Below are 72,089 nucleotides of genomic sequence, written 5' to 3'. Positions count from 1 at the left end.
TGTCAGCCAGGCTCCCTCTTCCCCGTACATAGCATTATTTCTTTCTTGGGGAAGAGCTGACCCTCTTGGGGTTGGCTGTTCTCGTTCTCCCTGCAGGATGCTGGGATGCCTGCTGTGTTGGTAATTCTTTCTTTGTGGTCATTCTCATCCAGTTAATTTTCTGCCCTCTCTGCCTGCTTATGCCCCTGGAGGGCTAACTCCTAAGAACTATATCACCCAGGTTCCCTTAGGTTCTAAATTCTAGCTGGATTTAGAGGGCCCAAGGGTAGCTACAGCAGGAGAGTGCCGTGTGGGAGCAGACAGAGGGTAGGGAGTCCACTCCTCTCTCCCTCCCCTCCTTTCTTCCACAGTTCTGGCATTGGCTCTGGCTGGTGTGGCCACTAGAGCACATTCCTTCCTTCCCCCAAACCCTCGAGGGGTCTGGGCTGCTGTTGCCCTAGCCTGGGCTGTCTCCACCGATCTTGCTGGTTTCCTAACCCTGCCCTCACCTCCAAACAGTGTTGCCCTTAGATTATTTGCAGCTCAGCCCTTCTGGGTGCACTTGGCTTGTGTTATGATTCCAATCAATACTGTTATGGAGGCTCTCCAGAGTTCTTCAAAGAGACCCTGCCCTAGCCAAGAGCAGGACACCAATCTGCTCCTCTCCTCACCTTCTCATAACCTTGGTTATCTTTCAGAGGGCAGCTGGAGGTCCCATCTGGGCATCTGTTCTGAAGAGACTGGAGCTTTCTAGCTTCCAGAGGCCTTGCTGGTCTGCCTGGGGGGGCTGTAGAGGAAGCCAGGGTCCCATCGTGACGAGCCTCGAGGGCCAGGAGTAAGATTTGGTGTTTTACTGTAAGAACAATAAGTCCCAATAGATTTGGGGGGGGGGGTGCCATAATATGATTCATAATTGTGGAGGATTTTTCTTCTGAGAGGTTCTGGAGGGTTGAGTGTAGACCCAGGGAAGATACCTGGGAACCGAGTGTTCCTATGTGACCTTAGAGCACTGCCACCAGCAGAGACCTTTGCCTCCTCCAACATGAAGCCTCAGGGGATCACCCTTTCCTATTGTGTGCATAAAACTATCATGGTTGGCCTCGTGACCTCCCCTTTTTGGGGTGAGTTCCTCTGTCTGGCCTCAGGGTGTGTTCATTCCCTAGGCCTCAGCCCAGCAGGGGCCTGGCTGTCCCTGAACTCCTCAGTTGCTCTCTAGTTCAAATGCAAATGCCTTTGAAGGCACATCCTCTGATAACATTATCAACTGCTAGCAGAGGTCTAATATCAGATCAGCCTGCAGCATGTTGTGGAGCAAGGAGAAAAAGCAAATGTCGCCAAACCTCTGCTCCATGCCCAGTGACTTTCCAAACTGTGTCAGCCCTGGGAGTCAGCAGGACGGTCCCCATTTTACACTGTGGAACAGGAGGCTCAGAGAAGTCCTCTCACTTGGATTAGTCACCCACCTGTGAGTGACAGCAGGATGCAAACGCCCGCTCTCTCTGTGTACTGGAAAGAGGTGAATGGAGAAACATGCTATCAGATAAACTGGGCCAATCCTGCTAAGAAAGTGGACCAGGAAAGGTATGTGTGTGTGTGTGTATATATATATATATATATATATATATATATATATATATTTTAATTTTTTAAAAAGATTTTATTTATTTATTAGAGAGAGAGAGAGATAGTGACAGAGATAGGGAGAGAGCGCTCAAGCCTGCAGAGGGAGAAGCAGGCTTCTGCTGAGCAGGGAGCCCAATGCAGGGCTCCATCCCAGGACCCCGGGATCATGACCTGAGCCAAAGGCAGATGCTTAACTGACTGAGCAACCCAAGTACCTCTATTTTAATAATTAAAAAAAAAATTATTTATTTGTCAGAGAGAGAGAGGTACATGAGCGAGCAAGCGCAGGGGTAGGGGGGCAGAGGCAGGAGAAGAAGCAGGCTCCCTGCTGATCAGGGAGCCCAATGTGGAGCTCGATCCCGTATCTGGGATTGGGATCCTGACCTGAGCCGAAGGCAGATGCTTAATTGAATAAGCCACCCAGGCACCCCCAGGAAAGGTATATTTGAAGAATAAGGAAAACCATAAAAATTCAGCAATCATGATATCTAGCTTTACACACTTTGTAGACAGCAGTGATCGCCCACCGGCACAGCAGGTGAGGGTCCTCACCCAGTCTCAGTTTCTCCTTGTTAGTGGCAGGACTTTGCACGACCCCTCCCCAGCTGTCACCCAATTTCAGCATCCTTCCTCCCAGGAGCCTTCTGGACCTTCCAAGTCCTGGACAGGTGCCCCTTCCATGTGTCGATGTAATTCGTCGTAACTGCCTGCATATGCACACGCACACGTACACACACATACACTAATATGTGTCTGTGTATGTATAGAAAGCCCCGGGAATTCTGGAGGCACCTCAGGGAAGGCCTGGGAGCTTGCTTCTGTGGAGAAGGTTACCATGTGGGAATGGCCCTGAGGAGGAAGGGCCCATGGGTAAAAGCTCCAGAGAGACCATTTTCAGACTCTTTTCAGAGTCAGCCTAAGGAAGAACTTTCTAGTGGTGAGAATCTCTCCAGGGGGCAGCAGGCTGCCTGGAGAACCTGCAGGCCAGGGATGGGAGGCAGCTGCAGGAAGACCTCACCTTGGGTGGAGTGGAGAGTGGGGGGGACGGATGCATCCTGACGGGCTCTTTCACTTCTGGGATGGGAAGCCCTGCTATCATGAACTACTACTGTGGAGTAGTTCCCTACAAAGTGCTTGGCCCATCCCCTACATGCACTCATTTAGGCTTTGTATCAGCTCTGCAAGATAGGTGTCAACCAGTCGAAGGCTGAGGAAACATGGGTCAGAGAAGTTATGTAACTTGCCTGGGAGGAAGCAGCCAAGCCAGGATTTGAACATAAGCTGTGTCTGACCCCATAGCTCTATCTAATAAGATACCTGTCCCTACTTCCCCCAGGATTTAGGCTCTTCAAGCCCTGCCCATGTCACCAGCATAACTTTGTTCATTTTATTTCATTTTCGCATGCCTCAGTTTCCCAGTGTCCTTACCTCTTTGATTGTCAGAAGTTGGCCAGGAGGCCAGGCTGCCAAATTATAGTCTGTTCTGGAAGAGTGGAGGCTTGGCCTGGGTCACGGCCACGTCCCAGACCAGACTTTTCTGTCCCTTCGGGCCCTCTGTTTGTCTCCTTCTAGAAGGAAGCCATTGTTGACCAGCTTCTTACCTCTGGATGTATTTATGGATCCACATGGCCTGGGAGTGGGGAGCAGGTGACATGAAGCAAGACAGCCACAGCTGAGAGGTATCAGAAAGGCCTGTGGCTTTAGTTTCGGGTCTGATGAAAGGAAAGGAAAAACAAAACAAAAACATAAACCCAAACCCAGTAGGCTGCTTGCCAGCCATCCGAAACATGGTTCAGGCCAAAGCTGATGTCGGCCAAGAGGGAAATTACAGGCCTGAAATGAGAGACAAGTCTGCAGAAACCTCCTAGGGTTGTGTTTGGCGTATGTTTGTTTGCCCGCATGTGTGTTTGTGTGGATCTGTTTTTTGAAACGTGTGTCTCTTTTATATTTATGTATTTAGCTCTGAAATGCTTTTAAAAAACAAAAAAACAAAGAAACAGTGTAGGAACCGTACTTTTTTTTTTTAAGATTTTTTTTAAATTTATTTATTTGACAGAGAGAGATCACAAGCAGGCAGAGAGGCAGGCAGAGAGAGAGGAGGAAGCAGGCTCCCTGCTGAGCAGAGAGCCCGATGCGGGGCTCGATCCCAGGACCCCGAGATCATGACCTGAGCCGAAGGCAGCGGCTTAACCCACTGAGCCACCCAGGCGCCCCGGAACCGTACTTTAAACTCCTTTCCTGCTGGATGATATTTGGGGTAATTCCATTTAATTTAGCTAAAGCCAGCTGGTATTTACTGACCCATGCCAGGCACTGCACAAGTCACTGGGGATCTAAGGATTCAGAGGGGCTGCCCTGTCCTGAAGGAGCTCAGTGTCTGTTCTAAGAAAAGAGACGTATGTGCAAAGGAGGATCCCAGGGTACCCCCAGGGGCAGGATCATTTCAGCTGGGTATAGCTGGGACCTAAAGGAGGGGAGGTCTTAGTTCTTGGCAGAGAGGGGGCCAACAAGGGTCCTCCCAGGCAGATGGGAGAGGGCCTTTGAATGTAAACGGAAGAGAGCTCATGGGGTCGGGGGGTTGGAGGAAATCTCGTCTGAAGTCAGAGACCTGTGACTTGCCCCAGGTCACCCAGCTGGGAAGCAGCAGCCTGAGGATTTGAACACAGATCCCTCTGGTTGCTTCCCACCCCAGCCAAAGCTCCTGAACATGAAAGCCCTATGATTTGGCAGGAAGACGTATCTAGTGTCTTTCAGCCCTTCCCATCCCTAAGGACCAGCTGAGTTGAGTCTTACATCCCCAGTAAGGCTACTTGAATACCTTAATTGATTTTATACCTTAGAGTAAGTTAATAGTATGATACAACTGAGTTCTTAGAAAATATATGCCTCGATATTGCTAGGTACCATTTAAAAACACTATGCATTTCTCTTCAACAAGACAAACAGACATACTCACTAATTTGTTTGTTATAAAGTAATGATCTGTGATCAACAAAGGAGACAAGAGCAATGAAACTATCTTTGAAGGCAGAAATGACTTTAATTCCTTTTTATTCCCATGAAGAACTCAAGAAATACTTGCAGAGCTGGGCTGGCTTGGCTGTACTTCTTTGTGGAGTGTGTTAGTCAGATCTTGCCACAGTACTGCTTGGTAACAAACCATCCAATGCTCAGTCGCAACCACAAGGATTTTTTTTTTTCTCACTTATGAGTTTGAGGGTTGACTGGCTTGGGTTTGGTGCAGCTTCGGGTCAGGTTTGTATCTGCTCTGTCCCATTCTGACAGCTAGGCTGGAAAGTAGCCTGTGGTTGCTCTTCTCGTGGTAATTGAGCAAGTGAGCAGAGAAGAACATGAAACAGATAATGCCTCTTGAGGTGTCCAGCCAGAACTGCCATGCTGTCCTTTCCAGGCATATTCCTTTGCCCATGACAAGTCAGATGGCCAAGCCCAGTATCACTGGGCAAGGCAATGTATCTGCCCATCCTAGTGGGAGACCCTACAAAAGTCAATGGCAAAGGTATAATTCTAACATAAGGAGAGCCTGAGGATTTGGAGAAAGGTGCTGGGCTTCAGAGGTGGACTTAATTCTTTTCTTTTTTAAGATTTTATTTACTTATTTTTGTGTGTGAGAGAGAGCGCAAGCAGGAGGGAGGGGCAGAGGGAGTAACAGACTCCCCAACTGAGCAGGGAGCCTAATGCAGAACTTGATCCCAGGAGCCTGGGATGATGACCTGAGTTAAAGGCAGACGCTTAACTGACTGAGCCACCCAGGTGCCGCAGAGGTAGACTTAATTTCAAATTTAAGTTACCATTTATCTGCTTTGGAGATTAGGGAAAATCACTTAACCCCTCTGACTTTCTTTCCTTCTCATTCTGAGGGCTTATAATATGCCAAGCACCAAGCTTAGCATTTTAGGAACACTGATGTACCTAAGGTAGGTAAGGTAAGTTTCCGATGAACTTCACCCAAGGTACAGCCAGCTGATGGGACTAACAACCAACAGCCAAGTTTCAAAGTTCATTGTTGGTTAAAAAAAGTAAGGGTTATTATTAGCAGCGATGGGGAGGGCAACCACACTTCCCAGTCACATGTCTTCAAGAGAAAGGAACTGGAAGCCAAGCCTGGATGGTGTTGGTGCAACAGGTTTCATGTGGAGACAAATTTCGTAATTGCCATGGCTGTCAGGTGATGCCGAGACCTCTGCTCCCCGGATATCTTTCCATTCCGAGGCCAGGTGCTCCGACATCCCTGGGGAAGGACCGCTGGCAGCTTTGTTCAAGATTTGATTCATGCATCAGGGAAGATACTAGCAAGAGTAAATCTTGGATCAGACAGACCTGATTTGAATCAAGACTGAGCCTCTGACTGGCGGGGTGGCCTTGCCCCCAGCAATGCTGTTCCCTCTGCCTGCAGTACTCCACCTGCTCAGGGCCAGCTTTCTGCCTCCATGTCCCTTCATCCCAGAGGCCTTCCCTGATGCTCTCTAGCCCTCTGTCCCCTCAACATGCTGGACACCCCCAAACCCTGTACCTGGGTTTCCTAATTGTTTGCTTGATTCATCTCTGCCACTAGAATAACTACTCTGGGAATGCAGGCCCTGGCCCTTGTTTCCCACTGAAATCCTACTTTCCACCATCGTGCCTACATTCCACTGTTGGAAAGCCTACATTCCACCATTGTAGCAGGCCCTCTGTGAACATTTCTTTATCTAATGAATTCAACAATAAACCACTAAAAGCAGGCAGTTGCTTCATAATCCTCATGTAGTGGGTTCATTATTATCTGTGCTCTGGAAGCCATGTGACTCTAAGTCTTGCTATTCAAAGTACGGGCCCCTGCTTGCACTGGTCTGCTCTGAAAACTTGTAAGAAAAGCAGCGTCTCAGCACCAGCCCCCTCTCCTGACCTACTGAATCAGAAGCTGCATTGTAACTAGATCTCAGATGATTCATAAACATACCAAATTTTGAGAAACACCACTGTCTATACCTTTGTGACTTAGAAATCAAATCTGACTGCACAGTCTTGCCTTGATATACTTGAAGACCACCACAGCCTCCAAGGCCAGTTGCACTGGTAGGAGCAGCTGATAGTTTGAAGAGCACAGAACTTTGTAATGCTGAGTGTTTTACAGATGGGGAAGCTGAGGCCCAGAGAAGATAAGTGATGCCCCACTGCCCCACGGCTAGTGAGCAGCAGAGCCTGATGCTTTGTCTTCCAGTCCAGGTTCAAGTTTAGAGCAGAGGAACTCTGGATGAGTTGCCAACTGCCTTGACTGCAGGGTCACATCTCATACTGCCCTAATAAGTGGCAGAAGTGGGGTCCAAACCCAGTTTGGCTCATTCCCAAGTTCTGAGATGCCTGCTTCCCCTAGACCAGCTCCAGTGCCCTCTTCCTAGAAATGGAGGAGGCAACTTGCCCTGGGGTCCACAGAGAATTAGAGGTGGTGCTACACATACAGTGTCTCTTCGGAAACCACACCACCCATCTTCTCTCACCATCGCCATGGGAAGGGGCTTCCAGAGAAGGGTCCCAGGTCTGACAGCTGATCCCCAGGAGACCCGGGCTTCCCGTGAAGCTGAGTGAGCCACTTTGTGGGAGGCTTCTGGCCCCACTTAGAAGCACCATTTCTGTGTTTAGTCTGGTCTGCCTCCAGGGGCGAGATGATGAAACAGAGAATCGCCTTGGACAGCGGCTGTCACTTGCATGCCACTCTGTGCCTCTGTTTTCCTTTTGCATCAGTGGGAGGAGGGGGGTCTTCATAACTGGGCTGAAACTCACAAGATAGACATTGGAGGGAAGGAGAGATTATCTACAACCCAAGCTGCAGAAAAGGAGGAGTCAAGAGGACAGGATGGCTTCTGCAGAAAGCCAGGTGAAGTCCCTGCATTCTCAAATGACAGGATTTAGGAATGACAGTCTTAGGAAGATTCTTAGAAAGCCTTAAGCAATTGCAGTGAATAGCTGGGTTGAGCCTGGGTTCTAGTCTTGCTCTTGGCCTCTTTCCACTGCACAACAATTCACCTGCCATGTAGTAATGACACTCAGGATTGTTGTGATCTTAAAATTGAAATAGTGTGTGTCCTATGCCTCCAGAGAAGACAATCAGTAAATGAAGAACAGGCTGTATGTGTGTGTGCAGGTATATTTGTCCCCCTACCTCCTCATTTTCTTTTCTTTTTTTCCTTTTTTAGAGGGGTATATGGAAGGGGCAGAAGGAGAGGGAGGGAGAGAATCCTGAGTAGGCTCCCCATTCAGTACAGAGCTGGTTTGGGGCCAAATCTCACAACCCTGAGATCATGACCTGAGTGGAAATCAAGAGTCGGAGACGGAGCTTAACCAACTGAGCCACCCAGGTGCCCTGCCTTTTTTTTTTTTTTTTTGACCTCCTCATTTTGCAGACTGGGGACTGAGAGCCAGAGACAGAGGTCGTGATGTACACAGACACATGGAAGTTAACGACAGAGCCCAGAGATGAACACTTGTCGCCAGCATCCCAGGCCAGTGTTCTTTATCTTACATTATAATAATGAGGACGAAATCTGTTAACCCGGTTCCTAACTTTTGCATCATGGAAACACAAAAAACGGTTTTCAGAGAGCATATGGAGAATCCACCAAATAAAATTGTTCTCCAAGCGTCCCATCATCTAAAAAGACCATTTCTGTATGATCAGGGCAGTGGACACGTGGTCAGACTTAATCATTTTCACTCAGGGGACAGCTAGACTCAGTGATGTCTTTGCACCCACGTCCACTCCTGAGACAAGAGTCTCGGCAGGCTATGAGCCAAGAGAAAGTCACAGGTGGAACACCGACACAGTGGTATGGGCCCCGGAGACAGCTGGGGCCAGCTTTATCTATGAGATAAGGACTGTGAATGTGCCTCATAAACCACAATAACTTTAGTAATTCTGTCCTTGCTGTAAAGGAATATTCCAGAAATGACTTTATCCCTCACTGGTCTCTGGGACCACATTAGAGGCTGGATCTTCTACAAACACATTGATAATTTATATCATGTCATGATATAATGATCTAATTTGTTAAGCATGTCACTAAATCTATAGTTTGAGGAAATCAACACTCGTAATTAAGATTCAGGGGTAGGCCCATAAAATCCTTCATTGCTTTCTGAACTGTCAAGGCAAGGCCCAAGCATGGCTCCTGTCAGCTCACTGACTTTTAGGTGTTTGTTCAGAGGATACCTTCTCAGTGTGGCCTTCCCTGGCCACTGTAACTAAAATTGCAAACCTACCACCAACATACGCTATCCCCATTCCCTTTCGTCTTCACACTTGATATCAGATAACATCATACTTTGTTACTGGCTATGTCCCCCCATTATTTATTTAGCAATACTCATCTGCTCTAAATGCTTTGCAAATAGCAGCCAATTCAGTCTTCATGACAACTATAAAGGGAGATACTACTATTTGCCCCTCAGTACAGATGAGGAGATGGAGGTGCAGAGAGGTGAGGTAATGTGTCCACAGTCACACAGGTTGCCAGTGGCAGGGTGAAGACATGATCTCAGGTGTCTGGACCTCACTGAGTCCTGAGTCCTCACTCACACCCACCGCACTGTTGAACCCATAGGGTCTGAATACGCAAAGGCAGGGATTTGCCTATCTGCTTCCCAGTGCCTCGAATAATGCCTGGTGCACCATGGCGCCCAATAGTTGCTTGTTGGATGAATGACTAAATGGGACTTATGCTACTCCATTGCTTTGAAAGCCCTTCATTCACAGACACTATGTGTAGACAGCCACTCTCCATGCACCAAACATGTAGATTCTCAGAAGGCAGTGGGGCAGGTGGAAAGAGCACAGGCTTTTGTGTCAGGTAAGAAGCAGATCACAATCCTAACTCAGTCAGTCATAGGTATAATATTAACTGAGCTCTGTGACCTTAACAAGTTTACCTAACCTCTCTGAGCCTTGGTTGCCTCCCTTTAAAAAGGAGAAAACAGTGAGTTCCCCACAGAGTTCCACATTATAATGGAAGTTCGGTGAGGATAAGGGGCCAGGCTCCGAGCAGGCAGTCAGGAAACGTTAGTTCCCTCCTGCACTGGAAGGCATGGGGAAAAGCAAAGTGAAACTCCTTCTTCCTTCTGCTGAGCAAGCTCTTACTTTTTGCGGAATAAGTATCTTAGGGTCAGGGGATGGGGAATGCAAAGAGGACCAAGGGATGGAAAAGTTTCAGTTTTTCCTTCTATAGCAGTTAAGACTGGAACAACTTCAGTCGGGTCAATAGCATATTTCATTTGATTCTCAGATAAAGCTATATTGACGTCACTTTTTTTTTCTTCTGTTACCTTATTAAATTTGGTCGTCTCTAACATAAAACACTGGCTCCTCAGAAGTGGTTTCCATCATATTATTGAGCAGTCAGGAGGATTTCAATCTATCTCTCACCAGAGAACAAAATCTGCTTTAAATTAGAACAAAGTTGCACATCTCAACAAGTTAGAACAAGTTTCCCATTCCTCCTAATTTGTAGGCTGAGCTTTTAAAACTCTAAATATTTGTCTTACTTTTAAGACTGTTTTCTTCAAGTCTTAGTTAGAAATTCTGCTGTGAAACCAGCTAAGAGTCCTGGGCTCAAGCTACGTTGGGTTGTGTTGCGTGGAGGTTGGTTTTGCTATCTGGATTTGGCAAGTGCCTTGACCTCTGATTGCACTGGAAACTTCCAGAAACTGCTTTCAGACAGAGGTATCTCCTTCTGTGTGGGGAGGAGGTTCAAGGTCCAAAAACCTTTGGCACGTCCTCTCTTCTCTTTCCTGGATTCTTCTGCTGCTTACGACATGAGCATTGCGGTGGCAGCCATGTTGAATTCCTTCTAAATCTCTGCACATGCTGTTTCCTCTTCTTGGAACACCCTTCCCTCACCTGCTCTGAACTCTGAGATCTCCTACTGAATCCTCAACACTCAGTGTGGTTCTCCCTCTGGGAAAAGGCCTCCAATGGGCCTGTGGTAGCCAGCTCTGTGGTTTGGATTTTTGTAGTTGTTGTTGTTGTGTGTTTGTTTGTTTGTTTGTTTGTTTCCCCTAGCAATAAGCCCCTTTCTTTTCATCTTTAAATGTTCTTGGTTCCCACTGGGATTTCCCTCAGAGTAAGAACAATGTTATTCATTTAAATATCTTCAGGTCCTGGCATGGGGCCTGGTCTCTAGCAAGTACTCAGTGAACAATAGCTTTAAAGAAGAGCACTAGAGTTTAAGACTTATGCTGACATGGGGGCGCCTGGGTGGCTCAGTGGGTTAAGCTGCTGCCTTCGGCTCAGGTCATGATCTCGGAGTCCTGGGATCGAGCCCCGCATCGGGCTCTCTGCTCAGCAGGGAGCCTGCTTCCTCCTCTCTCTCTGCCTGCCTCTCTGCCTGCTTGTGATCTCTCTGTCAAATAAATAAATAAAATCTTAAAAAAAAAAAAAAAAAGACTTATGCTGACATGAACAGGGAGCCGGGTCCTTAACACAAAGAGCAAGTGGTAGGATGAGGGGTGTATGGACTGCTCTTTAGGACACCTCTCAGACCAGTCTGGTTCAGCCCCTATTATTTTGCACATGAGTGGAAGCTTAGGGACATCGCTGACACTGTACGCGCTGTTGGCAAAGCCAACGGCTCCTGGCTCTCAGTCAAGTGCCCAGTATACGATATCAGGATATCCCCTGTCTTCATGAGAATGAACTATGACAAAGACACAGCTGGTGCAGGGGAGAAAGGCATCGAGGGAGTAGGTACTAGGAGTGAACAAGTATCACTCGATGTGGCCTGCCATCTTGACAGCAGGCTACTTGTGGACTGAATGATGCCAAAATGTAGGAAGTCCAAGGAGGGCAATGGGGAAGAGCTTGGGGATGTAGACTTGGGTTCTCAGTCCAGACCTATTGTCCTGAGTCAACACAGGAACCAGGAAAAAGTGTCACAGAGCCACCCCTGTATCAAAGGCTTCTTCTGGCTCTCACAGCTGGGCATCTGGCTAAATGTTAAGACAAAAGGACATTGCAAAAACTCTTTAGTTGGAGGAAGTGGTTTGAGTTTCCTGCTTGAAGGAGGATGCTTCATTTAAATAGAATTCAGTAGAACTAAGAGGAAGGAGGAAGTATCCTAAACCTTCTGCCTGGAGCTTGAGTCTGTTTCTTATAGAGAAGGATTCAGAAGTGCCTCCCAGGGAACCAGAGGGAGGGTCCCACCAAAGAACCTCAGCCTTGGTAGGAATGGATGTAACAGAATACATTTCCACTTCTACCTGTTCTGTGCTAGGTGCTTACCTCGGCTAGCCCTTCTGACATCCTCTCCAGATTCTGGTGGAAATTGAGGTCTTCAGAGGGGCCATGATTTGCCATGGAAGACAACAAGACATCCATGTGCTTGGATCTACTCCCCCAGACTGCTGGATCCGGGTGTGCTCCCAAAGCTGACGTGGGTTCCCCGAACCCTTGGGGCTTCAGTCTAAGAAAGCTCCTCTGGTCTGTGAGCTGGCAGTTCCCAGGCCTGTGCCCAGGACCTGCCCAAGGGCCAGGGGTCGAGCAGATGCTCAGAAATAATGGCTCCCCTATGCCAGGATCTTTCATTGTATTTGCTCATTTCCTTCTCATGCCACACCAGTAATGAGGTCAGTTTTATCATCCCCATGTTTGAGATGGGAGACTCGTGAAAGGAAAAGTTTTCTCAGGATATATTGCTTGATCATCTTTTAAAAATAAGGTATCACCAGAGTATGGTATAGGTAAGATGTTTCAGGATACTTCAGTGCAAGAAATATCATATTTATTTATATTTCTAAACCACATAAATCTGGCTTGCCATCCCCCTGCATTTGGCAGAAGATTCCATCTCAGCTGTATGGGGTAGAGGTTGCCCCAAACCCTGGAGGCTTATAAGGGATGGAGTCTAGAGAGTCTTCCTCTGGTCTTCAGCTCTAGAAAGTTCTAACCGCACAGGTGATGATAATGAAGTTCAAGCTTCAGAGCTCCTTGCTTGCTCAGTGCCTTCTGAGAGGGATCCTGGAATATGCCCATAGCTCAATTATAAAATTTGCAGCAGAATGACTTTTTTAAGCTCAGTGGATGAACATGCTGCTTCTTCCATTCCCCACCCCCTGTCCTCCATCATGCTTCCCCTGTTGGGTAAGTTGGAGTGGTCATGGATATTTTACATTCATCATTATTTTTCTTAAGGAAAGCTCCCCCCAACCCTGTCCTAGCCCAATTGCATATGCTTCAAGCCCCACAAAACCTAGGTCTGTTCCTCCTGTGTTCTCTGTATGTCTCTTCCTGTTAAGTCTTATGGCTTCTACTTTGACTCAGAGGTTCTGCCCCCACTGGGGGAGGGATGCTACCTGGGTATGGGACACGGGTCCTCCTCTTTGGAGACAGTGGCTACACAATTTATTTTGCCATCTCAGAAAAACCTGCTGGAATCGGGCCATTCCCCCTTTTCAACCTGAGTACCAATGTCGGCCCACTCTTCCTGCTACAGAGTGATTGACCCCTATTTAACTGGGGTGGTAGGGGAGAGGATGTGTAAGGGCTGCTCGGACTGTCTGAAAATCACCAGCAGACTCTCCTCCTCTTGTGAAAAAGGGCATCCCACAATCTGTGAGCAAGCAGGTCAAAAACTAGACGTATTTTTCCCGTCCACCAGGATACATGGATGAAAGGGGAGAGGGCTTCCTGGAAGAAGTGACATTTGAGCTAAGCTATAAAGGACAGAAATGTTTCTGCTGGGTGATGGGGTGGGGAAGCTGTGATTGAAAGGGGTCCTAAGTATGGATGCTTTGGCAGATGTGGTATCACAGGTCAACGAACAGAGGAAAAGCCAGCAGGGAAAGAGTAGGCATGGTACATGTTGTTTTTATTCTCTTAGACGAAGTTCAAAGCAAAGGTTTCTGATACCTTCTGAAGAGAGAACATCCAGGTAGTTTTCCTGCCCAGAGCAGAGTAAACAGGATGACAGGAACCTGTCTGTGGTGCCCTCCCCAGACATACAGACTGCTGCCCAGCTGGCCCTGGGACACAGGGCGACGTGGAAATGGCTGGAAATGGGAGCCGCCCTGGCCTCTGGACTTGGGTCCCTGAGGAAACGCCTCTGTCAGGAAAACCTGTCCCGGGCACTTGGAATCTATATCTCAGGTCAGAAAATATGCATAGCCTTTTACCCAGCAATTCTCCTTCTAGGAATACAGTGAGAAAAAATAGTTACTGTTAGGTATGATGATACATGTACAAGGATGTTCAGTGTAGTATTGTTTATAATAGAGCGAAATCAGAAGCACCTTAAATATCTAGCAATGGGGACAGGTTAGGAAACTTATGGTGCATCTGTATGATGGAAAGTTATTAGCCATTAATAACCATGGCCTATGTATTGACATGGAATAATCAGGATATTTGGCCAAATGGTAAAGCAGTACATACTGTCTGCTCTCAATTATGTAATATATGTTGTGCTGACACTTGCCGAACACTTACTGTGTGTGCCCGGCATGGCTCCAAGCATGTAAAATATATTAATGCATTTACTCACTGAACAGCTTATGAAGAAGATATTTTTATTATCTGTATGTTACACAAGGCGACCGAGACAGAGAGTGTTTAAGTAATTTGCCCAAGGTCACCAGTAGTAAGTGGCAGAACCTGAAGGTAAACAAGGCAGTCTTCAGAGCCAGTACATAAACCACTAAACTGGCCATGCTCTCTCTTTCTGTGTCTGTGAGCGTTGGTGTAGTTTTCTTGCTCTTTCTCAGAGGACTTCCATGCAAATGGTAGCCGTGCTCTAGGTAATCTCTGAGAACAGGATACAGCAGTGATTTCCTGATGCAAGTGAATGTCGCAGCTAGGGCATGCAGATGTTTGGGGACATCTACACTCTGAGCGTAGAGAACCACGCCATGCACACATTTGGATCCTGCACAGGCCAGACCTAGTAATTCCCCAAGTTGCTGACTCAGCAAAATACGCTTCCGTGTCAGTTCTTTGCAGGCTCTGTTCTAGGTTCTGAGAATTCAGCCGCAAGCAAGACAAGGCAAATGGAAAACTTCCATCCTAGCCAGGGAGGCAGAGAGGGGACCAGCAAATAGTCAAGGAAAGTATCAGTTGAGAACTTCAGTGAGAATGGTGTGACACGGAGGGGACGTGGAGTTAAGGGATTAACTGGTCAGGGAAGGTGACCTTTCAGAGATGGCATTTTGGCTAAAACCTGAATGGCCAGAAGGAGCAAGGTATCTATCTCTATCTATCTATCTATCTATCTATTCTTAGAGATAAAGCAAGGCCTGTAAAATGTTAACATTTGGGAGATCTAGGTGCAGGGTGCATTAAAATATTCTGCATAAGTATTGCAACATTTCTGTAACTCAAAATTCTTTTAAAATAAAAGATTGAAAATACATTAAAATAATCATATTAAAAATAACAATGTCTGCTCTACATAGAAGGAAGCAGTCGAAGGGCTTGCTGAGGAATGACACCAGCCAGGGGAGGACAACAGGGAGGTAGGAAGATGCGGATGCCTTTGAAGTGGGTCGAGGCTGAGGTTTGGGGAGCGGAAATCAGCCTTCTTTTCTGGCACTGAGATGCCTGATAGTCATGGTCAATAAACTACCACACATTCATCTTCTCCTTGGATCCTCCCCCGTCTGCCGGTGAGTTAGTTAGGATCAGGATGATATTTCTTTTTTACCAGTGAAGACACTAAGGCCAAGAGTGGGGAAATGATTTTGCAAGGTCTCCTGGTAAGCGAATAGCAGAGTTAGGGCCAGAGTCAGATCTTCTGAATCCCCTAAACACCATACTCCTAGGTTTGAGTCATAAGAGACACTGCACATGTATTTTCTGCCACATCTAAGATTGTATAGGCATTGAACAGGCTGGCAAAAACAAAAAACAAACACAAAAACAAAACAAAAAAACCATCCACAGAGGATTCATCTGAGCTCAATCTTAATAGCAATACTCTTTTTCAGAAACTGCTAAAGATCCCCAGTGGCCCAGAAACCACTTTAATCCCCAAAGAGTACAATGTTACGGGCTGCAACGTGACTTGTCTTGTTAAGCTATTATTCCACTTTTGTTATGCTAAAGTAAAATCATTTGTTCCCACACAAAGCTAGTTATGAGAATTCGCATCCAAAGAAGCTTGTGCGAGAGAAAGGGCTCTGTGGTCTTCAATGTGCTGCTGGACAAAGCTTCAGCCTGAGTCTTGGGGCCCCTTTCATTGACTTCAAGCACACGGTGTTCTGAGTGTCTTTGGTGTTCACACCTTGTGACTGACTCCATTTATGCTAACTTGGAGACCAGTTTTAAATTAGAAGACATAAAAAACAAAACAGAATGCAAGAGCTTAGGGAAAGAAAGGTGATTTTATCACCAAAGTAGCACCTACCAAGGCCCTGTGGCCTCCTTTAATTCCTCCAACAACCTCCTGAGGCAGCTGATGGCCTGGTTTTACAGAGGAGGAAACTAAACCTTACATCACCATGGTTTTGAACCCATATTGTCTTTTTTTTTTTTTTAAAGATTTTATTTATTTATTTGTCAGAGAGAGAGGAGCTAGAGCGAGCACAGGCAGACAGAGTGGCAGGCAGAGGGAGAGGGAGAAGCAGGCAAGCCAAGCAAGGAGCCCGATGCGGGACTCGATCCCAGGACACCGGGATCATGACCCGAGCTGAAGGCAGATACTCAACCAACTGAGCCACCCAGGCATCCCATACTATCTTATACCAAAATCCACATGCTTTCCACTGTGCACCGTGTGGCCAGATGGACCCTCTTTGCTCCTAAAGACAAAAGCTAAGCCCATCGCAGGGTATAAGAATGAGCTGCCTTGGAATCCAGGCTGTTTGCAGATCCTCACCACCCTAAATCAACGATCCGAGTTATTTCACTGGGATGGTGTGCATGCTTGATTTATGCTGGCACAGAACAAGCTATAAATTGTGCCCATGGACCCATTGAAGCCTTTTCTCACATTGGAGATGTTTATAAAAACAGGAAACATGGCCTCTGCATGAATGTACTGGTCTTCTCTATGTCAACATCATCATAAATAGACGTATCCAGGATCTCTGCCTGGGCCATTTTCCACAGATACTCAGCAAGCCCATGAGGTGGGTCATTATTAACCAAGGAGGAGGAAAGAGGCCCTCCCTTATGTCTAGGACTTATCCTGACAAGAGGCCCATTAAAAAATGCCCTACCTCCTGCCTCACCCTTTTTCTGCAGCTAGCAGTTAGCTCTTGTCCTTTTTGACATCCCTCTCCTTTTTTTCAGAACTTTGATCTGCAGGCTCCTCCTGACCTAGGAACTTAGAGCTGTAGAGCTGTTCTCTGCTCCTGGAAAAGTGGGTCCACCCTGTGGACTAAGTACCCTTTTACTCTCATTGCCCTTTCCAGTGTGCAGCGCTGTTCTGCCCTCTATCACACAGGACGCTCATAAGGATCATGGGACTGCTTTTAGTATTCCCATTTTGCAGATGAGGAGAATGAGGCACAGGGAAGGAAGGATCTGTTATTTGGCCTTGAATTCATCACAGTTTAGCATTAAACTTTGCCCTTCTTGAGGAACTTTATAGTGGTTGCAGGTTTTTTCCACCATAGTCCTCATTATCTGTATCCCCGAGAGGCCTGCCAGAAAATAGCCAGCACACTCATAAACGGTTCAAACCGAATAGCATTTATAAAGACGCTCTTGCGGAGGTGTACGCAGGTTTAGGGACTAGCCCCCAGGAAGTCACAGGAGTGGGGAGACTTTGAAATCATCTGTTACAGGCTGAATTGTGTCCCCCTCCCCAAATTTATGTGTTGAAGTCCTAACCCCCAGGACTCCAGAATGTGACTATATTTGGAGATGGGAGTCTTTGAAGAGATACTTAAGTTAAAATGAGGTCATTTTGGTGGGCACTAATCCAGTATGACTGGTGTTCTTACAAGAAGAGAAAATTTGGACATAGGCTATGCAGAGGGAAGGCCACATGAAGATACGAAGAGAAGTCAATTACAAGCCAAGGAAAGAGACATCAGAAGAAACCAACTTGGTCAAAATCTTGATCTTGGACTTCTAGCCTCCAGGACTGGGGGAAAAGAAGTTTCTATTGTTTAACCCATCTAATCTGTTCCCTAGCAAACTAATAGAGTGCCTCCTAAGCTTGAAAGAGGGAGAGGGGAAAAAATAGCTCGGCTCTCTCTCCTCCCAGGTTCTGATGTGCTACTAGGGTTTCCCATGGGCCAAACCCTGCTGAAAAACTGATAATATAATAGTATATGATCACACCAAGGTCTGGTACCTTCATTTATTCAATGAAAATTCGCCAAATACCTACAATGGACCAGGAGCTGGTCTGAATACTATGGATCCAAAGATAAATGAGATATAGTGCCCTACCCCCTACAGGCTCTCAGGGCAGCATGGACGGCAGAGCCTACTATGAGTTCTACTCTATAATACCCCACTTTACAATGTAGTCTATAATAGAAACTTGCTGTTTGAGCATGATGCTATGGCAGCCCAGAGGAGGGGTCACTCACTCAGCCAGGGAGGTGGGAACAGCATGACAGAGGATGGACATTCTGGCAGGCTCTTGAAGGACATGTAAGGTTTTACAGAGAGACAGAGGAATGGGTCATGGTGGGCTGAAGGACATGGAAAGACCCAGAGAGGCCAAAAAAAAAAAAAAAAAAAGGGGAACATAGGTAGAATCTCATCTTAACTGTGATGGCTCACAATGCTAAGGTCTATAATTTGAATACTTGTGGCCATATGGCACAGGGTTCTAGAGTCTTGGGCTTAAGCTCCAGTGTCAGCATCTGCTCCCAGTGTGACCTTGGACAAGTCACTCAACCCTTCCAAGTATCTGTTTTCTGTGTGATCAGTCAATCTACCAACCCTATTGGATGCCTTGTCTGTTCTAAGCCCCAGAACTATATGGGTATATGGTGTTGGCCTTGGGAGCCTCTGCTACAGCAAGGGGCAGAGCCTATTCTGAGCCCCCTTGTGCATATGGGAAGGCTCCCAGTGCTGTGCCCGAAGTGCTCTGGAAATACACAGGTTAACACACTGCCCTGTACTCTTCTCAGGGACATGGCAGGAGTCTGGAGAAATAACAACAGCATATGCTTATAAGCTACTACTAAGACTGGGTGGCAGTTTGTGGCTGCTGACTTGTTATGTAAGTGTTCTTAGTATTCTCATTGCTCTCCCTAATCACCTCTACCTTTACACCTTATCTCACACCAGGTCCACCTCCATGCCTCTGACTATTTAAATCCTACCCATCCTTCAAGGTCAAGGTCCAGATCTGCCTTGTCCAGGAATTCTGCCCAGAATCCTCAGGCCACAAAGGTCTGTCACCCTCCTCTCAACCCTGTCATGTCTATGGGCTCATTAGGCATTGATCTATTAGTAAAAGACAGTTCTGTGTTTTTCTAGAATTGGTGCCTCGTCCAGGGTTGTCTGGATCAGAGAATGCCAGGGTCAGATGGGACCTCAAAAGGCCACCATCAGGCCTCCAGTCTCACCCCTCCCAGCTGTCCTCATGGTAGCCAGAGTGACCACCCACCACACAGGCTGGAGCACACTCCTCTCCTGATTAAAACCAGGTGAGCCTATAATCTATCGCCCAAACAGGGATACTTTAGAGGGCAAAAGTAAACACTGTTATTATAATGCTAGGACAATAGGCCTAAGCAGGGTGATACCAAGCCAACCAGGACAGAAGGTTCCCGTCTAACCTGTCCACCTCTCTGCTTCTGCAGCCAGCTTGAAGTGTTCCGGCATCTACTGAATAACTTGTAGTTCACCAAATGTCCCCTCCTTGTTCTGGCCCCTTTGCTTGCACGTGCTGTTCCCTCTGCATGAAATGCCATCCTCCTCACCCTGTCCATCGCATCTTCAAGTTTCTGGCTAAGGGGCGCCACCTCTGTGAAGCCTCCCTATGTTCGGGATGGAGGGAATTCCTTCCAGCATCTTTTGTTCTTTCTCCTAGCACACAGCTGTGGTCACCTATGAGCCCACTGACCTCTCTCCCTAGATTCTGAGCTCTCAGAAGTTATGTCTCAGGGACCTTTGTCTCCCCAGCCACTTTCCACCGTCTGTGTGAGGCTCAGTAAGTGTTCAGCGTGTATTACGATTATTTTACAGATAAGATAGCTCATCTTTGCATTTGTTGCTCTGTATTGCCACTTCATTCTTATCCTATTTCACTTAAAAAATATTTTATTTATTTATTTGACAGAGATCATAAGTAAGCAGAGAGGCAGGCAGAGAGAGGGAAGCAGGCTCCCTGCTGAGCAGAGACCCCCCCCCCCCCCCCCCGATGTGGGGCTCCATCCCAGGACCCTGGGATCATGACTTGAGCCGAAGGCAGAAGCTTTAATCCACTGAGCCACCCAGGTGCCCCTCCTATTTCACTTTTGATGTGGAGGTTAGACATCCTGATGAAGGGAGACTTCTCAAACATATGCCATCATGAAGGCTGAGGTTCTTCTCAGGGAATCTGCTGTTGCTTCAGATTTTCCAGTAGCTTCAGAACCAGAGGCACAGACTTCTGGGCCTCCTAGAGGGAGGCCATAGGGCTACTAACCTCATAGGGCTACTCACATTGTATAACAATAGGCAAAAGTCTTTCAGAGACATGTGAAGAAGACAAGTGAAGGAAACACGAGGTATTCCAGCCCATGTTTGCTAAAGAAAGAACTATGAGAAAGGGAAGAATGACAGAAGGAAGAAAAAACTAGACTAGTTTTCTTATTTGGCTTTTAAACTAAACTGAAATGAGACTTTACCAAAAGGAGTTGACAGAGTAATAGAATCATAAGAGAGGGAAAAAGAACCAGCTTTTATTGAGCATTTATGGTGCATTTACTGAATGAGACATTTGTTTATACTATTTCACTTTAATGCAAGTGGGAAGCATCCCACCAGGGCAGAAACTATCATCCAAATTTTATACTTGAGAAACATAAGGCTCAGAGAAGTTAGAACATTTCCCCAGGTCACACAGGTTTAAACTGGGGGTTGAAGGGAGGCTCCTATCAAACCTGACTTAAACTCAGGTCATGTGACTCTATCTCCCCTGCTTTCCCCCTGCATCAGTGAGAAGCCTGGTTTCCCCACAGGACTTTTCAGAAGAGTCACACCCATTTGGAAACATCTATTCCGAATAATTTTGTTTTTAAAAATCAGTCTCCTTATTTCATAATCATAGCTTATAGATATCATACAAGACCATGCTTATTCATCCCAGAATCCCAAGAAATTATCACCATGCCTGTCTCCACAGGAGTTACTACTCAGTACATAGTCATTGATCAGGCTCCTTGCCTCTCTGTGGCCAGTCACCCCAGCATGCCCACTTTTCTGAGGCTTTTGATCTTTTCCTCTCTTCTCTGTCCTGGTGTTTCCATTTCCCTTAGGGTGGGCACTTCACGTGATCTTCAGCCAGATCCCCACAGCCAGTCTACTGGTATATTGGGACTCTCTCTCAGGGTCTTTGTCCTGTGTAAATCCTGTGTCTGTGGGGGAGAGTGTTTGCATATCAATAAACGCTCTCTTTTACCCGTGTCTTTTGTTCCTGGATCTAGTACTATTCATGGGTGCCTAGCACCTGCCAATGGAGGTGGGCTGGACCCTGTGGCTCCTTTAGGATATAGCCCTTCCTGAAGGCCCAGCATTTCCATGGTGGGATTATGGGGGTGGCTTGGTCCTGGTGTTTGGTCTGGTCACCGGGAAGGGAAGTCCTGAAGCAGACATCTGCTTCCTTGTTGGGTCCAGTCCTCCATTGTCATCTTCAAGGGGGGGAGGTGTTAGTCCATAATTCGTTATATTGAGCCACTTCTGCAGCCCAGAAGATCTAGCACAGCTGGAGGGGCAGGTCCCAGGTTCCAGATGTGCTCACCCCATATCTGAGGGTCCCACTCCTTCCTAATCAGGGCCCTGACCTTAGTCACAGCAGGGTAGAAAATGATACTTTCACTAGATCTCTGCTACCCTTTTAATTAAGTCCAGGTGTGGTCCTCAGATTTTCTGCTTTCCAGCTGTGGGAGAGGAGAATCTCTTGATATGCTGCCAAGGAGGCCCTCCCCTCTGACTTTCATAGTTTGTCTTAGTGATTAATCACTTCCAGCCTCTCATTGACTTTCTCCAATACATCAATCACACTCAGTTGTGCCATCGCTTCCATAGTTTTAATGATGACTACTTTCCCCCAAAGCTCTCAAACATCTTCCAAAGCACCAGCCTGTGCTATCCTCTTACTGTGATCCCACCCTGACTCACTAAGAGCAGAAGTCTTCCCCAATTTCAGGGCTTCAGCATGCCAGGTGCTCTCAGCTCTCTCCCCGTCCCCATGATGGGATCCAAAATCCCATAGAGAGCCATACTACTACCAACAGTCTCAGGTTGGGTGCTCTGGAAAACAGACTCTGAGGGAGGGATTTTTATGCAAACAGTTTAGAAGTGAGTGCTTTTGGGAGCATCACCCATGATGGAGTAAGCAAAATAGGATTGGGTGGGATAGAACTAGTTAGAAGGGACAAGGGGGGTTTGGGCTGGTACTCCAGATGGGATGGCCTTCTAAGTTGTCACAAATTGAGGGAAGGTGGCCAGGATCTTGAACCATCCACATCAATCCTTTATTGAATTTGGGCTGCCAGAAAGCAGGCTTGCCTTCGCAAGAGGAGGCACCCTTCAAGTAGGCAACTCGGAGAGGAAGTCAGCTGTGAACTGTCAGCAGCTAATACTCCTGGCACCTGGAGAAATAGCCTTAAGGAGGCATCTGGACAGTATGCCCCAGTATCCACTACTCTGAATGAATGAATGAATGAATGAATGCTCTGTTTCTCTTTCTAACTACCTTGAAAATCCTTGAAAAAGAGGCTCTTCTGTTCTGTGGCCTTTGCAAGACCTGGCGGTGCTGGCTGCCCACTGTTATACTGTGTATCTGGTACCTTAGTGCCAGAAAGAATGTTCCTTGAAAATGCCTGTCTAATACAATCTACTTATTTTCTGGGTAAGAAAACTGAGGTCCAAAATGTTTAAACAGCTTGCCTATGGGTCCACAGGAAATTTGCAACTGAGCTGAGGCATCATAAGTATTATTTCAGTTTTAGAAACAGAGGCTTACCCACACCAGAATTACCTTGGTCATATGAAAGAAGTCTGATGGTGCAGAGTTGGTTACAGGCTCCATAGTTATCAGGGGCTCCCATGTGAGCATATGGCTTCCATCCTCAAGGTCACCTCAAGATCCAACATGGCTTCTGGAGTTCCATGTAGTACACCTGGTTCTAGCTTAATAGCAGGAGAAATCAGGGAAACAAAGGGTGTGTGCACTTTCCCTTACCAGGAGCCTCCTCTGAAACCCCACTTGCCCCTTCTAACTATATGTCATTGGCTAGAACCTTCTTCAGCCATAAGGGAGCCTGGGAAATATGTTTATTCTTAACAGCAGTTTACCCAGTCGAGAGTAGGGGTTCCACATGCCACCATAAAGGGGGAGATGGATATTTGGTGGGTAACTTACAATCTTTACCTCATTGGTTCTGGGACTATATAAAAAAAAAATTATACCTAGATCAGTCCCTAACTAGATGTAGAACTAGTTAAAAGTTATTTAACATCTGAAAATAATGCTGTACTATATGTTGGTTAATTGAATTTAAATTTAGAAAAAAAAAGATACTTTCTGCACATACACACACACAAATATGTTACTTAACATCTAGACCTTTAGTTTCTCTGTGTGTAAAATAGACAACCAACCCCCAATTTCACAGATATGTTGTAAAATAACATGTGGAAAGTGCCTAGCACAATGTCAAGTATGTAAATTGGCAGAACGTCTATCCCTCTTTCTCCCAAATGACCAGATAACTTGGTTATCATGTAATGGGATTATACCCCATTACCTTATTCAAAACCCTCTCAAAGAATAGTTCTCATCTTGCTCTTGGAGCATAATTCGGTTGAGACATATGTCCAGCATCCCACCAATTTGTTGGGTATAATGGAGAAGAAAAGAAACGTCTGTCATGATGCTTTCAACAGGCTTCTCCATGAATTCAGCTGGTGGCAGACAGACATGAAACCAAAACAACTCCCAGAGCATTTCTGGAATAAAAACCTTTCTTCTCCATTTCCTCTTACTCAGGAGACCAGATCCAGGCTCTAATTATTGCCACACACACTCCCTGGGCAGCTCCCCCCGATGTAACACAGCTACCGCCTGCTGTACACAGGCCTCTCTGCCCCTTCGGGCGGCTCACCACCTCACACAGTTTCTGTTCATTGAGTCAGACCCTGTGGGAAGAGCAGGGATATGAGGCTCATAAGGTAAGATCCTTGGTTTTGAAGGACACCAGTCCAAGGAGACCGAAACATAAATAAACCATTTCGCTCGTATTAATTAAGTGCTCAGTAGAAGGAGCTGGGGATGCAGAGGAACACTTAACCCAGCTTGGGGTGGGAGTTCACTGAGGACTTCTCAGAGGTGGTGATGTTTGAACTTCATCTTAAAGGATGAGTAGGTGTCTCTTTAGGTCAAGAAGAGGGGAGGATCCCCAGGAAAGAGAACTGCAAGAACAAAGGCTTGGTGAAATAATAGAACTTGGAGGGGACTGAAAACTGCAAATGGTTTGGTGACAGCTGGGTTGTAAAGGAGACTGAAACCTCATTTATTGGAAGGGCCACAGGGTCTGACATTCAACGTTTCAATGGTCTGCCTCACCTCCCCTCTGTCAATGACTACACTAGGATGGCAAGCAGTGAAATCCCACCCTCAGTACCAGCATTCAAGCAGTGGTGGGCAGTGAGGATAGAGAAGACTGAATTGGGTGTAATTATTCTGTAATTAGTAATAACTAGAGTCACTTCCACTTCTAGGGTACTGTGATGAAGGATGCTCCCAGAGCATGTTTCTTATAGATGTGTTTGCTGGGAAACATCTGGCCTTAAGTTTCTTTGTGTTTTCTTGGCAGTCCCTGACTCTCTTTAAATAGAAAACACACGATTAAAAACAATGAGCCATTTGGAACACCTTCACTATACTGAACAGCCACTTTCACACACCATCTCCTTCAAGCCCCACAAGTTACTGTGAATAAAAATGATTAGCCTATTTTTTATAACAGGTGCAGAAACAGGCCCAGAGAGGTTAAATTTATTAAGTTCATGCTTAAGTTTACACAGTTAGTAAGTGACGGAAAGGGAAGTTGACTCTAAGACCACCTGACTCTGAAGTCTGTGCAAACTCATCTACCTTCCTTAATGTCTTGAGTTCGTTGGATAGAACTTTGTTTTACTCTCTTCTTTCCTTCTTCTTCTCGGTTTTATTTTATTTTATTTTTTTTATTTATTTATTTTTTTTATTTGACAGAGAGATCACAAGCAGTCAGAGAGGCAGGCAGAGAAAGAGGAGGAAGCAGGCTCCCCGAGAGAGCAGAGAGCCCGATGCGGGGCTCGATCCCAGGACTCCGAGATCATGACCTGAGCCGAAGGCAGCGGCTTAACCCACTGAGCCACCCAGGCGCCCCTTCTTCTCGGTTTTAAATCCCTGCTCTTTTGGGAACCTTCCCTCCAATCTGACTTTGAAGTTGGGATACAGGCCCGTTACAGTAGTCCCTTCATCCATGCTTTGTCTTTCCATGGATTCAGTTACCCACCATCAGCCATGGTAAGGAAGCAGGTAATTCTCCTTCCAGTTGTACCATCAGAAGGTCAGTAATGGCCTAATGCTAAGTTCTGGTGCCTACATCATTCATGTCACTTCATCTCATTATTTGGAAGAGAGAGAGGCCATAGTCACATAATTTTTATTACAGTATATTATAATTGTTTTATTTTATTATTGTTGTTAATCTCTTACTGAGCCTAATTTATAAATTAAACTTTATCCTATGTATGTATGGGAAAAATATAGTAAATATAAGGTTTGGTACCATCTACAGTTTCAGACATCCACTGGGGACTTGGGACATATCCCCCTGCAGATAAGTAGAGACTTCTGGATTCCCCAAAAGAGACATCTGAACATGCTGAGGTCAGTTTCTCCTATGGAGAATGGGCCTTTGTTTAATGATTCATTCTTCCAGAAGTACTTGTCACAGGTGGTTTGTAGTATCCCAGCAGGGACCCCAGTCTACTGGAAACCAACCCCCAGTGTTTTTACGAGGGATGTCATCGTGAATCAGAGTGGGGCAGTAGGTTGCTCATGGTCACTCAGGGAGTGAGAAGAATTGAATGTTATTTCATGAGAATGCTGTCTTTGGAGTCCCTATTTCTCTTTCCCTTATGTTTTTTTTTGGCTTCAGAAAGAGATGCAGCAAGCCAGGCATGAGCCTAGACATGCAGACCTGTAGTAGGAGTTGCTAGTTGAAAGACTGGTGTAGAAACTTTCAAGAGTGTAGAAGAGGTTTGTTGGGTTTCTGCGGACTTGGGATCATGAGACTAGACTATTCTCAGTAGGAATGCCCTAGATTAAAGGAATGGTTAGGACTATAAGGGTGCTGCAGAGAATTCTGTGTCTCTAGGAAGGAAGAGAGCTTCCAGACCATTGAGTGCAATCTTCTAATTTGACAAATAAGGAATAGAGGCTCAGAGAGGAAGAGTGATTTGTCCAAGGTCAAGAAACAAGTGAAGGGCAGAGCCAGGTTTTGCACCTGGTCCTCATGAACCAGGATAACCGTGGGTCACGAATCAGAGCACCAGACACATGAAGGTTCAGCCTCTGACTCTGCCACTTGCAATAGTAGAAAGCATAGCTGTGTGTTTTTAGCAAGTTACTTAACATCTCTGAACATTGACCTCCTTGTCTATAAAATGAGGTCACTGGTCTATACTCAGCGTTGTCGTGAAAATTAAATGTGACTGTAACATAGGAGACGTGTCTGGCACACAGTCGCTCATTCTCAGGCCAGCTTCCCACCCCCCACCCCCGCCTGTGAAGTCTTGGTAATATTATGTTGAGGCAGGGCAGAGAGGGAGTTGTCACGGTTGTGTTAAATATAAAGGTGTCAAAGGAAGTCAGTATGTGAAGATGCTTGGTGTGCTGGGGGCGAACAGAACAGTGTGGTATGTCTGAAGCCCAGAGGCTAACAGAATAATACCTACCCCAGGAGGAGACAACAAGGGCCAGACCTGGGGGTGTTTTATTGTTACTTGTCCTGCAAAGTAGCTTACATTTCCTCTTGTCAGTGAAAGGAAATCACTAAAGGTTTTTAACCGAGGAGAATACTACCACATATTGCTTATGTGGGTAACGTGTAAGTGCTCACAAAAGAATAGAAAACATTAAAACCAGAACAGTGGCCCCATCTGGGGAGTAAGAGAAGAGATTGGAGACAGGCTCACAAAGGGCCACATCTTTCCTTCCTGCTTTAAAAAAACAAAAACAAAAACCTGAATCAGACATGGTCGAATGGTAAGATGTGAAGAGCAGAATGGAAGAAACAGGACTGTTCATTATATTATAATTATATAATAATATATATCATTACATTATCCTTTATACTTTCCTGTGTGGTGAATATCTTAGCATTTCTCTAAATGTAATGCAGGGGTACTCAGGATCTTATGGAAGTACAAAAGCCTTGGCAAAAGGGGAAGAAGGTTCTGTCTTGGAGGGTTTCCTGCAGATGATGCTAAAAATTCTTAAACACTTGCCACAGGCCAGGCAATGTTGTAAAGTAGTGACTTCTAGAAGTCACTTAATTATTTACACAGCCACCTTACAAGGTACATACAACTAACCTCATTCACAAAGGATGAAATTGAAACCCAGAGAGGTTAAATAACTCGCTCTAGGTCAGGAAGCTAGTAAAGGGGGAGCTGGGGTAGAAACCAGGCCGTCTGAACCCAAATTCTGAGCTGGCCACTGTGAGAACAGCCCCGTGCCCTTCTGAGCGGTGTGATGAATTGATGCAATCCTAATTTCAAGTCATTTCTCTGTGTGGGTGTGGGAGACTGTTTACACTTGGGTGAGGCTAGGGGCAGAGAGACATAGCAGGGTATTACTGTCTAAGACTCTTTTCTTACTGAAAATTTATATATATGTAAAGACCTTATTTATTTATTTTAGAAGAGGGTGAGAGGGAGAGAGAGAGAGCAAGCAGGGGAAAAATGGAGGGAGAGAAAATTTCCAGCAGACCCATGTTGGGTATAGAGCCCGACGTGGGGCTTGATCCCAGGACCCTGGGATCATGACCTGAGCTGAAGGCAGACGCTTAATCTACTAAGCCACCCTGGTGCCCCTTACCTTATATATTTTTAATACAAATCTTTTTTTTTTTTTATAAATTCTTTAATAAATACCTGCTTTTGCCATTCGTGGCTCATCTTTTCCCTTTATTTATGGTGGCTTTTGTTATATGGAAGTTTTTAATTTTCTCTCAAAAACAGGACCTTGATTAGTGGTAAGAGCGAGGGAGGAGAAAAATTTAAGAGACGTCATGAAGGTGGCAGAAGTGGCAGGATTTGGAGCAGTTTTCTACCTCCTCGTCACTTGCAGTGCAGGCTGGCTAACCCGCGGGGACACTTAATTTTCTTGTTCTGTGCCTGTCCAAATTGCCCCCAAGGCCGACTCACACTCAGCTTGGCATCTCCCACAGCACCTGGCTGAGGGCCTTCTGGGCTGGGGCGCCTGCCATCTAGAAGACAAGGACAGTCACGGTTTGGGAAACGATCCTCACTACCAGGGTTGGACAGTGGAGTGAAGTTTTCATAAAGCTAAGTTTATTCAGTTGAATAAACTTCATCGTATGTGTGTGCTTTCCAAAGGGTATGTGGTTATATTTTCTTCCTATGCAAGAATAGTGACATTATGGCAAATTAATTGCTTTCCAGTGTTCTTTGTTTTGCCAAATAAAAAGTTGGCAACACTCTTTTGGTGCCTCAAAGTTATTTTTATATATTTTTTTTTGCTTAGCTAAATTTTTAAAATATCTGAGAACAATTGTCATAGAGAAGAGCGCCTAGGCTTTTAAGTCTCAAAAACATGTGTTTTTAGTTCTGTCACATCTAATAGCGCTGGAAGTCACCAAACTTTGATGAACTAGGTTTCTTCATTAATGTGGGATAATTAAACTCACCTTAGGGGGATTGTGAGGATTAAATAAGATAATATCTGTAGGGATTTAGTTCCATGTATGGCTCATTTCAGGTTTAATGTTGCTGCCCTCTCTCTTCCTGGATGTCAAGGAATGGACTTTATTTGTATTTCCTGACAATTATCTAGTTTAGACCACGATCAGAGTAGGTCCTCAAAAATTAACTGTTAAAAGCCACAGTAAGATACCACATCACATGGGTACTATTAAAACAAAACCCCAAACCCAAAACAGAAAATAACAAGTGTTGGCAAAAATGTAGAAAGATTGACACCTTTGTGCACTGTCAGTGGGAATGCAAAATGGCATAGTCACTATGGAAAATGATATACTGGCTCCTCAAAAAATGAAACATGAAATTATCACACAATTCATCAACTCCACTCCTGGGTATATACCCAGCAATGGTATATACAGCAGAAATGAAAGCAGAGACGCCAGCAGACATTTGTACCCCCCTCTTGTATCAGCAATATTCATAATAGCCTAAGGTAGAGGCAAGCCCAGTGCCCATTAACAGATGAATGGATGAACAAGATAGAGCATATACATGCATGGACTCTTATCCAGCCTTAAAAAGGAAGGAAATTCTGACACAGGCTACAACATGGATAAACCTAGAGGACATGATACCAAGCAAAATAAGACAGCCACAGAAGGGCAAATATTGTACAATTCCATGTAGAGCAGTCAGATTCGCAGAGGCAGAGAGTAGAATGGCGGTTCCGGGGCCTGAGGGGAGTGGGACTGAGGAGTCCATGTTTCATGGGCATAGAGTTTCAGTTTTGCGAGGTGAGAACAGTTCTGGAGATAGATAGCAGAGATGACTGTGCAACAGGGTTAATGTATTTAATGCCACTTATCGCCGTGCTTTGAAATGGTGAAGACGGAAAGTCGTGCATGTCTTTCCTACCGTAATTAAAAATAAAAATTTTAAAATTGATAAATGCTAGAGCCAATAAATGAACACAGAGAGGAACTGAGCTGGGAGGATGTCTGAAGCAAGAGCCTTTTCAGCGAGAAAAGAGCAAGTGGGTTCAGTTTGTGGAGCCGCGGCTAAGGGGCTGGCAGCAGGAGGCTGCGAGAGGGGCAGAGTAGGGGGATGAGGGGTGGGAGTAGGGAGCACGTGGGTTAAGGGGCAGCCAGGAAGCAGATCACGTGGGCTTGGTAGGACCTCGAATTTTATTTGCCCTGAATATGATGGGAAGCACTGGCAGGGAGCACAGATGTGTGAATGGAAGGAAGGAGGAGGTCATGGAAGCCCCAAAGAGGGTCAGGGCTGTTGTGCGTCTTTTGTAGAGCTTCAACATCCCTCCTCCCCAAGCCTGCACCTGCTCCTGGGACCCAGCAACCTGGGGAAGATGGAGGCGGACTCCGGGGGCTCATGGGAGTCTCTGATCCCATGCCTCTACCTTGAACACCCTAATGGTGAAATTTGCCTGGACAGGGGGATGCCAGTGTCTTACCCAGAGACAAGTGGGGCTCTGACAGGACAGCAGATCGTTGCTCTTGGTTTTTAATGTGGGAGGAGGAAGCGGGAAGGGTGGAGGAGCTAGTTCTTTTATCACACAATTAGAAGAGAAAGGGACTGGCTGCTCAGGGCAGGGACCCACCCAAACTAGGCCTACAGGGGAGTTGCCCTGCTGGGTGGCCCAGTTCTGCTCTGGAGGGGCTTGAATTTTCTGGATCTGACTTCATTAGCTCTTCATATTCTTGAGAAAAGGCCTATGGTCTGCTTCACACGGAAGTCCAAACCAGATGGCAGAAACTCACTTCGAGGCCTCGTATCATTCACGTATTCCCTCCGTTCATTCCTGCACGTGCCGGTCATTTATAGAGCGCCTACTGTGTGGACCAGGCCCTGGGAATACACACGTAGACCCTATAGTTGAATTGCTGAAAGAATCCACGTGGGAACCAGACCAATAAACCTTGAATTATATTATAGCATGTTAAGTACTACGATATAGTGATAATAAAAAATAAAAATAAATTGATTAATACTAAGTGTTTACTCTATGCCAGGCAGGCAGTCTTCCGAGTTGCACACAGGGACTCATATAATCCTTAGGAAAACCCTGTGAGGTGCTAACATCGCCCCATTTTACAGATGGTGATACTGAGGCACAGAGAAGTTTAGGGGCAAGGGCGGGCGCAGTGCAGCAAGAACGTGTTGCAGCCAGAAATAGCACGCAGGGCAGGCTGGGTCCAGAGCCTCTGTGTTAACGCTACGCTGCCCCGGTAGAACTTAGTGGGAAGTGGGTCAGGCACATTGCCTGAAGGAGGTGGTGCCTGCCTGAGTGAGGGAGCATGACAAGAAGTCAGTAAAGCTGAGAAGACCGGGGAATTGGTGAGCACTTTCACCCATCAATAGTTTCAAATGGAACTGCAAGTGCAAAACCAAGAGGCGTGACGGGACCCGGGCTTTTCAGAAGGTTCAAATAGGGGAAGGATGGGGGATAAGCCGATAGAGGGGGCCTGGTTACAGGATCCCAGGGGCAGAGGGAGGGGGCTCATTTCTTTAAACAGTGGGGAACCATGTAGAGTTTTGAGGCCTGAAGTGATGGGATGGCAGTCACCACTTGAGGGTTTTTGCAAGAGTTTTGTTTATGGTTTGGGTTGAGTAATACTAGCCAATATGTAAATCACAAGGAATTCCGCTCTCTGACCAGACTGTGATTCACCATCTGCACCCTCGTTCCACTGATATTTATTCTCTGGTCTGCACTGTACCCTGGGAGGCTGCCCCTTGTGATTGCATCAGGGGATGGGCTGCTTTGCCTCTGTCTTCCAGGTGAGCTCAGCCAGTGACAGGCATCGCAAGAGATCAGAGGGTAAGGGGAGAAGAGACTGGGATATTTCCCCCTAGCTCCCTCCCTGCTTCTGTGCTCTGGTCTGTCAAAGACCATGTACCTCTAAATCTACAGCTCCTGCCAGTGGCCCCTCTCCTCCAGCTCTACCTCTAACGGGGCTCCAGCAACACCTGGCCTTCCTCTTTTGCCTTCAGATACCGCGTAGTGATAGCTCCCAACAACGGCAGGTCTCTGGGTGCCTTGGTATCCCTTATTGGGTCCCTTAGTCCCACTCCATCCCTATAAATCACCCCTTTGTGACATCCTCCCCACAGGACCAGTAGAATGACCCTTCTTTTTCTTATGGACAATTAGTCATCCTGAGAATGTGATATCAATGAGCATTTATTAAACACCAGCTGTATGCTTAAGACTCTACATGCAGTCTATTGCACTCCATTTTCACCACGGCCCATAAGTTCTGGATCCATTTTTGACGTGAGGAAGCCAAGGTAGGCTCACTCACGTTAAGTCCCTCACCCAGAATCACCCTGCAGTCAAGGACAAAGTCAGAACTCAATCCCAGGTCTCTGGGCTCCAGAATTAATCCCTTTCTACTGCTCCATGTCACTGAGTAAATTCTTACAAATGCTTAATTTGCCCAACTCTGGAAAGTCAGTAAAGGCCACAATAGAAAAATCTCTAGGGGAACTGGGGATGGGGTTTTCTGTGGAGGGATGTGTGTCTGATGAGGAGCGGGGTGGCTCTTTGAGTAAAAGTTCCAGAATGTTGCCATTCCTGTGTTGACAGAAACACAATAGTGGATCATTACCCAGAATATCTCTCACTTCATGATGTGTGGTTCCTCTGTGGAGGGGAACGTAGCCCTTAATTAGTTCAAAAGGAGAGGAAACTCATCCCTCCAAGACCCACAGCAGAAAGCATAAGGGTTTATTTATAGAGAAGAATTTTATTATTTTTTAAAATCACTTGTGGGCTCCTGCACCAAAGCTGAGGAAAAGGCACATATTCATGGCCAGTGGTCAAGGGAAACCACCCTGTTTTCTTGGCAGTGCTGTGGCTGAAACAGCTCTTCCCAAAAGCAATACGTGGGGGAAGGAAAGGCAAAACCAATGGGAGGTTTTTAAATGCTGTGGTTTGCTTTTTAATATTGTGTGTGTACGTGTGTGTGTGTGTGTGTGTGTGTATGGAAAAGGCAGTGGGGGATTCTACAACTGGCCAAAAATGTTGTGCCCCTTGGACTGAGAATTCCTGGAGCTGCCCTCCCATGACTCATGCCTTCTCCTACCTCCTACCGCCCCAGGCGTCCTGTCCAGGCCCATCTGTGAAGGATCATAACAATAACCCAGCGATGATAATATTCCACTTTAGAGTTCAGTTGCTCTTTCTGTTTCACAAACCTCTTTCATATTGGAACAAAAATGGCTGCCTTTATCCTAAATGCCTGGCTCCTTGCCCTCATGATTTTATTTCATCCTAATAATGCTTCAGAAACATAGTTCTTATCTACCTTCAACTCATGAAGAGTCTGAGGCTCAGAAGATAAAATACCATGCCCCAAATCACACGGCCAGGAAGGAACCAAGCTGAGATCTAGAGCCAGGCTCATGCAGAGTTGGTGGTATGGCCTTCAGGATGGCTCTGGACAGTCCCGTCAATGTCCCATTTTCCAGATGAGGAAGCCAAAGTAGAGAGAAGTGGAGGAGATGTGACAGATCACTTGGTAGTTGGAGATGAACCTGGACTGCAGCTCACCTCAGGGTGCCTCCTAGGCGGTGTCCATCCACAGGCCCATGGCTGCCTCTCATGGATGGTACCAGCTAGTCAGAGGGACAGCCAATCACAAAGCTTCTGTTTTAGACCCAAACAAGTGCCCTTATTGGCTCAGATATATCCATAACTCTTCCTTGTGATACCATCAGTCCTTTTGGAGGGTCTCAGACCCTCCAAAACGCTAAGGGATAGATGGTGGTTGAATGTGACCTAAGAACCCATCTTCAAGGACGGATCTGAATTTAACCCACCTTCTACCCTAAGCAGACTCAGAGCTGGAGAAACGGCTCTTGCCTGGAACTCTTCACAAAGTCTTGCCCTGTGTACTTGGAACCCTGAACTCTGCTTCACTGTCACTCACTAGCTGTGTGTCCTCAGGCAAGTTATTGAACTTCTCTGAGTCTCACTTTCCTTAGAACACTAATTGAGGTTTCCACAGTCAACGGTTCATTTCTTCTAAAAATCTGATCTGCTGTGAGGAGACCCAGGAGAGCCTTCCATGCCAACAGAGACACAGGACAGGACTGGTGCTGAAGAGCAAAATGGATGTTAAACTTCCAAGCCCTCCCACCAAGGCAGTTTCTTCCAAATTTTGACAATTCTAAGCCATTACAAAGAATAGTGCATATGTTTAGAGTTAGACAATTTTTCTCTTCTTTCACAGAATTTCAGGGAGGATGGGTCGATGCCAGCCAATTTATCTGGCAAGCCCTTACGATATAAAGTTTATGGTCCAGGAGAGGGAAGCCGTGGACTGAGATCTTATAAAGCACTTCAACCCAAACACCAGTGTTCTTTCCAAAAGATGCTGCTGCCATTTTAGGAGTTCTCTCATCTGCAGATAGGAAGAGTAAGCATCAACTCGTACTATTTCTCTGAAGATAATAAAAGTTAAGGAGTATGAAAATGTCTTGTACTCTAAAGCAGCATGTTTCTGAGAAGTTCTCATTCATCTCAGATAGAGTCATACCAGTGGTGCTGAAGAAGCACACTGTGATGGTCCTGTGGGGAAGTCTTGCTTGAAAACATAATTGTGCCTTGTTTTCCATCAGTATACTGACATTACTTAGAAATTATAATTCATGGGGCACCTGGGTGGCTCAGTGGTTTAAGCCTCTGCCTTCAGCTCAGGTCGTGATCCCAGTGTCCTGGGATGGAGCCCCACATCGGGCTCTCTGCTCCACAGGGAGCCTGCTTCCCCCTCTTTCTCTGCCTGCCTCTCTGCCTACTTGTGATCTCTGTCAAATAAATAAAGTCTTTAAAAAAAAAAAAGAAATTACAATTCACGTTGAAGGCAGAAGATATCTGATTTTGTTTTTCCAAAAGGATGTCTGAATGTTGAAAGATACTGTTTTACCAGAACTCTCAAACTCATGTGCCTCTAGACATCTGGAGATTAATGCTTCAAAGTGATGAGCTTTTGTCCTTTCTAATGTCAGCTGATTTTGCCTGGCATGAATGAAAATACACCCCCTTCACCAAGCTAATGGAATTTTTTTTTTTCCATTTAGCTACAGGGATCTGCTTCAGATTTTCTTTAAACCTTTGTTGAGCCCTCCCAAAACCGCATCTGCAAGCCTGAGATGGGCTGTGGGCCACTAGTGTACCACCCCTGTCGGCCTAGGTGTTCATGTGTCTGTGTGTTCACGTGGTGGTCTCTGTTCCTCTGCTTTTTGCAAGATTGGATCTTGGCTCTACCATCTATCAGCTGAGAAAAGGACCTAATCTTTCTGGTCAAATCTCAGTTTCTTCATTTGTAAGCATATCATACCTACCACCCCAGGTGAGGCAAGGAGTAATGAGATGGCCGGTATAAAAGGCTTAGCTCGCAGAAGATGCTCAAGTAAGATAACTCCCTTCTTTTTTCAAAAATCTTAGCTACTGTGTAAAACTCATTGCAGGCTGTGGCCCTTCCAGAAGGGCTTTCATGACCTCTTCTGCTCACAGGACTCTTTTCCCTTAATTGCTGTTGCCCTTCAGGACTTGGCATTTTAGTGGACAGTCTTTGGTATTACCAGATCATTTTTTATACGTATACAACACCCTCAATTAGGTCATCAGCTCCCCAAAGGTACTTTTCTCCTTTTCATGAACTTAATTCCCTATACTTGACTCTCAACCCGGCATTGCCTCGTGTCAAACTTTCTCAGAACTGCATAAGGAAAGGAGCGTCAGGGACTGGATACTCTAACGGGGCAACCGGCACACAAAATGGAACAACTGGAAAGAAACAGGTGAGTAGAGTATTCATGGTCACCAAGGAGATAAGGCAACAAAAGTGGATGACCAAACTCAAACCTATTTGTGATACTGGAAAAATAATGCAACGTGCAATTTTCAAGGTGGAAGGCAATCATGGGGAGCTGAGAAATATCTCCTGAAGACATCAGGTCCTCATCCCCACTATTACCTCACATGGGGAAAAGAGGTAATTAAGTGAAGAATCTTGAGTTGGGGAGAATATCCTGGATGATCCAGATGGACCCTAAATGCAATCACAGACATCCTGGTAAGAGGGAAGCAGAAGGAGCTTTGATATCAGGTGAAAGGAAGGAAAGGAAGGTAACGTGTGGTTGGGAACAGAGAAGGGGATTTGACTACAACGAAGAGAAGAGCACATGTGTAGCAAGAAGAGTGAAGCAGAATCAGAGGCCATGCTGCTGGCTGCCAAGATGGAGGAAGGGGCCACAAGCCAAGGGATACAGGAATGCAGTTGTAGACACAGAGAGGGAAAGGAAATGGATTCTCTCCTAGAGCCTCTGTGGGAATGTGGCCCTGCCAACAACTGAATTTCAGCTTAGAGATACTGATTTCCAACTTCTGGCCCAGAGAACTATAAGAGAATGTGGTGTTTTAAGCCACCAGGTTTATATTAATTGTTAGAGCAGCAATAGGAAATGAATGTAACAAAGTGAGGGAAAGAAGTAGCTGAAATGAAATAAGGATGAGTAGTGGATCCGGTGTGGGTGCTTGAAAGAGCCCTTCAGAAAATACCAGAGACCCCAGTGCTCGTCCTGATGACTCCATCATCTGGCTGCTTCAGCTCTGGCAAATCACTCCCCCTTTGAACTAGGATCTCCTTGTCTGGAAAATGGGATAATAACCTACCTGTCATTTAGAGATGCTCCTAAGGGGCAGCTGCTATTATCTTAGTGTTAAAGAATGACAGAGTCTCATGGCAAGGTACTTGGGGTGGGGTGCCAGCTCTGCTTTGGTGGAAGACAAGCACTGGACTGATGTAACCTACAGAAGTCCACGAGAACCACCATCCCCCCTTACTCATATCACAGGGGGAGAAAGGGGTCAGAAGGGATAGTTTAATTAGTTTGGTGTTTTGTTCTCATACTTTCATTTGGGCCTTTGGTTTTTGGCCATACCAAATGTTTAGCTTGAGAAGAAGAGGGAACTAGGGTGTTTTGATTTATTTTCCCCTTTCTTTTTGAAAGTCGAACAACCCTGTGACTTCATTTCAGAAATCTTAGCCTTTGGGCTCTGGCCATACCAAAACCAATTAAGATGGCACCCAACATAGCCCAAAATTATACATTGTTAGTCATTTTAAGTTAAAAAAAAAAAAAAAAAACTCCCAATAGGTGATATTCTGCCGAGTCCACCAAGACCCTGAGCTTCTACATTGGAACCAGTGTTGGATCACTGCTAGAGCCTAGTTGACACCCTGAGATTATTCTGCCACTTACTGGGTTGGTGACCTTAGGGAAGCTCCTGGCCTTCTCACTAACTCAGTTAGCCCGGATGCAAAATGGGGATACCACCCCCCTCAGACGGGTAGTTGAAATAACATATGTAAAGTGCTTAGCCTGGGCATAGTAAATGCTCAATGGTTGGCAATTTCTTAGCAATATTATTATTTGTTACTACTGCTACCCGGCTCTTAATGAAGCTAATTAACTTTAGCAAAATTTGATCTCTTGTATTTTTCAGTCAGTTTGTTATTGCTCCTACCAGCAGAACCAGTGTTGTGGGAGTAGTAGAGCTTAGTGGTTAAGAGAAATGAAGTTAGAGGCAGACAGAAGTTTGCATCCTGTTCGCACTGATGGCTGTGTGACCTTGGGCCAGTCACACGAACTCTCTGAACTTCAGTGTTGTCATCCGTAAGATGATATTTATGATAATGGTATTTATCTCCTTGGTGTGTTACCAGGATTATGTAAGACAATGTATTCACAGGGTTTAGCAGAGCTAGCGAGCCTAGAGTAGGCACTCAATCCCTGTTGAATGAATTCAATTCCCCTTTCATTTCCATCTAAAAAGAGAGAGAAAAACATCTGAAGGTCTAGGCAATGAATGTCATTGGGCTCTTAGCGGCAGGTGAAAACTGTCACTTCACTCCTGGTGTTTGTGTCCCTGTAAAAAGGCCTCGGGTTCTCCCTTACTCTCCTTACCCTCGGTGTCATTTCTAGGAGATTGACTTAACAGGAAACAGGACGCTTCCCTCCCAGAAACCTGAGGCTTAGCCTGGAGAAAAATCCCTCAGCCGGGGAGGCTGTTCAGTTGTGACCTTTCACAGGCAAATTTACCTCAGGCCCGGGCGGGAAGAGGCCCCAGAGCGCCCCTTCCCGAGTGAGCCCCCCGCGGTGGGAATTTCCTCCCGCCTCCCTGGTTCGGCCCTGGCTGCGCCTGACTGAGCCGCTGGTGGTTTCTGTCACTGCTGAAAGGGCTGTGGAAAGTTTAGCTTGAGAGGAAGAGGGAACTAGGGTGGTTTTTTTTTTTTCCTTTCTTTTTGAAAGTCAAGCAACCCTGCGACTTTGGTTCAGAAACCTTAACCCAAACCAAATGCTTTGCTGCTGGGGTGGGGGCATGCTGACATCGTGAAGACAGTGACACTGGGCAGGAGCCAGATCTCCTCAGAAATCACACGGTACAGGTTCACACGCCACCAGGGACTGCTGGAATGTTGCTTTGTTTTGGACTCTGGATTTATAGTCGGGCCCCTCCTTCCCCCCACCCACCCACCCCAACTTGATTTATTATTCTGCAGACCCGTGGCTCCCCTCCAACTTTATTTCTTTCTTCAGAAGTAAACAAGGATTTTACAACTCCATAACCTCCCCAAAGTTTGTTTGTTCTTCCCTCTGTACAGTGAGGGCCATGTTTGTTCCCTGGGAAAGTCTCTTCTCTAATTATTTTCACATTTCAACAGCTTTTGTTTCTTCTTCTTTCCCTGAGGTTTGTAAAAATGCTGATGGCGGATTTGCTGCAGGCTAAATTGTACCGTAAACATTTTCTCCTCGGCACCGGGGAGCCTCGGTGACTGGGGGCCCTGTGGCCTTTTGTTACTGTGTAGAAGGAAATTAGAAACTCCTGAAGCGCTCCTTCCCATGGCGGAAGGAAAAATATGTAAATTGGTAAAAGGAGGAAATTCGACCGATCTTGTACAAGGAGGCTTTGACAACACAGTGTGCCAAGTCTCAGCTGAGAGAAAGGCTGCCTTGAGGACCAACTTTTCATTTTAAGTTGGAAACTTTCTGCCTCCAGACCCAGATGGAAATTTGGTGCACTTTACAGAAATAGGATTTAGAAAATCAAACGCTAATATATCTTAGCAAAATCTTGGATCATGAGACAGGTGATGGCTTGCTTTAACCAAGAACCGTGACCCCAACCTTGATGTTTATGTGTTCAGTTTGAAGACTAAAGAAACTAACAGTGGCAATCCTTGGTTCTGGGTGAAGTTGGGGCTCAAAAGGATAGTGCTTTGTTTGTTTCCCTCCTTCCTTATATGGCCCTATGTGTCTTGCTGGTTTCTGTACCGCCTCCCCATGCATCCAACCCCAGAGAGCCTTACAGACTGTAAGGGTTCCAGAATCTCAGATTCACCCATCCCGTCAGTGGTTGTGTGAAATTCCAGGCCTGACCCTGAGCAACTCTCCTAGTGGATCCCTCAAACCCAACTGTCTAAAATGGAATGGCAATCTTACCCTCAGTTTGCACTCTCCTCAAATTCCCCACCTCTGTGTAGGGCATCATTATCTACTGTGGCCACCAGCAGGGAGCCTGGAGTCATCCCACCTTCCCTGTCTCTCTTACCTGATCAGGCCTTGAATGTTGTCCATTCTAGCTGCCCCCTGGCTCTTGAATAGGATCACTTCTCTCCTTCCCTAAAGATATTTGCCTCATTCAGGCTTTTATTGCTTCTCACCTAGACCACTGCTGTAGTCTCCTTAGTGGTCTCTATTCCGGTCTGAACACATATGTCCCTCAAAAATCATATGTTGAAGTCTTAATGTCCAATGTGATGGGATTAGGAGGTGGGGCCTTTGGGAGGTGGTTGGGTCATGAAGATGGAACTACCATGAATGGGACTCGTGCCCTTACAAAAGAGGCCCCAGAGAGCTCCCTAGTCCCCTCCTACCACGTGAGTAGCAGTGAGAAAACCAGTCTGCCACCCAAAAGAGGGCCTTCCCCAGAACCCAACCATGCTGGCACCTTAATCATGAACTTCCAACCTTTAAAACTGTGAAAGATAAATTTCTGTTATTTGTAAGCAATCCATTCTACCAGTAACAGCAGTTCAACTGGACTAAGGCAGTCTCTATGCAAATCTGATTCCCTCACCCCCATTAAAGGGATCACCCGCCAAGCTGTAAGAGTGCTCTGACCTCAGGATGGACATCACCTTGACCCTTTCACTCCATTGCCCAATCAGGCTGTTCTAGGGCCCCCAGCCCTTAATGCCTTTGCAAGCTAGCTCCAGCCTCCTCCCCAGGCTTGTCCTGCTGCTCAAGATCCACATCCACCCACCCACCACGTGGCTGGTTAGTCTCCAGATACACCCCACGCTCTTCCATGCTCCTCCTTACCTTGGCGTGCTCTTGTCATCATAGGCTACACACTATGTCCTCTTCAGAGTCCTCCTTTCAGAAAAAAGGGGAAACCAGCTCAGATCCCATCTAACTTCAGGGTTCCCACATTGTCTAGAACCACCTGCAGCCGTTCACCTCAACCATCTTGGATTCTTCAGCACTAGATTCCAAGCCTGGCCTTGCTATCTCCCTTAAAACATGGAGAATTGAACTGGGGACCACATCCTGCCTTCCTCAGCTTACCTGGTTTCTGTCATTCATGAGGAAGTCCCAGTGTGCCTCAAGGATGATCTCACTGCAGTTTGTTGGCCCATGTTTATCCAGGAATAGGGCAGCAGAGAGGCTGTGAGGCTGAGGCAAGTGACCCCTCTGCTAAGACTTGAATGAGACAGGGAAGTTTCCAGGATCTGAGAGGACAAAACCACACAGCTTTATTCATTCATTTAAGTCACTTTAAAGACAATCTACTATATGCCAGAGAGTGGAGCTCGGTGTTCAGGTTACAAAGATGAATTCAATGGTGTCCTTGTCTTAGAAAAGTTCTGGACTCAGTCTGGGCAGTTCCCTTCGGGGGCCTTCCCAGCACCAGTTCCAGCCTGAGGACCAGGAAATCAGGGTGTATGTACAGGATAGATAGGCCTGGGCTTGGGGATAGGAAAGAGAGAGTTAAAAGGTCAGTCCTGGGAGGACCTGAGTCTTGCCATTCTCTGAGGCCCTTACTATCTCTGGCTATCAGTTCCCTTTTCTACGAAGTAGGGATCCCCAACCTTGCTTGTTTACAATACACAGGTTGTGAGCACCTGCTATGTGGAGCCCTAGGTCAAGGTTTGGTATGCAAATACACACCGAGTACAGTGTCTATCATCCTAAAGGTGGCCAATAAATATTGGTTGGATAAGTAGAATAAATGAAAGGTTTCTGCTCTCAGCCTTATCAAGAAAGGCCAAAGAGCACCTGCTGTAGTTTACCTGTGTCACAACCGGGCACATATAACCACAGCTGACAGAACCAGCATGAGCTGAGGTGGCCTGTAGGACAGATGGTTTGCTTTCCCTCTTCTCTGGACAGAGAGTGGTTTCTCTTCAGGGATGCTTGGGAGGAGGGGAGCTCAGAGCAGCCCTTGGGTAGTCAGACCACAGACTCTTGACCCCTCCCTCCAGGCTCCTTTGGGTATATTGGTGCTTCTGTGGAGGGTCTCTTTCTATCTTGGCTTCCTTCTTCCTGAGCACTACAGGGAGGCACACAAGGATAGTACATCCTAGAGGCAAGAACCTTGCTTAGGATTCTCTGCAGATGCAAAGGAAATCTCTGGAATAGGAGACAATTCGCTCCTTTCTTTGTTTCTAGACTTTTCACCACATCATTGTCCCTCTGGGTCCTCATGTGCTTCTGACTGTCTTTTTCTTGCTCTCATGATCTCTTCTCTCCACCCACCCCTACTCTGATTAGAAGTGTTCATCTCACATTTCCTCTTTCTCTTCTCTCTCTCTCTCTCTTTTTTTTTTTTTTTTTTTGTTCAAAATGAAACAACTTTGGAACTGATTGAAGTTGCTTTTAACCTGAAAGTTCTATGATCATACAGCCCTTGAGGGCAGAGATCCACATCTGTTCACTGTAATGCATGTACTTCTCACATAGCAACTACATTCAGTTGTAATGCCCAAATATTGTTAATCAAACAAATGGAGAAGACACATTTTCTTTGGAAGGCTGGGACAGGGCCAGGAAACCCTGAGAATTAAAGTTATGGTTTTCTTCTGGCTTCATCTGTGCTTTAAGGGGAAGGTCAGAAAAACCTAGCTTGAGATTTTTAGACTCTCTTGCCCAGCTTCCCATGAGAAGTGAAAAATATGACAGATTCTGACCAGAAGCATCTCCTGGGAATAAAGAGGCTGTGTCTAGAGGCACATCTCTAGGTTTTATCTCTCAGAAGCATGAGGACTTAGGGAACAGAAAGCCCCAAGGAAGCCTGGTGCTATAGGAGCATGGAGTGTGGGGGTCCCTGTCCTCAAGGAGTTGACAGTTACTTCACAAGGATCTTAACTGCAGTAGGGGTCCCCATCCCTGTCCCATCCAGGATGGCTGGCTGAACATACACAGGTCACCTGCAGCCTTGGCCGCATCTTCTTTGTAAAGTGAAGGATGTGAGTTAGGTGATCCCTAAGGGTTCTGTGGTTCTTAGCTTCATGAAATGAGGTAGAGGATAGGCTGGCAATTTGAGCAAGATTCCATGTTAGAAGCTATTACTCTCACAGTAAAGATGGGAAACATTGATTTGACTGATCTGCTCATTGCTGGAAGCACTGAATGTGTCTCTGATCTGTATGCTGATTCATGCAGGTCCTTCTAGAAGGCCTTTCTGGCCCAGGCAGGATGCTACCTTCTCTATGAATAGAGCTTGCAGGTCTCTGAGGCTTAAGTGTCCATATGGAAAATAAAGCAAATATTTCACAACTTGAATTGTCAGGAAAATAATACCTGATTATCGAGGACATCTATATTTCCCCTTGGGCCATCCCCCCACCTCCAACACATACATGCACACATATGAAATCAGGCAGTGTATGCCCCTGAACTACACACAAAGAGAGCCACCCATGTGAACACCCAATCTACACACATGGGTCAAACAGACACATGCCTTAGACATGTATAGAGATGCTATCTGTTCCACACATATAAAAACCCACCTGCATATTCAGATATTTTATGTTTGCCCTTGGACTAGCATACACAGTATGGTTGGCAGAATGGTGACCCCCTAAAGATCCCTAGAACCTATGAGTACGCACTGTTACATGGCAAAGGGAATTAAGGTTGCAAATAGAAAAAAAATTGCCAATTAGCCAACTTTAAGATAGGAATGCTAGCGTAGACTGTACAGGTGGGCTCAAAAAAGCACAAGGTTCCTTAAAGAGATGAAGGAGTCAGTGTCAGAATAATGCGATGTGAGAAAGACCCCACCAGCTGTTGATAGCTTTGAAGGTGAAGGACGGGGCTGTCTGTCAAGGAATGTGGGCAACTTTCTAACTGGAAAAGGCCAACAGCAGATTCTTCTTTAGAACCTCCAGAGAGGAATGCAGACTTCCCACACCTTGATTTTAGCCGGTGAAACCTGTGTCAACCTTCTGACCTCTAGAATCTGTAAGGTAATTAATTGGGTTGTGATAAGCCACTGAGTTTGGGGTAATCTGTCACAGCAGCAATAGGAAATGAGACAGACATAGGCCCACAGCCATGGAACCTATGGTCTCGTAGAGGAGACAGGTGCAGAACCAGAAGACAGAGTATTCTGCCAGAACACATAGTGAAAAGGCTGTAATAGGAACAGACCAGGTGGTGAGAAAATACACAGGAGAAACTCCAACCCACATTTGGGCATGAAGGGAAGGTTTCCTCATGTTAACTCTATGAGGGCAGGGACCAATGGGGGCCAAAGTCAGCAACACCTACCACTGTGCCTGCATGTACTGAGCCCAATAAATATAAGTTAGAGGGGGAGGGAGGAAGCAAGAGAGGGAAGAAAGACGAGAAAAAGTTCAGATTTAGGGCCTGATAGATAAATAAGATAGATAGAATAGACAGCAAGGGAACATGTTCCAGGCAGAAGGGACAGCATGGGTAAGATCTGAGGACTATTTAGAGAACTAAATAAAGTTTAGTTTGGCTGGGACACAGTGCCCCATGGGGAATGGGGAAAGATGAGTCGGGCAAGGTACAGATCATAAGGGGCCTTATCAGCTATAATTAGACATTTGGCCTGTGTCCTATATGCAATTGGCTAGTTCATTCTCTCTCTCTCTCTCTCTGTTTTTCTTTTTCTTTTCTTTCTTTCTTTTTTTTTTTTGGTCTCTCCCTGTCCCTTTTCTTTCGGTTTATACTTTAATATCTTTTAAATGGAGTGTATTTGTTCAATCTTAGTTATGTCTTATCTGACATAACTTTATTTGGGTTATGGAACTATCTCATCTTTGTCTCCTTAGGTTGTATTTCAGTCACTCCCTCCATTTTAGCAATGCTTTGTGACCTAACTGATCAATTTTCCCTTGGGTAAGATGGGGTGGTCCAGTAGACAAAAGGCACTGGAAATGTAATCATAGCCACCTGGGTTCAAGTCCACACTCTTCCATTTACCAGCAGTATTTGATCTCTGTAATCCCTATTGTCCCAATCTGTAAAATGGGACCGGAATAGTGCTTTCCTCATGGACTTGCTCTGATTATCAAATGAGCTAATCCACGGATGTGCTTTTGAAGGGCTAGGTATACTGCAAATAGTCAATGACAGCTATCTACCCAAATCGTTACTCTTTTTTAGCTATTCTCAACCAACCATAACCCTTGTCCTGGTGAGTGTCCATGTCCCTTCACATCACTGCCACCCTTCTGCACTCTGCACCCCAAGGACCATGTTGATAAGCTCCCTTTCCCTCTAGCTTCCACATGAGACCAGCCTATGGGAGGCACCAGCAGGTGCAAAGAGTGGAAGGAGTGTGACACTGGGGTATTTTTTTCTCCCTGGCTGCCTCCTTTCAGGGTTTTTGGTGCTTGGCTGGTTTCCTCTACTGAGAGCAGCCTCTTCTCAGGGGAGGCTCTCACTCTACTACTACCATCCTTTGATTCCAGGAACTGCTCTCTATTCTTGTCCCTTCATGACCTAGTGAGAGTAGTGGCTCCCTACTATTGCAAGCCCCAAGATTTCCTTTGTGCTATCTGATCTGCTTTCCTTTGCGCCAAAGTAAGAATCCTTTCATTAAACGTCCCCCAAATAACCCAATTTGAGCATACCTTCTGTTCCTGCAGGAACCCTGACTGACAACTTTTTCTTGTGTATTGGGGCTGGTAGCTTCACAGGCTGAGAAGACCTCATCCTGGTAAGAGAGCCCTTGTCTCTCCGGTCAGCTATGGAACATTTACCAAGGTGACCACATTGTCACAAGACCCCTTCTCTTTCATTCTGTAAGAAGCTTTGAAAGTATGAAGAAAATTTATAAGTTGAATATACATTATGACCATACTCCGTACTAGAAAATGAAACCAAAACCAAGTGCTCCAGGCAGCAACTGGGTCAGTGTGGATTTCCTGCAGCCAAAAGGCCATGAGTCAGAGTGACCAGCTTGAGGACATGAGAGAAAGTAGACCAGCAGGTCTGGGGACCACTGTGGTAGCCCTGCTGTCCTGACTCAGTTTCCTACTTTCCCTCCTGCCACGTGCCAGGGCTGTGTGGACCCTTCATCCGTATGCTTCTCTAGCCTCTATAGGCAAGTGGGCTATCTCCTGCCACCACATCACTGAAATGGAAGTTCCAAGTGGCCCGTCTCCCACTACGGCCCATGTTACTCTGAAAAACTAGAAGCTCATTTGCCTTTTTAATCACAGACATTCAGGGCTGCAGGACACAGACATTCTCCTTCCCCACCCCCCATACCCCTCTCCATACCTGGGTTCCTTCTTTTCTTCCTTCCCTTGTCCCTACCTCCCTCCCTTCTTTCCTTCCTCTTTCTTTCTTTCTTTCTTTCTTTCTTTCTTTCTTTCTTTCTTTCTTTCTTTCTTTCTTTCTTTCTCTTTCTCTCTCTCTCTTTCTTTCCTTAAGATTTTATTTATTTATTTGACAGAAAGTGAGCACAAACAGGGGGAATGGCAGGCAGAGGGAGAAGCAGGCTCTCCACTGAGCAGAGAGCCTAATGCAGGGATCAATCCCAGGACCCTGGGATCATTACTTGAGCAGAAGGCAGATGTTCAACCGACTGAGCCACCCAGGCGCCCCATGGATTCCTTTCTTGTTCCAATCATGTCTTCATTTTCCAGACTGTGAGCTTGTTGTGGTCAGGGACTCTTCATATCCTTGGTACCCAGCTCAGATCCTATTTTTTAGAAAGTCCTGAATCCAATATGGTACTTAGGAACATAGGCTTTGGAAGCAAAGAGAGAAATCTTGGTTCCTGTGGTCTTTAATCAATCACTTCTTTTTTTTTTTTTTTAAGATTTTATTTATTTATTTGACAGACAGAGATCACAGTAGGCAGAGAGAGAGGAGGAAGCAGGCTCCCTGCTGAGCAGAGAGCTCGATGTGGGGCTCTATCCCAGGACCCTGAGATCATGACCTGAGCCGAAGGCAGAGGCTTTACCCACTGAGCCACCCAGGGTGGGGTCATTATCAATCACTTCTGAAATTACCCTGTTCGTACCTTCTGATTCTTGTCTTGATACCACTGACTTTAATATTTGGTCTTTGTCTTCCTGAGTTTTATTTTCCTCATGTGGAAAATGGAGATAAAATGACCCTCCTCATAGAGTGTTTATAGGGATTGACATGGCATATACAAAGCTCATAGCATATTAGCATACACAGAAACAGTTATTGTTATTACCCTGGTAAATAAAACTCTTTGAACTTAGAGATCTACAGGCCAGGTTGCCTATACTTTAAAAATAGACAAGGAAACAAGAGAACCATCAGAGGATCTGAACAAAGTAGAAGATACATAACGTTTCCATCAATGCATCTGCCTGTTCTCACAGAGCAGCTGTTATCCTATAATGTGAGAGGTCTGGGTTTGGAGGAGGGCTTTTGGTCTCAGATCTGCCAATCCCAAGTTTCCCACAGAAGGCATGTCACCCCACATCCATGAGCCTGTTTCCTCATCTCTCAGATTGGTTTAGTAACAACCTCCACTCAAGGTTATTTTCTCCCTGGACAACAATTGAGCATGTATTATGTATCAGACACTATTCTAGCTAAAAATATAGTCACAAACAAGGCAGGCTAACTCCTGCCCTCAAGGGGGTTACAATTCAGTTGGGGAAGGGGCAGGAGGAGACATATAATACATTAACAAGCGAATAATTTCAGGCACAAAATGCTATGGAGAGAATAAAGAAGATCCGGGGGAGGGGGCAGGTCAGGTTCCCTGGCGGAGCTGATCAGGATGAGACTCTCAGAGGAGGTGATTTTGAACTTGAATGAAAGGAAAGAGCCAACCATGGAAGGATCTGGGGATAAAGTGTTCCAGGCAGATTAACAGCCAGTGCAAAAGTCAGAGGTTAAATAAGCTTGTATATTTAAGGTATTATAAACAGGCCAGTGTGGATGGAGCACAGTACAGGAGAGGGAGAGACAGGGGTCACATGGTGACAAGGACTAAGTGAGGTGGTGTGACTTCACTGTCCAGAACAACATCTGACCCAGCAGGAATGTTTGATGGGTGCTACCTTTCCCCTGACGTTGCCTTTATCTTGAGGACCCATGGTGTGCCAGTCTAAGATGTGAAGATTGGTAAATCATACCTCTCTCTCTAAGGAGCTCAGGGTTTAATAGAAGAGAGAAGATATCCACTTTAAAAAATAAAATAAATCCAAACCAGGCAAATGATGGGAAGTAGAAAGTGATAACATGGGACCAATCATATAGAATAGCTATACATGATGCTGTGGACCAGTCATGCTATTTATACTGGAATGATCAGCAGTCATTTCTATAGAACATGAATGAACACAGTATGTCTACAGCAGACCTGAACTGATTTGAGCATGTTTTATTTCCCCAATTTTCCCATGGGAAAGCAGAAGTGCAGAAAATGGCTTCCACCTGCCCTTTCTCTGCGACCATTTGAGGTCAAGTACTATGTCTTAGATTCAACAAGCCGTGAAAACATACACCTAACAAGGCTCGTGTAAGCTCTGATGGGGAAAGAAGATGGAGGGGCCGGCCAGGGTGATGTTAAAATAATGTCTTGAGTTTGTTTCTCGATCTCTACTAAATATTTTAAAACATTGTTGATCATATGTCAATCGAAATATGAAACAAAAATCAGGAAGATTCACAAAATAAAGTTCTTACAGTTGTCCAAATTGGGGTGGCATGGGAACACAAGTCCGTAGACCTTAGGGAACCTCATGATTTGTACCGGTGAACTATCCACTTGATTTCGTGCAGCTTCATGGTCAAAACCAATCACATAACTCAATACAGGTGATCTTCTTGTGCGACTGTGTCTGGCAAAGGAAGCCCTGAAAAAAGCCAGTAGATGCCACTGGATAGAGTCAGAATCATCTAAACCTGAACATTCCCAAAGCAGGCATTACCTGCGGTTCACTAGAATTGCAGAAAAGATTTCAATAATATACTACAGAGCATGTAGTTTTGAGCAATATAACTTGCCAATGAGTCTTCTAGGTTAGATTAGTTATAAATGATGTCACTAAAATTACCATAAACATTTGAGCCATTGAAAGGGTTATAGACTAAGTAACAATTACATTTTTCTAGATGATTGTCAGTCCAAAATAGAGTTCTAGAAGTGTTGATAATTAAGCTGCCCTGGCTCAATAATTAGATAGGTCATTTGCCCATGGAAATAATAACTTCAAGCCGAGAGTTTCTCCCAGGTGCTACGGGCACATTTGTGGATTATCATCTGACCACCATGCTAGGATCCAGGGCTGGTCTGTGTAGCCCTGGGGTCTGCATGAAGAGGGCTTTAAAAAATATTGTGGGGCGCCTGGGTGGCTCAGTTGGTTAAGTGTCTGCCTTCAGCTCAGGTCATGATCTCAGGGACCTGGGATGGAGCCCTGCCTTAGGCTCCCTGCTCAGCGGGGAGTCTGCTTCTTCCTCTGCCCCTCCCCCTTCTCACTCTCAAATAAATAAAATCTTTAAAAAATATATTGGGTGCAGCACCTGGGTGGCTCAGTCAGTTAAGTCTCTGATTCTTGATTTCAGCTCAGGTCCTGGTCTCAGAGTCTTGAGATCAAGCCCTATGTCTGGCTCCATGCTGGGCTCTCTCTCCCTCTCCCTCTACCCCTCCTCCCCACTGCTCATCCATGGGGGTACATGGTATCTCTCTCTTAAAAAAAAAAAATGGGGTAATGGTGATGCCAAGGGAAGTTTGCAGCCCTTTTTAAAAAATGACAGAATCGAAATGGTAGAATCTTGTGTTCTGTTTAGAGAATGTAATGATTTGGAAGAAATAAAAATCAGGGAGTGAGTCTATTTTGTTTTCCTCTACTTCAGTCAAATTGGTTTGCATTTGAGGCACATGGAGGCTAGGTGTGTGGCCCTGGCATAGGTCTTGAGTCAGCCCTGAGTCCTGCAGTTTGACAAAAGCCGTCTGTCCCACCATGCCCCCAAATCACTGCACAGCCAGTGGTTTAGTGTTTGGCACTTGGGCCAGGATTTCAATCTGTTCTAGACCATATTTCCTGCATTTCCCTAAAGGGTCCCCCAAACCCAAATGTCCTGTTTTCCCTTAGGGTAGCCAGACACAGAGCATCCCCATGTCGGAAGCCCAGGGAGTGCGGAGTGGAAAAATATGACTCCATCCTCTCCCTCATATGTTCTGTTAGGTTCAAAAAAAGCAGGTGCAAATCACAACTGAATTTGAAACCCCAAAAGAAACCAAAGCAAATCAACTTAACAACAACAAAAAAAAGCTTATTATAGCAAAACCTCCAAGCAATTATCAACTCCCTGGTTAATTTCAAAGCCCCTTTAGGACCTCATGTGGATTGAATCCCCATGATCTAGCCTCATGTGAGGACTGAGTGGGCTGTTCCTGAGCCAAATGTCTGAGGCTGTGGGTAAATATATTGATATCCTAGCAACTTGCAAAAGCCACAGTACCTTAGACAAGGGCTTGTTTTCACATTCTGTTAACAGGAGAGTAGGTTTCAGATGGGGACCTGGATATTTTGAGCCAATCAAAGAGGTTTTGATAAACACGAAGTCATTTCCTTTCGGTCATCCTTGGCTGCCCTTGCGAGCTGGAGCACCTTCCCACTCAGCCACCCAGGGTCTTCCTGAAAACTAAAGTTTGTCCTTTTTTTTTTTTTTTTTAAAGATTTTATTTATTTATTTGACAGAGAGAGATCACAAGCAGGCAGAGAGGCAGGCAGAGACAGGAGGAAGCAGGCTCCCTGCTGAGCAGAGAGCCCAATGTGGGGCTCCATCCCAGGACTCCGAGATCATGACCTGAGCCGAAGGCAGCGGCTTAACCCAGTGAGCCACCCAAGCGCCCCAGTTTGTCCTTTTTTTAAAAATGTGGAAACCAATATTATTCATTCACCAGATTCTCGCTAGTTTGGGGTGCCTCGTTCCAATCCCCGCGGAGGGTTATTACAAGGGAGATGTTTAAGATATGCTTTCCACCCTCCAGAAGAACATTGTCTAGTGAGGAAGGCTCAGGGTACCATCCACGCTAGATTTCTCACCTTGATGTCCTTGTACTTGCCCTCCCCTCCGCCTGGACCGAATGCCCTTGCTCCCCATTCTCCTCTATGGGAGGTACCTTCCACCCCACCCCCACCCCTCTGTGGAGCTCTGCGCTTTGGTCCCACATCTGTTTCACATTTCTCACCTGGCATGGGTTTATCTGAGATCCTGTTTATCACTTCTGCCAGACATATTCCTTTAACCTGGAACATTTCCTGGCACACGGTAGGCCTGTGATCCTTATGGGTGGAACGAATGAGTGAAAGAATTCACAGGAAAGCACAGTAGAGCACTGAAGCCTGTTTCAGCTTCAATCTGGCACGAGCGCTTATGGCTTGGGTGAACTTGGCTGAGTTACCGAGCCTCCTAAGACTCACTTTGTCTATCTGTAAACTGGGAATAAGACCTACTGCACAAGGCTGTTGTGGGGATGAGCAAATTCTTAGTAAGTACTTAGCAAAATGAGTGATCATGAAGAGTTAACTAGAGTTAACGTATCTACTGATGGCTCACTGTGTGCCAGGCACTGGGCTAGGCACTGAGGACATAAAATAAATAGGGAAAGGTACCTGCCTTCCATAAACTCCCAGCCTGGTTTGGGAGACAGATATGTTAACAGAAATTAAGTGGGATTAGGAACACAGAGGTGCAACCTAACCCAGACTGGGAAGGAGGGGCAACATCAGTAAGAATTTGCAGGAGAATGAACCTAGGGACAGTGAGATCCAAATGGTAAAACAAACTCAGAATCTTTAAGTCCTCTCCAAACCCTGCCCTAAATATTTCTAACACACTTCAATGTTTCCCTTCGCTTCTAAGTCACCTTCCTTTAGCTATATTGTCGATTATTATTGTTCTTTGAATTCCGTGTGTATGATGCTTTACACTTTGCAAAGAGCTTTTGCATATCATGTGATTATTTCATAAGCCTCTCCTAACTTCCCTGGGAGGCAGATAAAGCAGGTAATAAGCCACCCAGTCCATGAGTGAGGGAATTGAGGCTCATACAAACCATACAGATTCCAAATGATCAGCCAGATGTGACCCTCAGGCCCGAATGAGGTCTGATGCCTTTCAGCTCCCATAGACTGTAAACACCATGAGCAAACCAGGAGCCCTCCAGCTCTGCATGTGTACCCCACCACTTTCCCCACCTGAAATGCCCTCCCTATCCTCTCTGTTCATCTGAATCTTTCTCTGCTTTGAAGTCCCTGCTCTAAGCCCAACTCCTCTAGGAAGTCTCTTCCTGTCCACACAGACTGCTGGGGTCTTGTCTTGAACTCCAAGAAGACTCACTGTCTAGGCCATAATGGGATACCAATATACGCTGGAGTCTGGTTTATGGTTCACTTTCTGGTGCTTAAGTCTGCCTCCCCCAACCCGGCTGAGCCCCAGGAGGGTGATACTGTACCTTGTTAGTCTCTGTATTTAGTATATAGTAAGTGCTTGGTAAATGCCTGTTGATTAAGGGAATAGCATTAAGGTTGTTGTTAGCCAAGTCTCCTTTTAGGCCGATGGGGACGTGAGGGAAAGCAGATGAGATTTTATTGGCAATTGGGCCCTCATGTAGAGATGGAAGTGAGCTGGAGGACCAGGACGCTCCTGGTCTGATCCAGGGGTAGCAACTGTATAGATAATAACCACACAGAGTGGGAAGTTGCCAATACAGTAGGGGACAAGGGGCAACGGGAGACCCCAGCTGTCAGGGGGAGGAGAGAGTAGAGGGAAGGGAAGGGATGCAAGCGATCATAAAGGAGAGGGGGAATGGCGAGGTCTGAAGAAGGTCTTAGAGCATGAGCAGGTACTGACCAGGATGACACCAGGTATGGTATGATGCAGTGTGGAAAGTGACTCCAAGCTCTAGAGAAGAAACCAAAACCAAACCGAAACCAACCCGGAGTCCCGAAAGGATCTAAGGTGGATATAAAAATATTATGGGGTCTCATGTAAATGCCACCCTAAAGTCTAAATAGATTTGCCTCCTGAGTGGGTGGACGGATGGATAGATGGAAGGATGATATGAACATCCACTCAGAGAATAAAAAGAATAAAAAGGAAACACAGGTCCAAGATGAGCTCTTCCCTCTGAGTATTGGAATTGGTGGTGTTAATAACTATGTGTTAACAAGAGCCACAGAAGTTCATTACTAAATAATCAAGAAATAATGGTAAGCAGTTTTAAAAATGGCGGTGAATTTCTCTATCCAGACACCACCACTGTTAATGTTGGTGTTGGTTTTTCCAGTCTTTCTTTTGTCTTTCTGTCTCACCCGTCTGCTGTGCACCCAGCCGTATCCCTACCTTCCTGTATATCTATGACCCTTCCACCCAGCTGTGCATCCATCTACCCATCTATACCCTTCTAAAACAAAAATAAGCTCATAAGGTACTTTATATTTTGTAACCTAATTTTTCAAACCAACTTGCCATAAGAATTCAGTTAAGTCTACTATTCTAATCAGATGTCAATAGTACTAAGAAAGCACTAAAGTTGGTATTATAATACCCTGGTCTTTTTTTTTTTTTCCCTCTATCAAAGATACTTCAATGAACAGTGCTGTTCTCCTTTTGGTCCAGAGTTACAGCAGAGGCTACCTTTCTCTAAAGCTCGTGAAGCTCTAGGTTGATCACGCAGAACTTGAACTTGATATGGGGTCCTATTTAATCCTCTGACATTAATCAGCTGCCGCTCAAAGTGACATCCTTTCATGTCCAGTGGATCCCTCCCCACAGCAGCCAGGCAAGGTGGAGGGGCCTCTGCCCCAGTGCAGAAACCCTGGGGCAGCCACCGGCAACCGCCGGGTGTCTCCTACTGACGGGCTCTGACGCCCCGGCTCTCCTGGCATCTTCACGACACGGGTGATTCAGAGCTGTCAGCTAACGCAGCTGCAAGGAAAGATGATGATGGATTTATGGTGTGCAGTGATGACTTCGTGACCCACAGGTGGAAAAGCAGATGCTTTTGAAATAAGACTAGTCAGTGTGGCAAGAAGGAGGAGAGAGGGACCAAGCTTATTAATAAAATAGAACCCCTCCTGACACTTCTTTAGGTTTTTAAATATTCAATGCCCCTCCCCCATAACGTACAGAAAAATAATACTAACCTTTCCAGTTCAGTAAGAGGGAACTGATGTGGTAGAAAGAGGACTGGCTCAAAGACTGGTGGCTATAGATTCTAGTGGGCAGTTCTTCCACCCACTAGCTGTGTGACCTGGGCGAGTCACTCTCTTCTGGGTTGACTTTTCTCCATCTCTAAGATGATCATACACAGATGATGTGTAAGTATTTGAAATAATGAGAGCCAGTGAAAAGTCATGTAGGATCCAAAAATCATTTACTGGGGGGGTTTTCACGCACCGGGGTTACACAGTGGAGCAAGAGAGACCAGGCCCTGATTCTAGAACTTGCACTCTAGGGGCATGCATGTAGGGGTTAGAAGAGAAAACAATCAAATAGCCTGTCAAACAGCGATAAATGTTCTGTTAAAATCAAAGCAGCAGGGAAGACAGAGACCAGTTCAGGACCTGGGTTAGGTTGGGTAATCAGGAGATGGTGACCTGGCAGCTAAGGTTGGAATAAGAACATAGTCAAAGCCACGGGTCCAGCTGGAGAGAAACAGTCTTGCTGAGGAAACCACCATGACCAGGCCTTGCAAGCAAAGATGAGCTTGGTGTTCAGTTAACTAAATCCATATTTACTGACTGTCCCTCTGCTAGATTCTGGGGGTGTGAGGATGAACAGGAAAAGTACAGCCTCCATCCTCACTGGGCTTAGAGTGGAAGAGATGGGTTAGTAAACAGGCGATCGTGACAATGCCATGAACACGGTGATGATGAGCCAGAAGTAAGGACGTTTCCAGGGAAATGTGACAGGAGCTGCTAACAGAGCCTGAGAAGGCTGGGATTTCTTTCCTGAGGAGGTGAGATTGAAACTGAGTTCAGATCAAGCAAAATTAAAACAAAATGAAACAGGCCAACATGGGACCCGAATTCTCACCTACGATGGTCTCTCTGCCCATGCCCGCTCTTTGACTGGCCCATGCCTGTGATTCTGTTGGACTCTAAGTGAACGCTGGGAACATTCTTGACTCATCTGGAGAAAGGAAGGCCAGGACTCTGCAGGAAACATACATGAGATTCATTCAAGCATTCAAGCAAACATTCATTCCATCACATTATCACTTACTGTAGTGCTTCTCAAACTGGCTCACATCAGAATCCTCTTGTGGGCTGGTTAAAACACAGAGTTGGGGGGTCCTACCCCCTGAGTTTCTGCTTCAGGGTGCTTAGGTGGTATCTGAGAATTTGCAGTTCTCACAAGTGCCCAGGTGATGGAGATACTGCTGGCCTGGGGACCACACTTTGAGAACCACTGCCTTGCAGGGAGTGGTTGACTCTCTTGGGCCTTGACTCTCTGGGGAGGACTTTTAGGGCTATAACAGTGTTTTCTAATTCTCCTCAAAGCTGGTAGAGGACAAAAGAGGGAGCAGAGCTGGAGGCAGGGGCTCTTAGTGCAGGGCATCTGGGATGTTTCTTCCAGAAGGATCCTCTCCAGCCTAGTTTCCCCTCCAGACTTTTTTTTGCCAGTAGATCCAAGAACACCACCTACTCTTGCCTTGGCATTTGTGTTCTAATGTGTAAATAAACTTAGAATTTTTTTTCTTATATTTTGAAAGAAAGGTAGCAGGACCTTGCCCAGTTAATGGCACAAGCTCCAAACATGTATTTTTGACCTGTCTTCTTGGGTAGCTTATCTTCAGTTCTTTTTTTCTGTCCTGTGGTTTCAAAAGTTCATACTAATATCCCATTGGGTCAGCTCCCCAAAATGCCGCTTTCATGGACCATGTCCAGACAAACCCACTGGGCAGTATGTGAAGTACATAAGAGTGGACGGAGCCTCAGTTTTGCAGCCATGCAACTCTGGGTCTAAATTCCCCGGGCCAACCATGTAGCATCAACCCTCCATGGGGGTTGCCCAACCTCTTTGAGCCTTAGTAGAACAGTGGAGGAGAGTCAGTAATAGCTACACAATATTACTGGGAGATGATAAATGTTAAGTGTCTGGGGCATAAGAGGTGCCCAGTAGGTTAGGGACTCTTATGGCAATCTGTCATTTACAGTGGTGCTGGGAGGCACCTGGGTGGCTCAGTCGGTTAAGCGTCTGCCTCAGGCTAAGGGCATGATCCTAGAGTCCTGGGATCGAGTCCTACATTGGGCTTCCTACTCAGCAGGGATCCTGTTTCTCTCTGCCTTCCACTCTCCCTGCTTGTGCTCCCTCTTTCTCTGTCAAATAAATAATAAGATCTTTAAAAAAAAAATAAATAAATAAAGTGGTGCTGGACATAGAATTGCTGGCTCTGGGTCCATCACTCTGTCCCACATTTCTCTAGACTTCAAGGGCACACAATAAAGGATGGTGAGGCCATTACTTTATGCCTACCATGCCCTCTTCCATGACATAATTCCAGGCCCTGGACACCTTTTGCCTAGATTATTGCAATGACCTCCAAAGAACTCTTCTGCCTCCAGAACACCCCTACGAACTCTCTTCCTCATTATCACCAAGGGAATTGTTATAAAGCAGAAGCTTGATCATGGCTGCCAAAAACCCATCAGAGGGGCGCCTGGGTGGCTCAGTGGGTTAAAGCCTCTGCCTTCAACTCGGGTCATGATCCCAGGGTCCTGGGATCGAGCCCCGCATCGGGCTCTCTGCTCAGCGGGGAGCCTGCTTCTTCCTCTCTCTCTCTCTGCCTGCCTCTCCACCTACTTGTGATCTCTCTCTCTGTCAAATAAATAAATAAAATTAAAAAAAAAAAAAAACCATCAGAGACCCTCCATCATCCAGAGCAGGGACCACACCCTGAGAGTCTTCAAAAGGCAAAAACAAACAGAAATGAGTTGCAGGACCATGGGTAGGCAATGAGGAGCAGAGGGGATTGTGGTGAACCAAAGCATGGCTGACTAAAGACATTCTATCTTCGAATTCTGTAAAATCCCCTGTGAGCCAAATAAACCTTGTCTTGGCACTGAGTGTAGCCTTGGACTACCAGTATACAAAAGCTGGTTTGGAGTATGAAGTCCAAGCTCCTTGGCCTGGCTTGTAAGGATTAGGCTCCTTCTTGCTATGCCCTGACTTCAAATTCATACAACTGTCAAACTGTTTGCAGTTCCTCTGCACATGCATGCTGGTCCTCAGCTCTGTACCAGGATCAAGCCTGGAACTCCTTTTCCCTACTCCTCATTTGGCAAAATCCTGCTCATACCTTTAAAATGAGTTTTTAGGTATTACCTCCTCCAGGAAGCCCTCTTTGCACTCATTCCTGGTTCTGTCAAAGGGATTATGTGCCATTTCCTGGTGCCCCAACAATATGTGCTGCTTTTCTCCATCACTATATTTGTCATGTGGTTAATAAAGTTTTATCTCTTGCATCTGCCTCCTTGCCAAGGTGTGAGCACCTAGACGCGGTGTTAATCATATTGTATGTAAAAAAGGAACTGTTCCAGCCTTGTCAAAAGGATGAATGGGGAGGCAGGTGGACCCCAGAGTGGTGGTAGAGAGTCAAACAATAGCACAAGGGGTGTACCCATCAATGACAGGCAGAAATCGGGAGAAGTACAGGACTGTTCATCGCTATCTCCCTCTCCAGGCACAAATATCATGGGAATGAGGACAATGAAAGCAACTGAACAACTGGATAACTGAGAAGCAAGAATGTCCTTGACTTGTTCTCTCAGCTACTAAAGACCATCTTTCCTTATTGCTGATTCAAATTCTGAAAGGGAGACTCTGATTGTCGGATTAATCATTAAGTCACCATAGGCTCTGATGAGACAGTTGCCCATACCAGACGACCCCCATCAGCCCTCCAGATTGCATATGGGCTGCCTCTGGGCAGGGGCTCATCTCTGGTCCAGTCAAGGCAGGATCATCAGGTGGAAAACATGGCACCTTCCATGGATAGGATCTCTCTGGAGGGACTTTGAGTGTGGCGGGTATTCTCTGGACTACATGGTGCAGGGTTCAGGGCCAACACCAAGGTGAGGCAAGCAAGGTGCCAAGGGTGCAAAATTTAAGGAGGGATTACTGTCAGTGCCAGGCCAGTGTCTTCCCCTATTCCCAGTCTTCATAGGCTGATTCTTTGCATGACTTCAAGGATGTCGCTGTCTCTTTGACCCTCAGTCTCTCCATCCATAAAACTAAGTTAGGTTCTCTCTGGTCTTGAAACTCCTTGACACTGCCCAAGCTTCTGGGATAACTCCTCCTCCTCCATCTTGCCCCTGGACTCTCCCCATCTGCCCAAGAGGGGGCCTGATCTTCTCTTGATTGGCTTCTCTAGCAAGGCTTCACTTGACTTCCGAGGGCCTGGCTCACAAACCAGTTAGCAAAGGCAGTCAGGAAAGAACAACATAGCATCTGTTCTGGGCCTCCACAAAGGACGTGCCTCACATTCCTCCCCTCAAGGCAAAATTGATCGGCCCTGACCTGGGGCCGCACCAGGGAGAAGTAACCCTTGGGGGTGGGTGGGTGGGGTGTCATTCGGAACCCAGATGAGGTCAGTGACCACATGGTCCCTGGTAGCCCTGAGGTATGAAAGGTATTTGCCTCCTCTATTAATCACTCATAAGAGCGAATATCTTGGGTTGACAGTTTTCATCTTAGTGGACAAAGGGGTCAAAGGCTTGACTCATTCTCAGTGAGAAATCCGTGTAGGTTGGTTCCTCTGAGACAGAGCCAGAGGACCACAGAGGTAGGAAGGGAGAGATGATAGAAGGGAAGCAGTGAAGTGGCAAGGGAGTGTTACTCATCTAGTCCAATCTCAGATCTGATACTTGCACCCAAGCTAAGAGTGTTGCATCAGTCATCCTCTGCCAGAGGCTGCTCATTTCACTGTTGGATGGCACAGATTATTAGAAATATCTTTTATAATGATAAGCCAAAGCACATCCCTTTGACACATTCATCTATGAGTCAGTGTGGAAGAAGAACAAGTAAATTTCTCATCCAAACAGTTGCCCTTAAAACACTTGCAGACATTATCACACCCTAGTTGAATCTCCTGTTACCAGTGCAAAGGAAAAAAGTCCCCATTCCCTTCAGCTCATCCTTCTATGGTAAGTTTTCCAGGCACCCATCTCCTCTGACTTATTGGCCACCCCCCCTTCAGCAATCGCAGTGCATTGGTGACCTTCACACAGTGTGGGACCAGAACAATGCATGGTTATGCAAGTGTAGAGAGCAGATCAGTCATTTCAACTCACAGATTCTATTGGGTGGTGACAGAGACAGGACAAAGCCTGGTTCTGTAGACTTCAGGGTACTATGGTAGATGGAGAAATGCTAACAAACCAGTGAGAGAGGGGACCAGCCTTTGCAAATCACAATATTTTGCATGGAATTTACCACGTGTGTACTGTCCGTCAGGGCTCCTGTGGACCAAGCGTCTACACAAAGCCAGCACACCCATGATTGGAGAAATGCTGACCAGCTAGATGTGCTTTCAATTCATCAAAGCCAATGACAGTTACATGGCTAAGGCTAAAAAGCAGTTAATGTAGGCTGGGGAAAAGGCCTGGGCGAGGACTCTAGTCTCTGATTCACACCCATGTTGCCTAAAATGTCTTCCTTTTCTTGATCACCACTTCTCAGTTTCCCTTTATACTGCATTTCCAGCAAACTCACACCTACATGTGAACTCCGTTTCCTTGGCTTCCTTCATCCTAATATTCTGGAATAATTATGCCTTTTTTTCCATATGATAACCACACTTTTAATTCTATTTTTAATGACCTTGTGGTTTTCTCTTTAAGGTTTATATTAGTCCCATGAGTCTTACACAATATTGTTGTAGAAATGAGAAAGAATGCTATTCTTGACTTGCCCCAGTGGTTTCAGCTGCAAGCTATATAATAGGACGTCTCCCAAACTTTCACTCCTGGAGCTTTCATCTCAAATTGTGCTGTACACTTTGCAGTGGAACCTCTCCTGTGGGAGTCCCATGGGTACTTAAAATTCATCATCTCTTTCCCATCCAAACCTCGAATAATCTATTGTGATTAATTGTCCTGTGGTCACTGCCAGTCAAGGCACTGTACTGCTGAGAGAGAAAATTCACATTTCTTGAGCATCCACTGTGAAGCTTAACAACAGTGCAGCATAAATATTATCCGTATTTTATAGATACAGTCTGAGGCGTGCTCTCAGATCCCACATCTGATCCTTTAACAAAGGCAGTGGGATCTGCTTTCAAAGCACACCTAGGATTCTAGTGAAGTCTCAACCTTGGCTCTGGCCACCATCATCTCCTGCTGTGGTTATTGCAATAACCTCCAAATGGGCCTTTATGCTTCCACACGTGCTTCTCTAATACCCAATTCTGTAAGGTTCCCAGAGAGAAGTCTTCATGTGATTCAGATCAACTCCCCATTACATTTCCATCTGCCTTGAACAATATTCTTCTAATTGTCCTCCGGGCCCTTCAGGCTATGCTGACACTGCCTATTAGAACCTCATCACCAACTGCTCTTTCTCACACCTTCTTCTGCTCCACTACATGGGCCTCCTGAGCACTGCCACAAATGCTCTGAGACACTTGTCTGAGGGTCCTTGTACTTGTTCTTGCCTCTACGTAGGATATACTTCTCCCAAGTAACCATGTGTTTCACTCCCTCTTTCCTGGCAGGATCCTGCCCAGATCAGATCTTATCAGGGAAGTCTCCCCTGGCCACCCTGTACAAAAACTTCACACCCCCTCTCTTTCCTCACTTACGCACTTTCATTTTCTTCCTGACACATCTACAGACAACATGTATATTAATTTTTTTTATTTGTTGTCCAGCTCCTCTTACTGGAATGTAAGCCTCATAAACTTATATTCTAATGACAAAATCTGCTTTGTCTTACATTTAGTAGGTGCTCATTAAATATTCAGTGAATGAATGACTTAGAGGCAACTGGCAAAGTAGGAGGTATCCAAGATGGTATAAAAATCAGAGATCATCACCAATAAGAATTATGTGGAAGGAGGAGGGAAATTTTTTTTTAAATATTTTTTTTATTTATTTGACAGAGAGACAGATCACAAGTAGGCAGAGAGGCAGGCAGAGAGAGAGAGGGAAGCAGGCTCCCTGCTGAGCAGAGAGCCCGGTGCAGGACTCAATCCCAGGACCCTGGGATCATGACCTGAGCCAAAGACAGAGGCTGTAACCCACTGAGCCACCCAGGTGCCCAGGAGGAGGGAAATTTGACCTAGAAGTATAGGACCAAAAAAAGAGTCATGAGGACTAACTTCAACTACTTGAAAGTCTGGCAGGCAAACTTACTCAGAATTTTCCATAAGGTAAAAACTAGTACTAAAGGTAGCTTGCCAGGTGGGCACGGGGGTATGGTAGGCATTCGAGACAAAAAGAGTTATCTGAGCACTGTGTTGATGCTAAGACATGGAAGGACATGGCTCATTTGTTGAATACTAATTAGCCATGTGTAGCTGAAGGTGAGGGGTGATAGATGAGGCCAGAAAGATATACTGGATGGGCTAGGTGTGCCATGTTGTAGAGTTTTGACTTTTATTGCATTCATTCATTAATTTATGTAAGCATTATACACTGCACAGTTAATGAACATATTATATCTCAGGCTCTCTGTTGGGTCCTGGGAATGCAAAGCCTGGAATATAAAATCTGTCCTTAAAGGCTGGTAATGATTTATTTATAAAGTTCATTTATTCATTTATCAAGTTCTTAATGGCCTCTGCACATAAGGGATGCTAAAAAAATAATAATGCCTGAATGCAGGCTAAATTTTTCTAGTTAACTTTCATGACAATCCTATGAAGCAAAAGGAATTGTGCTCATTTTACAGGTGAGGAAACTTCGATTTATAGAACTAAATTTTCTGTCCCATCTCTACAAAGCTGGTTAAATTTAGTCCAGTTCTGACATTGTTCATTCTTTTTCTTTTTTGCATTATGCCCTCTTGTCTCCTCAAAGGAGCTCAGACTAATAAATGCCTTCATAGAGCAAAGAAGTAGAAAGAGGAGGAATGGATCTACTCTGCCCATCCAGGAGAGTTTTGAGAGGAGCTTTAAAAAATGAGTGAATCTCTTTGTCCTTAGTCAAGTAGTTACCAAGTTTAAGTTACCACAACTTATAATGTGCCCAGAACTTCCTTGCTATCAACCCTGGGAAGTAAGGAGCACCATGGTTAAATGTGCCAGCCTTGGGTTGGGCAGTCTGGGGTTTGAACACCAGTTTTCCCTTGATTAGCTGTATGAATCTGGGCATATCATTTGATCTTGTTAGCTCTCAGTTTCCTTAGTCTTAAAATAAAGATTAAAAATTGTGCCTCTCACAGGGCACCTTGCTGGCTCAGTCAGGAGAGCATGTGACTCTTGATCTTGGGGTTATGAGTTCAAGCCCCACACTGGGAGTAGAGCTTACTTTAAAAAAAAAAAAAAGTACCTCCTAGAATATTACTACAGATCCTGTGGATATTAAAGTGAAGTAAGGAATACAACGAACAACTCTATATCCACAATTTTGATAAACTAGATAAAATGAACCAATTCCATGAAAGACACAATTTACCAAAACTCATGCAAGAAGAAATAGACAATTTGAATAAGGCTATGTCTATTAAATAAGTTGATTCAATAATTAATAATTTCCCAAAGCTGAAAACACCAGGCCAGATGGGTTGAATGGTGAATTCTACCAAACATTTTAAATTATACCAATTCTGTATAATCACTTTCAGAAGATAGAAGCCGAATGAATACTTCCTAACTCATTCTATGAGGCCAGCATTACTCTGATGCCAAAAATAGAAAAAGGAAAAAAACAAGGAAAAAAAAACCACTACAGACCCAATATCTCTCTTGTACATAGAGGCAAAACTCCTCAACAAAATATTAGCAAATTGAATCCAACAATATATAAAAAGAATTATATGCCAGTGCCAGGTGGGATTTATCCCAGATATACAAGGCTGGTTGAACATTAGAAAAATCAATCAATGTAATTTATCACATCAAGAGGGTAAAAAAGAAAAATCACATGATTACATGATCATATCAATAGATGCAGAAAAAAATCATTTGATAAAATCTAACACCCCTTCCTGATAAAAACTCTCAGCAAACTAGGAATAGAGGAGAACTTCCCTAACTTGATAAAGAATATCTACCAAAACAAAAACAAAAACAAAAACAAAAACAAAAAACAAAAAAACAAAACCCTACAGCTAGGATCTTACTTAATGGTGAGAAACTGGAAACTTTCCAACTTTATTAGGTATAAGACAAGGATGTCCCCTCTCACCATTCTTTTTAACATCATACTGGAAGAAGCAATAAGACAAGGAAAGGAAATAACAGGTAAACAGACTGACAAGGAAGAAACAAAACCGATCACTCACAGATAACATGATTATCTAAGTAGAAAATCTGAAACAAAAAAAACCTCTGGGAACTAATAAATAATTATTATAAAGTTGCAAAATATGAGGTCAGTATACAAAAGGCAATTGTCTTCCTACATACCAGCAATGAACAGATGGAATTTGAAATGAAAAATACAATACCATTTACATTAGGTCCTGACAAGATGAAATACTTAGGTATAAATCTAACAAAATCTGTAAAAGATCTATATGACAAAAACTATAAAATTCTGAGGAGAGATATTAAAGAAAAAACTAAATAAATGGAAAGATCCTGTCCATGTGCATAGATAGGAAGACTCAATATTGTCAAGATACCTGTTCTTTGAAACTTGATTTATAGATTCAGTGCAATCCCAATCAAAATCCCAGCAAGTTATTTTTGTGATACTAACAAACTGATTCTAAAGTTGATATGCAGAGGCAACAGACCCAGAATAGCCAATACTGGAGGAGAAGAAAAAACTTGGAAGACTGATACTACCTGAATTCAAGACTTAACTATAAAGCCACAGTAAACAAGATAGCGTGGTATTGGTAAAAAAGTAGACCAATAAATAAATGAACGGAATAGAAAGCCCAGAAATTGACCCACATAAATATAGACAATTGCCCTTTGATAAAGGAACAATACAATGCAGCAAATTTAGTTTTTTAAACAAATGGGGTTGGAACAACTGGACATAAACATGCAAAAAAAAAAAAAAATTTGAACCTTGACACAGACCTTACACCATTCACAAAATTTAACTAAAATGGATTATAGACCTAAATGTAAGATACCAACTATAAATTTCCTGGAAGGATCCATGAAAGGAATAATTGATAAACTGAACTTCATTAAAATTGAAAACTTCTGCTCTGTAAAAGACAATATCAAGAAAACTAGAAAACAAGCCACAAAATGGGAGAAAATATCTCCAAAAGATGTATCTGATAAAGCACTATTGTCCAAAATATCCAAAGAACTCTTAAAACTCAATAATAAGAAACTAAACAACCTAATTTAAAAAAGAGCCAAGACTTTAACAGACACCCCAGCAAGGAAGATCTACAGATGGCAAATGAAAAGATGCCCCACATCATAAGTCACCAAGGAACCACAAGTGGAAACAACAATGAAATACCACAGTATACCTATTAGAGTGCTCCAAATTCTGATCACTGACCACACCAGCACTAGTGAGGACATAGAGCAATAGGAACTCGTATTTGTTGCTGATGGGAGTGCAAAATAGCACAGCCACTTTGGAAGACAGTTTGGAGGTTTCTTATGAAACCAAACATACTCTTATTATAAGATTGAGCAAATGCACTCCTTAGTTTTTAGACAAAGGATTGAAAACTTATGTCTAAACAAAAACCTCCCCATGAATGCTTATAGCAGCTTTATTCATAATCACCAAAACTTAGAAGCAAGGAAGACGTCCTTGGGTAGGTGAATGGGTAAACAAACTGTGGTACACCCAGGCAATAGACTGTTATTCAACACTAAAAAGAAATGAGCTATCAAGTCATGAAAAGACATGGAGGGACCCTAAATGCATATTTCAGAGCAAAAGAAGCCAATCTGAAAACATTACATACTGTATTGATTTCAACTACATGACAGCTGGGAAAGACAAAACTAAAGAGAAAGTAAAAAGATCAGTGGTTGTCAGGGGTTGGGATGGTGGGGTAGGGTGAACAGGTAGAACACAGAGAATTTTTAAGGCAGTGAAGGTACTCTGTATAACATTAAAATGGTGGATATACATCATCACACATTTCTTCAAACCTATAGAACATACAACACCAAGGGTTAACTGTGGACTTAGGGAAATTAGGATGTGTCACTGTAGATTCATTAATGGCAACAAACATACTACTCTGGCGGGGGGTGTTGGTAAAGGGGGAGACAATGAACGTGGGGGTTCAGGGAATAATATGCAACATCTCCATAACTTCCCCACAATTCTACCTCAAACCTTAAGCTGCTCTAAGAAAATGAAAATTGTACCCCTCATAGGAGATTATTGTGAAATTAAATGAGATACATCATATAGAATATTTAGCAGAATTCCTGACACAAAAATAAATAATCAGTGACTCTCAGTCATGGGATCATGAAGAAAATGGTGATGAGAATATTCTGGCTCTAGCTGACAAAACCAAGAACACATCTGACTAATAAGGACCACTGCGTGGCTTCCACTAAAAACCTACTCAGAAGACAAGCTGGGATCCCATCCTTCATAGTCCTGCACTGAGAAGGGCTGCACCTTAGGACGGGTGAGGAGGAAGGTACAGTTGCTATCCATCCCACAAAGCTATAAAACCCAAGAAAGAGTTTGTTTTTGTCCTATTCTAAATCCTATTTTGTTTTGTTTATTTATTTATTTGAGAGGGAGAAAGACAGACAGAGATAGAGAAAGCACAGGCAGGGAGGAGAGGGAGAAGCAGACTCCCCACCAAGCAGGGAGCCCAATGTGGGGCTTGATCCCAGGGCCCCAGGACCATGACCCGAGCCAAAGGTAGCTGCTTAACCAACTGAGCCACCCAGGTGCCCCCTCCAAATCCTTTTAAAATGAATTCTCCTCTTTAAGGAAATGCTATGACCTTTGCTTGGGGACTAATCAGGATGACTACAAATGTATACATTTAAGAATATTAATAGAATATACTTTAAAAGTTTTTCTTTGCTGATCAATATTTTGCAGATGTCTCAACTATACTCTGGGTGGCTGTTCTAATGTTTTTGCTGGGGCAGTCCGGATACACCCACCCAAACACATTTCATCCAAACATGATTTGATCTGGGACATCTCCGTAATCAGGGAAGACAAGCAGATTGAAAGTGTGTGAGAGGCCAGCTTCCTAGTGAGCTGAAACATGTTCTGTTGATGGAAACCTTTCCACACAAGGCATGGGCGGGACACAGTGACAGGGGAAGGTGGGGGAAGCAGGGGGTCAGGTTGTGATGAAGAGGGAGGTGGGAGTTTGGGCAAGCAATGGGGTCTCCTTGGGATACCGGTTATAAGAAAGCAAGTTTCAGCACAGATGTCTATGATGTGGAATAACCCCACATATTTGTATTTCAAAACCAATTTCCTGGGTGGGGGAATTTTTGAGAATTCACAGCATGTTGTTAAGGTCAGGCAATCCTTGGGAATTGGTTTTCTTCTCCCCAAATTCCATCACATCAAGTATGAGGAAAGCCCAAGTAAATGACCCATTTTGATTCCGGATATGAAATGACAAGGGTCGGGGGGAGGAGTACAAGTCATCTTTATTGAAAATTACAACGTGCTTTCCTTAATTTTTCTCTAATTATCACAGAAGAGGCTACTAGGGGTCAGAGAGAAGCAGTAATTCGTATTTGAAGTCGCAAATGTGCCAGAGGGCCCTGGGAATCTATCAGAGAAGGGAGGGGGAAGATCACTGTTTAAGTCACCTTCCAAGTTGTGGACAGGGGGTGAGAAACTGAGCCAGGGACATGGGGGGCCGATAAACATGGCCTATTCCAGGTCATTCCAAGGAGTTCTGCTCCGGTTCAAAGGGCTGTTCCAGGTCCCCACAGGGATGACTTTGGAGGCCCCAAAAGACTTCCCAACCACAATGAATGAGGACAGGTCATCTCTTTCCCTTGAAAATGATTCAGCCAAGCCCATCATGCCAAACTTTCTGGGCCAGTGAACAAAACAGTAATGCTCATTCAGCCTTCTAAAGGGAACTTGCTGTCACTTATCCTTATTTCATATAAAATACAAGAGCCCAAATTTGAATTTCAAATAAACAATGAAAATGTTTTTGGTATAAGTGTGTTATAAATGTTACATGAGATATCCTAAAAAATGATTTATTATTTATCTGAAGTTCAAATTTAACCGGGTGGCCTATATTTTTATTCACAATGTCTGGCAACTCCTTCCACAAGTCCCTAAACTTCTTACAAGCATGTTCCCTTCCAGATGGTGAGAGGTAGTATGACAGATCACAACTTGCAAAATGGGAATAATGATAGAATATGCCACTGGGGGGTCGTGAGCCCCCCATCACTGAGAGCTCACTTGGCAGTAGGCTTTCCTTCCCTGTATCTTTAATTTTTCACTACTCAGCTCCTGGGGATCAGGAGCATGGACCCTGAGGCAGTGGCTTGATTTGAACTCTGGATCCACAAATAGTTAGCCATATGACTTTATCTTAAGTAATGTAATCTCTCTGCATGATTCCAGTCTTTTCATCTATGTAATGGGGACAATGAGAGCCATCACCTTACAAAGTTTTTTGGAAGCTTTAAAGTACTTAGATCAGTGTTTGGCCCTGAGCAAGAAAAGAAAGGTTTCTGTTTTCATTATCCCTGTTGTTATTATTCCCTGTTAACCTCATGTAAAAGGCTTTGGGCAGGTGAGAATCATGTTGTCACATCAAAGCTGGGAGGAATTCGAAGTCTCAGAAGGCTTTGCAGAACCGCTGTAGTTCAGACAAGAAAAAGGCTTCAGGAACATATATTTAGTGTAATTCTCCTGTTTTAAAGATGAAGAGAAAACTCAAGGCAGAGAGGCTACAGGGCTGTCTCCAAGCTTCACAGGTTGTTAAGAGTAAGGTCTTGGGGTGTAAAGGCTAATATAGATCAAAGGAACCCAAAGGAATTGAGCTAATGGGTGGAGATTATTCTTTTGCTAGAATCACAGAATTACAGCGTTTTAGAGTCACCAGGAATAGCCGTAGCAAAACCTGCACCATGGCCAGTCTAAGGCAAAAATACTGACATAGAGTCCAGCGTTCTTGGGGTCCTATTCTCAATTTGATCCTATGCTTGCTACGTGTCTTTTGGCAAGTTCTCACCTTTTCTGGCCTTCAGCATCCCTCTGTAAAAAAAGATAATCATCTAGCTCTGTCTGCTTCCTAGGGCTATTGCAAAACCTCTGGAAGGAATGACACCCCGGCTGCCTCCCAAAAATTTACTACCCTGCTTTACCCTTGTGGCCTCTCCCTAGCTCATCGAAGGGCTGCCTTCCTTCACGTCCTTGGCTTCCGGCCCTCGAAGGCATAGGATATCTGGGCCTCAACTGCCTGCAGAGTCCAGTAGGTGGGGTGAGGGTGGAAATGGCTTCTTCCTGCTTAGCTGGCTTACGTTACCCATCAGCCCAGATGCAAGCCATTCAAAGACAGCCTCTGAGCTCAGCTCTCAAGCAATGCTTTTTGAACTGAACAGAGTAACCTTGCTAAAAAGCAAGTCTGGTCTTGGCAGTTACCAACCAAATGATGCCGTATAGGTGTTAAAGTGGTCCCCACTCTCACCGCCATCTGTGACCTCTTACCCAGACTGTTGACCCCTAGCTTTTCTGTGCCTGGTTACCCCCACTGAAATCCATTCTTTGCATGGCCACCAAGAGATCCTTTCAAAATAAAATCTAATTAGGACATCTGCCCGCTTAAAACCCATCATCTACTACAGGGATTTTTTTTGCTTTGTTTCTGAAGTTCATGGATGGGCTTTAGGGAATTTGAACACGCTGAGAGGTACACTCTGGTTCTATCTGTGTGCAGATTAACTTTGATTAGCTTCTCAGAGCAGTCTGGGACTTCTTTACCCCACCCCCCTGAAAGCTTACAAACTTCTGCTTCACGGGATAAAATTTAAACTCCTTACTTTGTAGGACATGCAAAGCCTCCTATGATACAGTTTGAACCTGCACCAGCTTTATTTTGGAGACTCTTGGTCCCAATTGTTCAAATACATCTTGCAATTTCTCACCTCCTTGCCCTTGCTCAAGCTGGGCCTTCTGCCTCAAATACTTCTTCCTGTCCTTCCTGCTGAACTCCCTCCCCTGGTTAGCTCCTTTGTAAATATTATAACTCAGTGCAAGAGTTCCCTCTTCAAGGAAGCTTCCTCTGGCCTTTTCCCTCACCCTCACCCTGAGGAGACGCACCAACCTGGGTTGTCACAATGGAGATGTGCCCACCTGTCTAGAAGTACACTGTTCACCTTGTGCTCCCATGACATGAGAGCTCTTTAAGGATAAGACTACATGTTACTCATTCTTTCCTTCCTCTCCTACCCTAAAGCCAGTGGTCCTTGGGGACCAGTGGCATCTGCAACATGGATATCTATATTTGAGATCTTGCTAGTAATGCAGATTCCCACGCCCCACCCCCGGCCTGTAGGAGGTGGTATTGATTTTTTTCTCCAGCCTCACCTCCCGTCTTTCCTCCACTAATTCTCTACCCCGAGCCACACTGGCCTGCTTTAACTTATCAGACCAGCAATGCCTTCCTGCCTCAGGCTCTGTGCCTGGATGCAGGAGAGGGCTGTGAGTGAGTCACCTGCTCTGTCCTTGAGGAGGGACAGTCAAGTAGAAGAGCCATGGAGGGGCACAAGAAACATGCAAATGACAAGGAAGCAAAGTAATAGCATTGTGCACGTGATTCAGAAGCAGCAAAGATGAATTTCACGTGGGGACATCTGTTCTGAGGTGACTTCCAAATGTTTCGACAGCTCAAATGTGTAGGTCTTCCCATTTGAACATTCCACCACTAGTGATTTCAGCGCCGTGAGCCTCAGTTCCCATATGTGTAAAACAGGGGCAATGGGTACCACGTAAGGGCACAGGGCAAGCGCCCACGGTGTAGGTAAGCACACCCGAGCACAGGGCAGGCCTGCAGCCAGAGCTCAGCAGGGGTTTGTTTTCCCTTATTCCCAGGACAGATTCAAGTTTAGATCTCAGGGGGACCTAACCTTGAGTGGGAAACTGAGTCTGTCCTGAAGAAATGAGGGGTCGGGGAGCAGGCTTGAGGTGAGGCTAAAGAGAGAGGAAATTTCCCCTCCACAGTGAGAAATGTCCCTCTTGTGGGTGTGGTGGCCAATGTGAAAGTGGAACCTCCCTCCTGGCCCCTGCACTTACCAGAAGGAGCAGCGGGGCTTGCAAAGCCTTACAGAAAGAGCCCCAGCTGAACAGGAACTGGGGCCACGTGTTCTGGGAAGCAGGTGGCTTCAGCCGCTGAGTCCAGCAGGCCCAGTGTTTACACACTCCTGTAGCACCTGGATCCAGACTGTGTTCCACATGGAGCGAACTGTAGCGAGCTATTGGCAGTGGTCCTCCGTGGATGGAAAGTTGGAGAGAACTCCAGGATCGCTTCTTCAGGGTCCAGGGCTCCCAGCTCTCTAGGTGCACAGCTTCGCTATGGCTGCTGGGAGAAGGTGGGAGACACAGCAGGCCCCGGGGGTTAGACATGCATTCATTCATTCATTTGCTCCCCATTTCCTCATCTATTAAATGGGGAAAGGATTTCTTCCCTGTCTATTTGGAATGTATATCGTGGGGAAGGGTTGCTTTGGAGATTGGATGAGCTAATCAATTCAGTCATCCATTCATTTAATGTATACTAACTAAACCTCTGCTATAATAATAATAATGGACACTTACTGAGTACCTAGTAAGTGCCAGCCGCTAAGCTTACTGCTTAATCTTTACAACCACTCTGGGAGGTAGCGTCTGTTATTTCCATCTACAGAGGAGGAAACTGAGGCTCAGAGGGTTGAATGTGCCTAGATCACACAGCTAGTCAGTGCTGCAGCTGGGATTTGAGCACAGACTGCTATCTGGTCCTGAGCTCATAGCCACAAATGGAGCCTAAGTCTTATCTCCTGCACGTTGGGTGGGGGATCTTCCAGATAGGGAATTATTATCTATTAATCTCTGAATCTGTTGTGGCTAAGCCATGGGCCAGCATGTAGTAGCTGCTCAGTACATATGAGTAGGCAACTTAGTTCTAAGAACAAATCTAAGAGAACAAAGTGAAATGAACTAGTCTGGTGGGGCAGACAGGGAAGCAAACAGATAACATGTGATATAATAGGTAGGTGCCTACAAAGGACCCTCTGGGTTTTGTGCTGGGTTGGTATATACTAATCAGAGTCTCAACAGCCCACTGATGGTTCTTGTGATAAATTTAGAGGAGGGCTTATTTGCAAAGGGGAAGATGTAGAATACTTATAGGAGACAGTGTAAGAACTTAAAAGATGAACTATTTCTACAAGGGGAGGGAGAATCCTACACAGCTGACAGCTTAGGAGAAGCAGTGAGGGACATAGATCTGTGACCTTGCAAGGAGAAAATCAAAGGAACACTTTCCCCTCTCTACCTCTGGTCCCTTTCTGAGGCCCCCAATTAGCCAGGAACCTACTCGTGGCATCCATACAGATCAGCCTCCTGGGAATACAGCAGATGAAGAATGATGAAACATGAATCTAGAAAAACAAAAGGTATTCGGCACAGACAGGAAGGATATGCAGGTATTTTCTGGAAAGCAGAGCTGGGAAGGGCACCCCATCGAGGAAAAGGATGTGCAGTCATATTGTGCAGAGTGTTTGGAATATTCTAAGTACTTTGGTATGGCAAAGACTCTAGGAATGAGAGATGAGTAGTAGGAAATGAGGTTAGAAAAAGAGGCAGGGCCTAAGCTGTAGAGGGCTGAGTCAGGGACTCTATTCTGCAGGCACTGAGGAACCACTGAAGGCAGTAACCAGTGGGTTTGTGTTCTGGAGAACTTCCGTTGACTGCAGAGTGGTGAATGACTCAAACAAGCAAGAAGAGGTCTAGAGGCAAAAGAACCCATTATTGAACTTACTGCACCAATTCTGTAGAGAGGAAACTGAGGGTCTGATCAGACAGGAGCACCTCCTTCCTTGAGTAAGATGAAGACAGACCGGAACCTTAGACATCATGGGGCCTGGACTTACCTCCGCATGGCACCCTTGTCTGCCCTCAAGGGCATACATAGGACAGAGGTGGCCCAGTGCTGAAGACCAGAGTGAGGTCATGGTATCTTGCGGACAGTTCTGGATTTGGTTTCCTTTTGGGTGGAGAGAGACTGAGGAGAAGACTTTGGGAGAGATTGCAGATCTGTAGGGGGCTTGCATGGCAGCCTTGGCCATGCAAGAGAGAAAGGGAAGGAGAGACGAGGTCCCCAGAGATTAAAAGGAACTCTCTTTGTTCTTAGAATGTATGGCAGGCCATGTCCAGGGGAAGAAATGGATCCTGAAGGGAGGATAGTGTGTGCCTCAGACACTAGGCAACAAATGGGAGGGAAACTGGTAGATCTCTGTGATGATGATGACAACAATGATGGTAATGACGATGATGATGGTGATGATGGTGATGATGGTGATGATGATGATGATGGTGATGGTGATGATTTGCCAGCATTGAATACTATGGGGAATAGGGAGAGGCAGAGGTTGATTGGGAGGGAGAGTTCAGGAGGATCAGAAGCAAACATTGCTGATGAAATTAACAACCTGAAATGCCAGGAGACTGGGAAAACAAGTAAGAGCCTCACCTGAGGTTAGAAGAAG

General features: G+C 45.3%; 1 long non-coding RNA gene across 2 annotated transcripts; it reads right to left on the bottom strand.

The window, feature by feature from the left end:
- Window positions 1-38,298: 38,298 nt before the first annotated feature.
- LOC125099299 (uncharacterized) lies at window positions 38,299-69,819 on the bottom strand. 2 transcript variants are annotated; one of them, XR_007127090.1, is made up of 3 exons: window positions 69,637-69,819; window positions 41,077-41,336; window positions 38,299-40,752 (listed from the first exon to the last, which is right to left on the bottom strand). It is a non-coding gene; the product is annotated as an uncharacterized LOC125099299 (long non-coding RNA). The 2 variants fall into 2 exon arrangements; XR_007127091.1 differs by having other exon boundaries at window positions 38,299-40,704.
- Window positions 69,820-72,089: the final 2,270 nt, after the last annotated feature.

This window comes from Lutra lutra, chromosome 4, assembly GCF_902655055.1.
Source record: "Lutra lutra chromosome 4, mLutLut1.2, whole genome shotgun sequence".
Lineage (NCBI taxonomy): Eukaryota > Metazoa > Chordata > Mammalia > Carnivora > Mustelidae > Lutra > Lutra lutra.
Note: the sequence above shows the minus strand (reverse complement) of the source record. Positions and strands in the feature narration are given on the sequence as shown.